The sequence below is a fragment of the Panthera onca genome, chromosome F1 (assembly GCF_046562875.1).
Source record: "Panthera onca isolate mPanOnc1 chromosome F1, mPanOnc1 haplotype 2, whole genome shotgun sequence".
Lineage (NCBI taxonomy): Eukaryota > Metazoa > Chordata > Mammalia > Carnivora > Felidae > Panthera > Panthera onca.
In genome coordinates, this window is record NC_138355.1 from 60,406,894 (window position 1) to 60,478,249 (window position 71,356).

The 71,356-nt window shown below is 46.4% G+C and overlaps 1 protein-coding gene and 1 non-coding gene across 3 annotated transcripts; both read left to right on the plus strand.

Annotated features, from left to right (window-relative positions):
- Positions 1–326: 326 nt before the first annotated feature.
- Positions 327–39,995, plus strand: MTARC1 (mitochondrial amidoxime reducing component 1). 2 transcript variants are annotated; one of them, XM_078441088.2, is made up of 7 exons: positions 327–911; positions 4,140–4,313; positions 9,829–9,991; positions 10,947–11,087; positions 15,350–15,411; positions 15,509–15,580; positions 38,613–39,995. In XM_078441088.2, exons 1-7 carry the CDS (start codon positions 625–627, stop codon positions 38,746–38,748), a joined length of 1,035 nt encoding a protein of 344 aa, XP_078297214.2. In that variant the 5' UTR covers positions 327–624; the 3' UTR covers positions 38,749–39,995. The 2 variants fall into 2 exon arrangements, with proteins under 2 accessions (XP_078297214.2, XP_060499203.3); XM_060643220.3 differs by lacking the exon at positions 38,613–39,995 and adding an exon at positions 21,982–30,549 and having other exon boundaries at positions 334–911.
- On the plus strand, positions 34,757–34,877 carry LOC132686988 (U6atac minor spliceosomal RNA). Its single transcript, XR_009613938.3, has one exon. It is a non-coding gene; the product is annotated as a U6atac minor spliceosomal RNA (small nuclear RNA).
- Positions 39,996–71,356: the final 31,361 nt, after the last annotated feature.

The window sequence follows — 71,356 nt, forward strand, 5'->3', positions numbered from 1 at the left end:
GTGCAACTCCGACCTGCGGCTCGGAGAGCCGGGGCGCACCGCCAGCTCCCCGCCAGCCCCTGTTCTCGGGCCCTGCGCGCCTGGTCGCATCCGGCCGCCCTCATTCCGGCTCCCGCAAGCTCCCTGGTCCTGCTTGGCAGGCAGGGAGGGTGGTGGAGGTCAGCGGATACTCCGTGCCAGCCCTCCATTATCCCCAAGACAGGGATCTCCCCGCTGCCTGCTTTCTAATTTAGAAATCACGCTTTGTCCTGCAAACTTGGTATCTGACCATTTTACGTTTAATAAAAACCCATAAATACGTAAATAAAGAAGTCACTTGTAGCGGTAGCGGTCCTGGGGGAAGGCGCACCGCCTTGCAGCCGCAGGCGGCGGAAGGCGGAGGAGGCGGTGGGGCGAGGACCTTGCAGCAGCGGGGCCACCCCCTCCCACCGCAGCGCCCCAGGGGCCACCCCTCGGTAGAAGGTCGTGCGATACTGCGAGCGGCCCGGAAGGGGTTCGGGAGCGGCCCTTCCTTTGGGCTCCGGGCCAAGGGCCGCACCAGGCGGCGACCGCTCTCTGGACCGGTGGCGGCTGGGCGTCCGCGGAGGGCCCGCCGGAGCTGTCGCCGCCCGCGCCCGCTCCGCCATGGGCGCCGCCGGCTCGTTGGCCCTGGGCCGCCTCGGCCTCCCCGCGTCGCGCCTCCCCGCGCAGCCCCGGCCCGGCTGGCTCGCGGTGACCGCGCTGGGACTGGCCGCCGTGGCGCTGGGGACCGTCGCCTGGCGCCGCGCGCGGTCCAGGCGGCGCCGGCGGCTGCAGCAGGTGGGCACGGTGGCGCAGCTCTGGATCTACCCGGTCAAGTCCTGCAAGGGGGTGGCGGTGAGCGCGGCGGAGTGCACGGCCCTGGGGCTGCGCTGCGGCCACCTGCGGGACAGGTAGGGCCGAGCCGGGCGGGGCTCCGCGGGGAGGGCTTCGGGCGGGGGCGGGGGCGGTCTGCAGAGTCCGCCAGCAGGTCCTTTCTTCCCTTTCAATGGGGCAAGGACAAAGAGAACGAGGGGCAACTACGTCCCAACAGCCGACCCCAGGGGCCCGAGACCCAGGGCCTAAGTGTCCCGACCCGCTTTCCCGAGACGGCTGCATTTCCACCCCCCACGGGCGCTTTCACGTCTGCGCTCCTGCCGAGCAGTGGTCGGGGCGCCCAGGTGTCTGTCGCGTGCCCGCCAACTTCTTCAACCCCATCTAGCAGAGGCGGCGAGCTTCCAGGGATTGGTCCCCGCCACATTAGTTTCATTCAACTGTCTCTGGAGAACTTGGGGGAAACTTGGGGCGGCGGAGCGCAGCCCTCAAAGGGCGCACCCAGGTGGAGCGCCCCTAAGGACGGCTGTTGAAGCTTAAGCTTCTTGCGGCCGGAGAAGTGCTATTGCCTCTGTTTCCCTAATGCACGCCGGCACTCTTTTTATGAACAAAGGAACTGGGGTTCCGCGCCACCCAGCGGGGGAGCCAGGACTCTTGTTTTGTTTAGCACGTGGGTGCTTTGTGAAGAGTCGTTTTATTAATGGCCTATCAGGGTAGTCACGATCTGCGTGCATTCCTGGGGTTCAGCGAAGGTTGCAACGGCCCGGAGTGAGCGGCTTTGTTCTCTTCCGGGTCTGGCGTCAGGCCAGCCCGGGGCCTCACTAAGGCTGCGCCTCAAGCTCTTTCCTTCCAGACGAGCCCCCAGCTCCTGCAAGTAACCCAGAACTGGGCAGGGGGGGACGGCCGTGGCCCGCCCCCGCCCCTCCCCCCGCCTTGCAGCAGAGAGGCGGAGGGCCATTCACGACATTTGTGAGTGGTGAGCTCTGCATCTTTGCTTCTGGAAGCAAGGCGAGAATCCTAGATATTTCATGGTTTGTACAGAGGTCACCAACTCCGAAAGACGGTCCGATGTATTGAATTTGTTTTGTAGGCCCCGGAGGCAAAGGGTATTGTACTGTACCGACTGAGAGTATTTACTGAGCTCATACGATAATAAATAATTACAAGAGCTGGCATTTGTGGCAGGCGCTATTTTTGTCATCATGCTACCAGCAAGCCTGAAGGAGAAGTGAGGGGCATAGCGGACTCCGTGTGACCAGTGCCAGGGAGCACAGAGAAGGAGCCCCAGAAACTCTCTGGGGTGGCCAGGAGGGTAAAGACCCCGGACTCGGGGGGAAGGTATGCTGGGGGAAAGGCTAGTGCCCTCTGAGGGAATGACCGAAAGGGACTGAAAACGGAGATACAAGTACACCAGCCTTCACTGCAGCATCACCCACAGTAGCCCAAGGGTGAAATCAACCCACATATCCATCAACAGATGACTGGATAAACAACATGTGGTATAGACGCACCCGGAATAGTGTTTAGCCACAAAAAGGAACGAAGTTCTGATCCACACTGCAGCATAGATCTTACAAGCATCATGTTAGGTGAAATAAGCCAGACACAAAAGGGCAAATATTATATGATTCTAATGATATGAAATATCTACAGTAGGCAAATTCATAGAGACAGGATGTGGATTGAAGTTTCCCAGGGGTCAGGGGAGAGGAGAGAGAAGGGGGAGTTATTGCTTAATGGGTTCAAAGTTTCTATTTGGGGTGACGACAAAGTTTTGGAAATAGATAGTGGTGATGGTTGCATAACATTGTGAAGGTACCCAGGGTCATAGAATTGTGCACCTAAGATAGTTAAGAACACATTTAAAAAAACAAATCTGTTTTCCGTTGATGGACACTTGGGTTGTTTCCTCCATCTTTCGGCGTTGTGAACATTGCTTCTGTGAACATCACGGTATGCGTATCTGCCCTGTTTTCAATCCTTTTGGATATACGGAGGAGCATGCTAGACATTTGATGTTGCACATATTTTACCACAATTAAAAACATTTAAAAAGCTGGCCTGCGTGAGGGCACAGGGGGTTGTGAATGGCTGGTGAGCAGCTGGTTATGAAGGGCCTTGCCTGCCTTGCTGAAGATTCAGGGTTTTATCCTGAAAGCAGGAACCATGGAGGGATTTTTCATGGAGGGGGGTGGGGTGGAATTTTCTAGATTTGTAGTTTAGAAAGATCAGACCGCCATCATCACCTGGAAGAATTATTACACGAAGAAGACTATTCATGTGCTGGGAGCGAGGATCTGGGGCAGGGCAGAGCTCTGACTGGGTCCAGGATGAGGGCCGATCGGCAGTTCAGGGAAGGGCTTCCATTAACCTTATTTTTCTCGTGTAGCTGAAACATCTCAACCATGATGACCCACTGGGGGTGGCGCACAGGAGCTTTAACGCCCTAACGTATTTGCCGTCTTTCAATCTTATGTCTGTGGATTCCAAGAGCACGAGCTCACTTCTATAACTGTAGTCACTCGACCCAGTGAGAAATGATCAAAAATGTCAATATATTCAGCTTCCTTGGCAGCTGAGAAATAACCCGTACGAATGGCTACCCCCCCACCGCCCCGCCCCCCCAGAGAGTTTCCTGTTGCTCTGATTTCTCCATGTATCTTTTTTTTCTTGGAAGTACCTCTAGGTCAGGAGTCTTGGGTTAGAAGAAATATCGTCCATGGTAACAATAGACCTTTGAGCAAATTGCAGCATCCACAGCCCTGAATATTGAAACATTAATGTTTTAAAAGGCGGGGGTGGATTTGGCAAGGTACATGTGGCACCGTATGCTTCTCTGCCGAAGTCCACGCTCTGAGAACAATAGAGCCACAATCTCGTTATTGTGCTTCCTTCCGTGTGCCCTTCAAGTCTTTCTGGGAAATCGTTTCCTGTCGTCTCTCGGGGCGCGTTTAACGAAAAGTGGTCAGACCTTCTCGCAGTTGAGATGAAAGTATGATAACGTCTTTGATTTCTGTGCCATCAAGGAGCTCTGCAGGTTCTGAAGAGATTATATACATTGGATGCTTGAGTGGTTACCAAACCCTTTGAAATAATGGGACAGACTCAGCCTTGCTGTGCTGTTGAGTTGATGTTTAGGACAGACAGACAGACACGCACGCACACACACACACACACACACACACAGAGTCACACACACCAGGCTTACGGGGAGGAAATGAAAGAGGACTGTGCATGACCAGAGCTCCCGCAGTGACTGGATGCCTTTCACAGTGGGCCACGCATCTCTTGGGTTTTCAACATGGCAGGTTTTGGCTTGTGGTCAACGAGAAGGGGAACATGGTCACTGCTCGGCAGGAACCCCGTCTGGTCCTGATTTCCCTGACTTGTGAGGGCGATGCCCTGACCCTCAGTGCAGCCTACACGAAGGACCTGCTGTTGCCCATCAAGACACCTGCCACAAATGCTGTGTACAAGTGCAGGTAAGGGAAAGGTATGTCGTACTCCTTGCGTGAGTATTTATTCACGCAGTTTTGAGGGAGCGTGAACTAGGAGGAGTCCTGAAAAAAAGACACTGGTGATAATTAACCATTGATTGAGAACATACTGTATGTAGGGCCAAGTCCTCAACATCATGATGATGTAAAACAAAGAGGAACAAGGAAGCAGCTTCAAAAAAAAAATAAAAGGAAGGAAGGAGGAAAGAAAGGAAGAAAGACAGAAAGAAAGAAAGAAAGAAAAAGAAAGAAAGAAGAGAGAAAGAAGGAAAGAAGGAAAAGGGGCAGCTGGGTAGCTCAGTCTGTTAAGCATCTGACTCTTGATTTTGGCTCAGGTTGTGATCTCACGGTTCTTGGGATCGAGCCCCACATCAGGCTCTGTGCTGCTTAGCACAGGGTGTGCTTGGGATTCTCTCTCTCTCTCTCTCTCTCTCTCTCTCTCCCTCTCTCTCTATTTCTCTCTCTCTCTGCCTCTCCCCTGCTTGTGTGTGCACATGCACTCTCTCCCACTCTCTCTCTCAAAACAAGTAAATAAACTTAAAAATAAAAGGAAGCAGCTTCAGAAATGTGTGTTAATGTGGGGCTGAGAGACAGAGAAGTCCTATGTAGAAGTCCTATGTAGAAAACCATGGGAAAAAAGCATATTCACATGTCAGCGAGAGAGAAATAAGGATAAAGGACAAAAATGGGGTGGGAGTGACAGTGGAAAATATCCAGGAAGAGGTGCGATTAGATCTACCATTACCATAGGACTTGCCCTATTTTGCCTGGAAAGACTGGGAACCTTCCACACCTAGGAAAGAAGTCGCAAATGTTTTTGTAAACTATGAAGTTGCAAATGTTTTGTGAACATTTGGTACTAATGAAAGGAAGTTCTAGACAGAAAAGACACCTACGTCCAGAAGAGTGATCTGAGCCACAGATGCCCAGGGGTCTGCATGTAGTGAGGGCACAGACTCAGCCAGGAGGTCACTCTGTACAGAGGCTCGTTCCCCAACATTAGAAGGACTGCCAAGAAGCGATTAGTGTAGGAAAACTAGCTTCACTTCTGAGAGCTCATGTCTAGAGTTGACTTTTTATCCCATTATGGGAAAATTAGAATTGGGTCTAATTCTACTCTTGTCACAGTTTCTGTATGTTGAATTAAAATGCATTGTGGGGCGCCTGGGTGGCTCAGTCGGTTAAGCGTCCAACCTCAGCTCAGGTCACGATCTCGCGGTCCGTGAGTTCGAGCCCCGCGTCGGGCTCTGGGCTGACGGCTCAGAGCCTGGAGCCTGCTTCTGATTCTGTGTCTCGCTCTCTCTCTGTCCCTCCCCTGTTCATGCTCTGTCTCTCTCTGTCTCAAAAATAAATAAACGTTAAAAAAAATTAAATTAAAATAAAATAAAATGCATTGTGAATGCATTTTGTTTTTATGTAGTCCAAGCCTATCATAGAAAGTAACATCACAGCAAAAAAATATAGATCCGAGTTAGCTGAAAAGTATCTGAAGACCCCAAGAAGTTTATAAGATGCAATACCAGTATAGTTTCGACACTGTCTTAGAGTTTGAGACCTGATATGTTCTTATTTTAATTTTGATGATTTTTTTATTATAAACATAATACATATTCATTGTTGAAAAATTGTAAAATGCTAAACTAAAAAAACAGGAGTCAACAAAAACCTGTGAGGTAACTATAAATAATATTCCGATGTTTTCTTTCTGTCTTTGTAGCTCATACTTGGAAAGAAACAATGTAAAAATAATATAAAAATATAAAAATACACGATTAATGTCATATTCTTAAGTTGATATGTTGAGTACCTTTTCATATTATTAAAAATCTTCAAAATAACAGTTTTCATGTTAGCATACTGTTTCATCCTGAGGGTGTCCTAATATGCATTTTAACATTTTAAAATGAGAGCAGACTCAGATGATATCAGAAATGAAAGAGGAGGCATTACAACTGATACCACAGAAATACGAAGGATCATAAGAGACTGCTATGAAGAAAGCTAACCTGAAATAACTGGACAAAACAAAACAATAAAACAAAACCAGAGTGATTACTACCATCTACTGAGCACATCTGAAACCTGAGAATTGCTTTGGGGGATTTTGTATAGATTATCCCTGACCCTCAGAAGAAGGTTGTGATTTTATCCCCATTTTACTATTTTTTTGTTTTTGTTTTTATTTTTATTATTTTTTAATTTAATTTTTTATTTTTTAAAATTTACATCCAAATGAGTTAGCATATCATGCAACAATGATTTCAGGAGTAGCTGCCTTAGTGCCCCTTCCCCACGTAGCCCATCTCCCTCCCACCACCCCTCCAGTAACCCTCTGTTTGTTCTCTATATTTGAGTCTCTCATGTTTTTCCCCCTCCCTGTTTTTATATTATTTTTGTTTCCCTTCCCTTATGTTCATCTGTTTTGTCTCTTAAAGTCCTCGTATGAGTGAAGTCAGATGATTTTTGTCTTTCTCTGACTAATTTCACTTAGCATAATTTCACCCTCCAGTTCCATCCACGTAGTTGCAAATGGCAAGATTTCATTCTTTTTGATTGCTGAGAAATACTCCATTGCATATATATACCACATCTCCTTTATCTATTCATCCGTCGATGGACATTTGGGTTCTTTCCATACTTTGGCTATTGTTGATAGTGCTGCTATAAACGTGGGGGTGCATGCGTCCCTTCAAAAGAGCACACCTGTATCCCTTGGATAAATGCCTAGTAGTGCAATTGCTGGGTCGTAGGGTAGTTCTGTTTTTAGGAACCTCCATATTTTTTGAGGAAACTCCGTACTGTTTTCCAGAGTGGCTGCACCAGCTTGCATTCCCATATCCCCATTTTATAGATGAAGAAACTAAGGCACAGAGTAAGAAATATCCTCCAAGGTCACTGGGCTAGTCATTTGTGGGAACAGGATTCACACCCAAGTAGGTCTACCTGACTCCTCTTTCTCAGACGTTGGGCATTTGCACAACACAACCGTGATTCATGCTGGTCACAGACCACCTCTCTCACGGTTGAACCTTGAACAATACAGGTTTGAACTCTGCACGTCCACTTACATGCAGATTGTTTTCAACACATAACAGTACAGCGTTATAAATGCATTTCCTCTTTAAGATTTTCTTAGTAACATTTTCTTTTCTCTAGTTTACTGTATTGAAGGAATATGGTATGGAATACATAGAGCACACAAAATATGTGTCCGTCAACTGTTTACGTTACTGTGGAACTTCTAGTCAACAGTTGGCTCTGCGTAGTTACATTTTGGAGGAGTCATCAGTTCTAGGTGGATTTTTGACTGCATGGGGGGTTGGCACCTCTAACCCCCATGTTGTTCAAGGGTCAACTGTATTTACGTAATGCTTTTCTTCCAATTGATTCAGCTTAAAAACAAACAAACGTTAAATGCATTTATTTAAAAAGGGAACCGTATAGGGATACCTAGACAACTTTCCAGGAGGAGGAGTTAACTGAAATAATAAATATGCTACAAATGGAATGTTACCTAACTCTAGCCAGAAATTATTGCCCGTAGAGGTTTCTGGACCTGAGGTCTGTTTTTCCTTTTTAGAAAGAGATTATCATCACGTGTTGCTGGACATTCGGGACTTCCTATCATGAAACTGAATAGAATTACTTTCTCTCTGTGCAGTTCACCATTCTTTCCTGTTGTACCCAAGTACTACCATTGTCTTGAATACCCACAGTAGCAATGGTCCTACACTTTAGAAACACTGGCCTATCCGAAGTGTTTCTTTCCTCTCTGCAGCTGTGAGATACGTATAACTCCCATACTGTCCTGCATGCTGTATATCAGGGAGAGCGGGGGAGACTTCAAATCCTATGCTTATTAGTAGCAATCAAATCAAATTAGATTATTATTTTATTTATTTATTTATTTATTTAAGTTAATTTATTTTTGAGAGACAGAGAGAGACAGAATGCAAGTAGGGGAGGGGCAGACAGAGAGGGAGACACAAAATCTGAAGTGGGCCCCAGGCTCTGAGCTGTCAGCATAGAGAGAGCCCGACTCGGGGCTCAAACCCACGAACTGTGAGATCACGACCTGAGCTAAAGTTGGACGCTTAGCCGACTGAGCCACCCAGGGGTCCCTATTATTGTTATTATTAAAAAAAATTTTTTTTTAATGTTTATTTATTTTTGAGAGACAGAGTGAGAGCAGGGGAGGGACAGAGAGAGAGGGAGACGTGGAATCCAAAGCAGGCTCCAGGCTCTGGGCTGTCAGCACAGAGTCCGACGTGGGCTCAAACCCACAAACTGTGAGATCACGACCTGAGCTGAAGTCGGACGCTCAACCGGCTGAGCCACCCAGGTGCCCCCTGTTATTTTATAATGGGACATGTTTTGATGCAAATTTTATCTTTTTAGTTTAATTAAATTAATTTAATTAATTAATTTGATTTTATTATTTTTAAGCTTATTTATTTTGAGAGAGACAGAGAGAGCCTGCCAGTAGGGACGGGGCAGAGACAGAGGGAGAGGGAGAATCCCAAGCAGGCTCCACGCTATCATCACAGAGCCCCACGCAGGGCCTGATCCCCTGAACTGTGAGATCATGACTCAAGCTGAAACCAAGATGCTTAACTGACTGAGTCACCCAAGGTGCTCCCAAATTAGATTATGAGTATTATCTATACTGTTTTAGATTTTATAGAACATTTTCACATACGTTGCTGAATCTAGTTGTATTATCATCATACTGGTAAAATATCGCCAGACCCTATTAATAAAGACTTCTGGCTGCTATCCGGCTGCATGGACCAGATTTTGCAGTAATTTTGAGTTTACTTGATACTGATGCATTTGTTTTCCTCTGGAGAACTCAGTATCTTTTCAAACATCCGATCTGATTTTCTTCTCCCGTGCATTCCTTCCAGATAGGGAGGCACAGGCATGTATCATTCTGTTGTAAACCTGGATAAAGCAAGGCTGGAAACTGTGACTTCATTTGTGTTTACACAGTGGTTCAGAGGCAGGACCAGGCTAAAATCATGTTTCCTGATAATTAAAGAATCATGGTGACATCACAGCTTTTCTTTCTTCTTCTCCTTCTTCTTCTCCTTCTCCTTCTCCTTCTCCTTCTCCTTCTCCTTCTCCTTCTCCTCCTCCTCCTCTTTCTTCTTCTTCTTCTTCTTCTTCTTCTTCTTCTTCTTCTTCTTCTTTCTTTTAAATTTTTAATTTGAGAGAGAGAGAGAGAGAGCATGAGTAGGTGAAGGGCAGAGGGAGAGAGAGAGAGACAAACAAAGAGAGAATCTTAAGCAGGCTGCATTCTCAGCATGGAGTCCGACATGGAACTTGATCCCACCACCTTAGCATCATGACCTGAGCTGAAATCAAGAGTCGGATGCTCAACTGACTGAGCCACCCAGCTGCCCCAAGACATCACAGCTTTTTGATATGTGTAGGACATGGTAGGGTGTCCCATGTTTTCAGAGCCATGACCAGGCTTTACTCCTGCCACTCCCTGCAGAGTGCACGGCCTGGAGATCGAGGGCAGGGACTGTGGGGAGGCTGCGGCCCAGTGGATTACTAGCTTCCTGAAGACACAGCCCTACCGCCTGGTGCACTATGAGCCTCACATGCGACCGAGAAGTTCTCACCAAATAATGGATGTGTTCCAGCCCACAGACCAGGTCAGAGGAGCATTCCTTGGCTTTGGCCTTCGGTGTGTCCTGTGGAAGGCAGGCTTTCTCAGGAGTGCACAGCAGTCACGTGCAGCCCATCAGGCAGGGCAGCATGTCGCTGAGCTCTGCTCTGTCATTTTGCCAGGCAGCTCCCAGGAAGCTTGGCCTGAACAGCAGCTGGGGATTCTAAGGAACAGGCAAAATTAAAGCCCTTCCTTTGGGAACTTCCTCTGTGTTTCTTGATTTGGGGGACTCTTGCATTTTCCTGATGGCCATCTACCTTCCTATTTATGTAAGCCTTCCAGTGCCAACAGGGTTTCAAAACTTTTCCACTCTATTCTGTAATTGTATGTGGAGCTCAACCTTTTTACGGTGTGATTGCAATGGTCAGATCATGCTTGGGCAAACGAGTGTGGGCATGGAGATCCACAGACTTAAAGTGACTAAGTTGGCCCTTATAGGAATGTAAGGATTCATGGTAAAAGGAGGGGTTGGTAGCACAATTCCTATGGCCATTAAAAAAAATTCCATATATAGTCAGTAAAAGTACTTGATGTTGATTTGCAGGAGGCATCAAAATAGGTATCCGTGGAATCAGGGAATATTTTTATCATCCATAATGAGGTCATGAAGCTCATCAGCACTGGAGAAGTTGAGGCTTAGAAAGGTGGAGTGACTTCCTCAAGGGGACTTGGCCAGTGGCAGCTTTAGGATCCCAAGGCCACGTTTTTTTTTCATTCCATCATGTAATTCCTATTATCTGCAAGGCTCTTTAAGATTTCTGAACCACTGTGACTTTTCTATATAAAGAACTAAAGAAATACTTAGAAATAGTGTGTGTGTGTGTGTGTGTGTGTGTGTGTGTGTGTGTGTTCCCCTGGGAACTGGGGAGGGGAGGGTTCCAGGAACTAACCACATATGACCTCTGTGTGCCACGTTCTAACCACTTCTGTTTCCTTCCCAGATTGCATACTCAGATGCCAGCCCCTTCTTGATTCTCTCTGAGGCATCTTTGGCAGATCTCAACTCCAGGCTGGAGAAGAAAGTTAAAGTGGCTAACTTCAGGCCCAATATCGTCATTTCAGGGTGTGGTGTCTATGCAGAGGTAACAAGTTGCTTTCCTTTGCCCTTTCCTTGGATTTAACTTTTTTTTTTTTTTTAAGGTATGAAATTCTTTGATGTTGCTTTAGATTATTCCAAAGGATTCATGCGTTATTGGTGGTATGCTGGGCCATTCAGTTTTTAGAGTTCTTGAGCACCTGATTAGTTCACACATCAGCACGGAGGACACAGATATAGATGAAGTGGAGGTGCTGGTGTACAGGGAGCAGTTCAGGGTCTGAGACTCCTCAGCATAATTCCCAGTGGGTGGATTGGTTTTTGAGCCAAATTTACGTAGCATAAAATACGTGATGTGTGTGGGCCATGGAACAAAGGCAGGGTATACTCATGTCTTGTTGAAGTTAGCTTTCCTGTTCAACTGATGGTCCCTGGGGAAAGATAGGCATTTACAGTATGGCTGCTGCAGCGTCGGGGGTGGGGTTCCCCAGCTGGATGGCCTATAAAATTCTTCCAGTGCCACCCTCAATCTGCCCTCAGATGCCTGCACTGTGGCTTAGCATGAAGGGCTTCCACGGCGTCACATGATTCTGGCAGCAGATTTACCTTTGTCATTGTCTTTGGATATTTCATTGGTTCTTTTCCTTGTTGACCATGAAGGCAGAGGTCGGTGGCCTAGAGGCTTGGTGAGTGGCAACCATCCAGATGTGGGTACTTGACAGAGGCACCAGCTCTCAGATGGGAGTTCCAGAGTTCTGGTGGTGGGTGTTTGTAGATGGAAAGTGGAGGTAAAGGGCAGGGGAAGAACTGAGTCCAAGTGACTGAGTCTTACTCCCTTATACTCAGGGAGATGGATTCTGCCTTTCCGTCTTACTGTGAGGACAGAGCTAGGTGTGCTGAAAGAAGCAATCTAGGAAACTGAAGCCCACACTCAAACCCGAGGCTCTGAGGTCCGCCTCCAGCTTCCTTGCTGGCCTCTGCATGGCTCTGTGTAGGCTTGTGTACCTGCCTGGAGAATGGAGTGATCCTTTCTGCCTAGGATTACCTTACGGGTTTGTCAAAGGGTCAGGTTGGCTAAGGTGACTCGTAAAAAGTATAAATGCAGTATCAGTCAGTGACGGGCAGTAAAAGTACCTCCAAATCCACTTCTGATGTTTTACGTCAAACGCTCTAGACATGCCAAGCTTTCCAAAGATGGCAGGTCAGCTTCTAGTATAAGGCGGGAAACGTGCGCTATCCCCGAGAGCCTGCCCTGGGCTGTCCCTCCACGTTCCACTGTGACAAGGGAGCTCATCTGTCCTTGCTCACATCCAGCACAGTTCAGCTGGACTCAGACAAGAGGGGAAAATCAGTGTTGGTTGCTTTTGATCGTCTCATTGATATTTGTCTTGTACCAGTGGAGGCCAGGAAAGCAGTTTCTCCTGAGGGTTTTCCTTCTCAGAAAAAGGAAAAGGGTGGTGGCTTCCACCTAATGCTCACACTGTGCTTTGCAGCCTGGGGAGGTGAAGGTCATTATTCCCTTTTTATAAGGAGGAAGGGAGAGGCCTGGGGAGGTGACCTGGCTCGCCTGAGGCTATCCCATGGCACAAAGTGGAGGAGCTGGGTCTTGAACCCAGACAGTACCATGTGCCAAAGGAACTCTGAACATTCTAAGGGGCATATGTGAGGTTGGGACACCTGGGTTTGAATCCACCTGCTTCAATAAGTGGCTGTTTGACCCTGGACAAGTCCTTGAACCCCTCAAGGCCTTTGCTTCTTGCAGTTGTAAAATGCAGATGATTTCAGCTCCCCTGATGGCAGCTGTAAGAATCAAGGTCTATACCAATCTGTGGAAAAGCTCTTAGAAAGTGTCATAGAGAGGTGGGGGATGGTCTCTTTCCTATAATCAGAGTGAAGGAGCCTGACTGAGGCATTCCCTCAACTGTGGCCAACTTTAAGCTTCCTTCCCCTTTGCGATCCTTGTGCCCTGGGTCATGTTGATGACGTTTCCTGCCCCAAAGTTCTGAGATGGTCAGATGTAGATAAAATGAGCGGAGACAGCTCTCTCAGAGTAGGACCTCAGATTTACATTTGTTTGAACTGAATCTTGTTTTAGAGGCCTTCATTTCTTTATAACTCTGAGTGTTTCCTAGCTGGGAACATTTCACATTTTAAATTGGATGTTAATACAACACTGTGGCTGAGCTCATTTTATAATAACATGTCACTCTTTTTTTTTTTTTTAAGTTTATTTATCTATTTTGAGAGAGACGGAGACAGCCGAGTGGGAGAGGGGCAGAGAGAGAGGAAGACAGAGAGTCCCAAGCAGGCTCCACGCTGTCAGGGTGGAGCTCCATGCAGGGCTCGAACTCACGAAACCATGAGATCATGACCTGAACTGAAACCAAGAGTTGGACACTTAACTGACTACAGTAGTATGTCACTCATTGCACGATGAGTTAGTCCCACTGGGTCCCCTGCACTGTGGAAAACAGGATTGAAGAAACATGGTTGTTTCTCCTAAGGCGATCAGATTGTGAACAGGCCAGCAAGACAGGCAACGAAGGTGGTGAATGCAGGGTGTTAGGTGACCACAAGGATGTTGTTAGCACCGACGGATTGGGAGATGACAGGGCCGCTAGGGGTTAGCTCAAGGCCGGAGTATCACAGGGCTCAGGGCTTGGACCCGCTTACATCTCTGGCTTCCCTTATTATGGAATTTTTTACCTTATTTATCTGTGACTCGATCCCCAACAGTTTCTAGTGCACATAAATTAATTAGTAATTAATTAATTTCCTAACAGAGCCCACATTTCTCTTCTCTTGGATCTTTTATGTTTTTTTATGACCATGGTGCCCCCTGGTGGACAAACACACACAGAACAGGCTGGGGCTTCTCTAACCCCAGGAGCCCAGCTTTTTTGGACCTACGGTTAAGAGACCCATTTTATGCTTAAAAGCTGCAATACCTCCCTCTCTCTCTCTGCCCCTCCCCCACTTGTGCGCTCTCTCTCTCTCTCTCTCTCTCTCTCTCTCAAAAATAAATAAGAACATTAAAAAACCAGCTGCAATACATATAGCATGAGTGATATACACTCCGAGAGTTAAATTTCTGAGTCTCCAGGTCTCTGTCTTGTGATCACACCTGACAGGGCAGGTTGGTTTTAGCTCATGAATTTTTGTCTTCAGCCCTGAGGCAGCTGGCACTTCTCTCCCAGGGTAAGAAGTTCAGGACTATGATTAGATGTTCTATGTCTCTTCAGTGTCTTCCTTCTAATTATTTCCCCAGCCTCCTCACCCTTCTTTTGTGCCTTCCAAAGTCTCTGTTCTGGAAGGTTCCATTCAAATCCTATCTTTTCCTTAAAACCTCCCCTGACCAGAGCAGCCTGAGGGCTTGTTCTTCTAAAACCTCCAGGTCAATTCTTGCCTGTGTAGTTAAACCCACGTACAGTGTGGGTTTCTCTCCAATTTTTGCTTTCTCTCGAATTTTCTGGAACCCTCAAAAATATATTGATCGTTAACTTTTCCTGTGTGTATGCCCTGTCTCCCCTGCTGGATTCGAAGGGGTGCTAGTCCATTGATTTTATTTGTCCTGAAAAGTAGGCACCAGTGACCCAGGCTGTGGGCAAATGCCTGAGAAGCTCCCTGCGGTGGAGCCCATAAGGGTGTGGGGAGTACTCTTGATTTGTTCGTATCTGCAAGGGGAGATACAAGGTGAACATATCAGTGTCCTAAGGATCTAGGTCCAGCAGAGGCATGCATAGTTTAGAGTGACCCCCTGTCCATGTCCTTTCTGTCACCCACACCCTCTGTCAATCCCAACCCCTCCATTCGCTCCTCCTTGAGTCCAATGGGATCAGTCAGGAAGGTGAGTTTCTTTTTTTTTTTTTTAAGTGTATTTATTTTTTAGAGAGAGCACAAGTGGCAGGGGGGCAGAGAGAGAAAGGGAGACACAGAATCTGATGCAGGCTCCAGGCTCTGTGCTGTCAGCACAGAGCCCGACGCGGGGCTTGAACTCATGAACCACGAGATCATGATCTGAGCTGCAGTTGGACGCTTAACCGGCTGAGTCACCCAGGCGCTCGGGAGATGAATTTCGATTGCAGTTTTATCAGTGAGAGCAGAGGGAGCATTTCACTGTAGGGGCATGAACTGTCATAGGCAGAGAGAGGACAGGAGGGTGTGTGGCTTCTCGGGGCTGGTGTAAAAGTCTCCCATCTACGGTATAAGTGGCTTCATTAGGTGTCAGCTCACGCGAAGTCCCTACACAGGTGTGTCACAGCTAAGGCTCGGAAGTGCCCTTATGAATTTTGTGCTTTGTCCCCGTAGGATTCTTGGGATGAGCTTCTTATTGGTGACGTCATACTGAAAAGAGTAACGGCTTGTTCCAGGTAAGGCACTTCCTTCCACCCCCGGAGTGGAGACGGTGGGAGGGCCGAGGTCAGCCTGCTTTGTCCCTTGTATGATGCTGTGTGTGTGTGTGTCCAGGTGCATTTTAACCACGGTGGACCCAGACACTGGCGTCATGAGCAGGAAGGAGCCGCTGGAGACCCTGAAGAGGTAGGAGCAGGCACCTCAACGTCTCTGGGAAGCAGAGAAAATAGCACGAACACACAGTCTTGAAGCCGAGGGGGGTCCTAGTGACTGGGTAACTGGGGAGATATTCCTGGGTGCCATGGTTCCCAGAATGTCTCCTTGCATAAATAACTATATTTCTCATTCAGAATTCATGATTCAAAGGAACCGATTTAAGAAATGCATTGTTTAGATATTTTGGCAAATTTGGAACTGAGTCTTTGATGATACCAAATGTTTATTAGGTGTGATAATGGCACTTGGATATAAGATAGATACATATATTTTGGAGAAGGGTGTTGAAGTAATTAGGGGAAATGACATGATGTCTGGGATGTGCTGTATATTACTACAGCACACACACACAAAAAAGGTCACATGGAAAATTGTGTCAAAACTTTGATAAATAGAATCTGGGTGATAATTATATGGGCATTGATGGCAGCATTTCTACTTTTTTTTTTTTTTAATGTGTATTTATTTTTGAGACACACACACACACACACACACACACACAGAGCGGGGGGAGGGGCAAAGAGAGGGGAACAGAAGATTTGAAGCAGGCTCTGGGCTGACAGCAGTGAGCATGATGTGGGGCTCGAACTCTCGAACCGTGAGATCATGACCAGAGCCAAAGTCAGACGCTCAACCAACTGAGCCACCCAGGTGCCCCATCAGCATTTCTACTTTTATGTTAACTTTAAAGTATTCATAATAAAATATTTTAAGTGAAAGATACAGTTACAGAGATAAGTTTAAATGGCATCGAAAGATAGTTAAAATAACACTGTTTTAAAAGCTGATAACAAAATAGCACATATATTTATTTTTTATTTGATTTTACTTTTTAAAATATATAAAAGCACATGAGTAAATAAAGGGCTGGAAGGTTTTGTTTTGTTTTTTGTTTCCTTTAGAGAGACAGAGAGTGAGTGGGGGAGAGGGGCAGAGGGAGAGAGAGAGAGAGAGAGAGAGAGAGAGAGAGAATTCCAAGCAGGCTCCATGCTTAACCTGGAGCCTGACATGGGGCTTAATCCCATGACCCTGGGATCGTGACCTGAGTTGACATTGAGAGTTGGACACTCAACCAAGCGAGCTACCCAGGCGCCCCCAGGACTAGAAATTTATAAACAAAAACATGAATGGAGGTGCTCTTGTGGTAATGGAATTATGAGAAAAAAATATTTTTATATGCAGTCTTTAAAATTCTTTTTAAATGTTTATTTATTTTTGAGGGAGAGGGACACAGAGTGTGAGTGGGGGAAGGGCAGAGAGAGAGGGAGACACAGAATCTGAAGCAGGCTCCAGGCTCTGAGCTGTCAGCACAGTGCCTGATGCGGGGCTTAAACTCACGAACCACGACATGACCTGAGCCGAAGTCGGACACTTTGGCTGAGCCACCCAGGCGCCCCGGGAGAGGTATTCTTGAAATGAATAGCAAATGGCTGCTTTTCACCTGGGTTCCCACCGCTGGGTGTAGAGTTGCAGGAACATTCCAAGAGAGGTACAGACAGCCCAAGGCAGCTCTCATCATTTTCAGGGGCACTGTGGATTCCTCAATGCTCAAAACAACATTAATTAACTTTCTCACTTTAACTTAATATTTATTACCTAATATTAAGAACTTAATATGATCGAGGCATCTGAGTGGCTCAGTTGGTTAAGTGTCCAGCTCTTGATTTTGGCTCAGGTAATGGTCTCAGGGTTCGTGAGATCGAGCCCCGTGGAGGGCTCTGGACCGTGAGCACGGAGTCTGCTTGGGATTCTCTCTCTCTGCCCCTCTCCCACTTGTGTGCTGTCTCTCTCTCTCTCAAAAATAAAATAAACTTTAAAGAAGAACGTAATATCATAGCATACTTGAGAGTTGTATATTTCACTGCATGTACATTTCCCCCCCACCCCAGAAAAAGTAACGAAAATTTTAACTCTAGGACATGATATGCCAGCTGAACTGTGTAGAGGTGAAGTCCACTGATGTCCGCGAATTATTTGCAAATGCAAAAATGTACATGTAATGAATTGAGGGATGGATAAAATGTGATGAAGGAAATACAGTAAAGTGTTACATGTAGTGTCCAGGTGATGAGTAAGTGGGTGTTTGCTATAAAATTCTTTTAACTTGTGTGCATGTTTGGGAGCTGTAATAATAAATACTATGTGTGTTGGAATATTAGTAAGGGGAGTGGGGTTTTGAGAAGCAGCAACGACAGACCAGCTATGCCTCCAAACGCACTCACTCATTCAGTGGCAGAACAAAGCAGAACTTGCTCTTCCTACTTCCTGTGGCCGTAAAGGAGCTGCAGGGAGAGGGGCAGGTGGCCCTGGAAAGAGCCCTGTCCCGGGAGCCGGGAACCCTGGCTCTGCGGCCAGCTGTCCCGAGCGTCGGCCGGTCCCCCTCTCGTGCAGGCCATGGGTGTTCTTCCCTCTGAAACAAGCCGGGTAGGACAGATCTGGATGCTTCTGTGTGCAGACCAGCTGAGCGATTGTAGGAATTGACCATCACCCTTTTTCTGTGCGTCCTGTTCTCTCTCTCCCCCATCACGTGACTTGGTGTCTGTCACCCCCTCCCTCTGGATTTAGAGAGTGTCTCTGTTGGTGGGAACAGCCTCCTGCATCGGGAATCTGTGTTTAGAGAAGGAGGATAATTGACCCCCACACGGAGTGAGGACAAGCAGGCGGGGGTCGCGGGAACCAGCACAGCTCTCCCAATGGTCTGCAGGCTTTCTGCAGCCCAGCACCCCCCAACCCCCCCATGGCTCCTAATCCCCCCGGAGAGGGAGCAGCCCACCTAGGTGTCTTCCCCTGTCTCTGACGGGGATTGGAGCTGCCATAGAGGTAGTAATTTATGCTCTCCCCAGGACAGGTGGCCATAAATCTGGAAGAGAGAGGCCCGGCCACGGGACATAAATCACGGGAAGCGAAGCAAAGCAAACAGTAGCCTCCAGAACACCTTCCCCGCTCTCGGGCAGGTCGCTCTGACGCCAGACTGCTTTGCGTTTTGCCGTGTCCTCAGGTGCCCCGGGGTGTGGTGCCTGCTGGTCCCCAGTCGGGAGACCTGTCTGCCAGCCTCACCCGCGGAGGCCTGGCGCCCGCTGGCAGAATGCAGGTGGCAGAGCAACGAGAGAAGAAATAGGTCAGGCGCTGCGGACCATCCGTGAGCCAAACCCAGGGGAGTCCTTGCCTGGGAAAAGTTCAGAGCGGGCGGCACAGAGGAGGAGGGGAGGTGGGAAAATATGGAGATGGAACTATTCTCTTCTTTAAAAAAAAAAAAAAGTTTTCTTTAAACATTTATTTATATTTTGAGAGAGAGAGAGAGAGAGAGAGCGTGCGCATGAGTGGGGGAGGGGCAGAGAGAGAGAGGGAGACACAGAATCCCCCAGGTGCCCCCCAGTGCTGTTTAATTCTTACCCTGGCCATTGAGGTAGTAGATTGTGAGGTCTCAGAAGTGGCCTGTGCCCCAAGGTGGGGACCCAGAGGTGACCAGAGACCATGCTTGTAGCCACGGTCTGGGCATTGACCAGTAAGTGAGCAGACCGGGCAGAGTGATAATGGGCAGCAGCCGGCACCGGTGCACGTACTTTACAGGTGGCAGCGTTTCCAGTCACGCTTACCCTTGCAGTTTGGAGACCTCTGTTGAAGTTAAACACAGGGGCTTGAACCTCCTGCTCGTTAGAGAAGTTGTAGGTTCCCTACTCATTAAAAAAGGAAAATGCATTAAGAAAGGAACCTTTAAATGCGTTTGTAATTTATTAATCCCCACCAAAAAGTACATATGCGGGGAAGAAAAATCGTAGGCGATCCCCACAAGATACAGCACTCTGTTTGCCGTCTGTTGAACAAAGCTCGGTGTGCACATGAATTTGCAGACCGCTTGCAGTACCCACTCATGTCCACAAGGGGTCGCCGATGAACTCGTTTATGGGGTCTTCCCGCGTCCCTGCGGGGAGGGGTGGGGGACCGTGTTAAAGGGACCGGAAGGTGGGACAAGAGTGGGGGAGGGTTGTAGGGGAGCCCTGGAGGGCTCGACCGCTGCCACAGCGCTTCCTGTTTCGATTCCCAGGCGCCGAAATGGACTGCCGCCTGCGAACCAGGTGACCAAACCTGCGCTTGTACAAACCAACCTTCTTGCCCCGTTTTGCGCTGAGGGGCCGGGCTGCAAGGGGCCCTGCATTCTCAGTTACCTGGTGGGGGGAGTGAGTGTACATGTGAGTGGTTGATGGGAGAAGGCAGGTGAAACCCATGAATGGCCAAACCTTTGTGTAGAAGACTTAATAGCAACCCACTCAGTTTTTCCAGGCCTGTGTCCACACTCGCAAGGAATATAGATGACCAAGGATCAGTCGCATCCTGGGTAGGAAGCCTAGTGACTGTGGGTGGAGGGGCCAGACCTCGGTTCTCAGGCGCCCTTGGCAGTGAGCCGGTCAGGCAAGGTGCCTGCAGCCTGGCGAGGGGCCTCTGGATTTGATCCTCTCCAGTGGCTCATCTGCCCCCTCTGATCCGATGAACGAAATTAGGACCAGGTTGCCACAAACGTTTTTTTTTTTCTTTTTAAAGCACTGTAGAATAAAATTAATGTTTTCTATCAAAATGTTTTGGAGCGCCTGGGTGGCTCAGTCGATTGTTGAGCATCCGACTCTCGATTTCGGCTCAGGTCATGATCCCGGGGTCATGGGATCGAGCCCCACATCGGGCTCTGCACTGAGTGGGGAGCCTGCTTGAGATTCTCTCCCTCTCCCTCTGCCCCTCTCCCCTGCTCCCGTCCTTCCTCCCTCTCTCCCACTCTCTAAAAAAATGTTTTAAATAAAAAGGTGATGTAAAATTGGAGTTAGCTTAAGTGCGAAACTGGAGGAAAACTTTCTCCCGGTTCAGGGGGGTAAGGGGAGAATCTCGCCATGTTATTCCCACACATCTGCCCCTGTGCCCTCCTGTGCTGCTCGTGTTTTCGGCCTGACGAAGATGTTCATACTGAGTCGACTAGAGGGTTTTGCTCACCAACACATTCATCCATTCAACAAATGATTGTGAGTCACTGGTGACCTGTGAGCAGTACAAGGGAGTTTGCCACAGTCCCTGCTCTCCGGGGACCCCCCCCCCCCACACCAATCTTGCAGACAGGTAGACGTGTGCCTTGACTCTAGGACAAGGCATGTGAATGTTCCAGGAGCTGGCAGGGAAAATCGAAGGTGGGAAAGATACTCCCGGCTGGGGGATCCTGGGCTTCCTTCTTAGGAGATGTGGCATTTGAGTTAGGCCTTGAGGAAAGGGTAGAATTATAACGCACGGGGAGGTGGACAAGGGGTGGTGTCCCATAGGAGTCTCTGAGCCAGTAAAATGCAAAGCAAGATAAAAAGACATGGAGAAAGGACACCTGAGTGGCTCAGTCAGTTAAGCCTCCGACTCTTGATTTCGGCTCAGGTCATGATCCCAGGGCCGTGGGATCATGCCCCGTCGCCCGAGTCAGGCTCTGTGCTGAGCATGGGCCCTGCTTAAGAGTCTCTCTCTCCCTCTGTCTCTCTGCCCCTCCCCCCCATTAAAAAAAAAGGACATTTAGTAATCCATTGGAGAGCTACACAGGTTCATGTAAAGGGCAGAGGGGTGACAGGCTTGGAGAAGCTGCTGGGGCCAGGTAGAGAGCCTTGCACGCCCCGCTGAAGAGTTGCAATGCTGTCTTTAGGCACCGGGGAGCCATTGACAGTTTCTGGGCCTGGGAACGACAAGACCAGAGCAAAAGGAAGGAAGTGGCATAGCTTCCTCCCAACCATGAATTGGAAGCCCCGGGGGGGGGGGGGGGTGGCGGTCGGAGAAGGAGGAAAAGAGATGGGTTGGGAAGTTGTCACATTGGTCCGAGCATGCGCATGCCGAGGGCAGGGGGGAGAAGCAGTGAGCCAAGGCAAGGCCGTGGCGCAGGAAGAAGCTCAGGACTTGGCAGCTAGGGACAAGCTGCGGAAAGTGAGGGGCAAGGTGGACTAGATGACCCCGGGGCTCCACGCCCAGGGGCTGGTAGGACGGGCGGTTCTAGTGACAGACGCAGGGGAGCCGGGAGGAGAGCCGCCTGGGGCAAAGGAAGCTGGTAAAGGGTGTCTGAACGTCCCGAGTGCCTCATCTCGTAAGGCCGGCAGAGGGAACATTCCATGGAGAAAAGAAGTGGGGGGCTGGGTGCCTTTCAGGGTTTGTGCTCCGGGTGGGCTGCTCCCCGCATGACCCCAGGAGGCGCCGTCCTGTCAGACCTCGATGGGGTTGGTGCTGTCCGGAGCCGGGCCCCCGGTGGCTGTGGGTTGGGGACGGGGCGGGGGGCGGGCATTGGCTTCAGCTGAGAAGAACCAAGAGGCCATTTGAGCTCTTGCTTCGTTCAGCCAAGACTCATCATGCTCTTTCTCCCATTGCAGTTATCGCCTGTGTGACCCTTCTGAGCAAAAGCTATACGGAAAATCGCCTCTCTTTGGGCAGTATTTTGTTCTGGAAAACCCAGGGACAGTCAGAGTGGGAGATCCTGTGCACCTGCTGGGTCAGTGACAGGAATCCTGTCCTGGAATATCAGATACCTTGAAAAAAGATATCGTCAGAGACGCCAACGCTGGGAAGCACGCCTGTGGAACCGATACCTCAGCAGCTTCTTTGGGTCTGTGACTTCCGGGTTTTTTTTTTGTTTTTTTTTTTTGCCTTTTAGACTTCTTTGTGCCTCAGTCCTTCCCAGGGTCCCAGTGCACAAGGCAAAGAAATAAGTCCTTGGGAGCTTAGTAGGACATCTGCAAGGCACTTAAATGACAAGGCAGAACACCGAAAATCCCTTGTTTAACTGTGATTGTGGAATCTGTTCCCCTTTTCCATTCACCTATCCAGAGGGCTAACCTCCATCGTCTCATTACCACTCCGGAGGAAAGAGAAGAGGAAGAGTGGGGAAGTGTGAAGAATGTTCTGGAAGAATGCAATGGAAATGACATAGCTCCCCAGATAAGGCTGGAGTGTCACATCCCTTTTCTCCTCAAGCCCTGGACTACGTTTTGAGGAGGCGTAAAGACCCCCATCTTCAGGAAACACTTAAGATGTCAACCTCTTATAGATCATCATGGAACTGGCACTTCTACTTCTCAGACAACGTCCACAGGATTGGATGGATCCTTCAATAGCACGCAGTGCCTCTGGGCTGTAGAACAGCAGAAATGTCATGGTGCAAAGTCAACCATTGAGAACAGCCATTGCTGGCAGACGCCCACAGGCAACACGTGGAAAGCAAGACAGACACAGACTTCCTTGTCTTGAGACAAATGTCAAGTACATCTCATTAGTGATCCAAACGTTTTTCCCAACATAGGAGAGTGGGCGGTAGCCCCAGAGAGGGGAAGACGACCGAGACACTGTTAAATGTTGCCCAGTGAAATAGTGGCGCCCCTCTTGGCGGATGAGCAAAAAGAAGCAGAAAGATGACGCCCCCTGGTGGTGGCGAATGATAGCTTAGCCCATGCTGTGGAAAAGATTGAAAAAAAAAATACCTGTGATTGGGTTTTAATTTTCTATCCCTGATTTTTTTTTTTAAGGAAGTGGGGACACCCTCCAGGTACTCTCTGCTTCTCAGCTGTAAGTATTTGATTTCCTAAAAGCTCTCAGGAGGGTGGCTCTGTTGTCACAAAGCCCCCTGGGATCCTTGCTGGTCTCATCAACTCATGGCTGGGCGCTCCTCCTCAAATTCTGGGTGAGAAAGTTCTGGAGTCCGTGGATGAGAAGAAGCGTGATTTTGTGATTTGAAATGGGCCGCTGAAAACCTTTCAAAGAAGAGGAAATCATGTCAGTTCATTAAAAACCGCTATCTAATCTTTCTACTTTCTAATGATTTAGCTCTAAGAGCTGAGGAACCATATCCTTCACTGCTGTTTTGTCCTTAGGAAGCTGACTAAATCATGAAAAAATGTTCCCAAACTGTAAATAAACGGAAGCTACTCTAACTCGTTTCAGGTCTTATGAACTTCTTGGCACAAAAGTCGGACTTTGAAGCCTGACTGATGTGAATGGGCGAAGCCGGTAATTGTGCCGCCCGACCAGAGCCGGGTCTCTTACAGATGGAGCTGCTCACACACAGCTTCCCCAGGCAAACACCCATCTCCGATGGGCTGTCAAGCAAACGTGCTTTTCACGAAAAGCTGTGCGTTCTCCACGTCGGTTTTATAAAAGAGGTTAGTAATCACTGGAATCTAGCCCAGCTCCGAGGTAACCTTGGAGGTCAACAGGTGCATCTATGTGTGTTTTCTGGTTGGTGATTCGCTCCAATTTGTTTTCTGCACCCTTGGCACGAAGCAGAGAGCGAAAACGATCGGTCAGGTCACCTGGCCCATCACCTTCCCCTAGTAAATCCACTTTGTGCTGAAACTACAGGTAGACTGAGGCAAAAATAAGAGTTCGGCAAGTAACGTTACGAATGGGACCTTGGGAACCCGTGGTGGAATGCAGCCGGGAGTTAAGAAACCATGTGAAGATTGACTCTGAGAACAGCCAATAGTTACGCACCAGTGACAAACTCAAGGTTGGTTCGGTAGCTGTTCCTAGGGATTTGTGATCGGTGGCAAGCTGAATGCCTTCGCCTGAATTTCTAGCCCTTTGTAAATAGTAACATCCACTTCCCCAGCGACCCATTCTGTGTCAAAGGCCACACTTCCTGCAGACCCTGTCGTTGTCTGTGGTGCAGAGCAGCCCTCGAATGGAGGGGACGTGCGGACACCGTCGTTTGTCGGGGGTCCCCTTCTGCCCCTCAGGGTGGGAGGAAGATTCCTGTCTGGAGAGAGAAGTTCCAATGACCCCTAGAATCTCAGAGGACCTGCCAAGCTTTGTGTCAGTGAGATTTAAGAGCCATTTACTTGTGTTGATTTTATATTTAATGAGTTGGTTCATGCCCAAGGCCGGGCTGATGCCTCGTTTGTGTTGGATACCGACCATTTGCACACAATTCCACTTGAAATATAGGATCAGGATGAGAGACCGTCACAGACCCTCAGGACGGTCTTACCGCCGTGGGCGATGGACATTCGAGGTCAGGCCAGAACGTCCACTCCTGCTGGGTGTTGTGTTTCATTCTAGGTGGCAATTTATGCTTTCATCGCAGCAGAGAATTAGCAGCCAAGAGCTGGAGATGCTGAGAAGGAGAGTTTGAGAGACGCCCTGGGCAGGCTGCTCAAAGGCTCACGTTCATGGTTGTTCCACAGAAAAAGTGGGAGCTGCACGCCCAGGAGACAGAAGCAGTGACGTGACAGCGGGCAGACAGAAATCAGGCTAGGCACGCTGGAAATCGGGCAGTTGTCCGGCACTGAGAGATCCCCTCCTCCTCTCTTTCTGCCCTTAGGGATGCAGGGGCAGGGTGAGGAGGTGCGCTCGGGGATCGCGGCCAGTTCGGTGAGACCGTGCGGAGGCCGGGCCAGCTTGTGACTTTGGGAAGCCGTCTGTGAGGCTGTGACCCACAGTAATGGCAGGCTGGAGCACCGGGCACGCGACCCCAGGACTCTGATAGGGTGACAAGTTGGAGCGGCCCATGACGGCGGAGAGTCCCTCAGATGTGCCCGAGAGGCTCTCACACCAGGCAGCGACTGTAGGTCTAGCCAGGGCGCTGGTGCCACCCCCGAACACGACGCTGCCCTAGGTCTTGTTGGTCCGTGAAACCCTGAAAGGTTGCCTGCAGGGACGCTCCTGAAAAGGCATTTCTTGGACCGGTGACTCTGGAAAGTCCCGCATACCTCCCTTCGGGCTTTCTTCACAGGCCCAGCAGCTCATGGGACGTGTGGGACCTAAAATGAAGGATTCTGCTCGACACTGCCCTCCCCTACACTCTATACCTGACCCCCTCTCAAGAAATCTGCTCTGACCGCTAGATCTCTAGAGGGAGCACCAGCCAGGGGCAAGGAATCATGATTAGCAGGAATGGTGCCCTCCTGAGAAGGCCCAGCCACATGGAGGAGGCCTCTCTTGGGATGTTTCCTCTTGTCTTTTCTCTCATCCCTCTGACTGGGGCTGAAGGGTGGGACTGAGGCTCAAAGGTGAAAGGAGGTGTGGAGAGAGCGTCTTAGACCAGCTTCGCTATTGTGGCGGACCTTGGGGAAGCCTTCCTTCCCTCTGGACTCATTTTCCAAACCTGCATTCATGGATGGATGGCGGGGATCAGGGTTGGCGGGGCAGACGCAGACTCTAGTCCTGGCCTTATGACACCACACAAGTGCTCCAGGATGCCCTCCGTACCAGGGAGGGGCACGATCTTTCCATCTGTTAGCTTTACCTTTCCCTCGCAACCTCTCAGCTAGAGCTGCCTCCTACTACTTTATTTGTATTATTATTATTTTTTAAATGTTTATTTATTTTTGACAGAGAGAGGGAGACAGGGCATGAGCGGGGGAGGGGCAGAGAGAGAGGGAGACCCAGAATCGGAAGCAGACTCCAGGCTCTGAGCTGTCGGCACAGAGCCCGACATGGGGCTCGAACTCACAGACCGTGAGATCCTGACCTGAGCCAAAGTCGGACGCTCAACTGACTGAGCCACCCAGGCGCCCGACCTCCTACTGCTTTAAGCAGAACTACCCCAGGGTCTTAGTGCTTCTGACCATACACATATACTCCCTTTATACCATGATCTTTAAAAAAAAGTTTTTTTAATGTTTATTGATTTTTGAGAGATAGAGAGACAGAGCATGCGTGACGGAGGGGCAGAGAGAAAGGGAGACACACCCTCTGAAGCAGGCCTCGGGCTCCGAGCTGCCAGCACAGAGGCCGATGTGGGGCTCGAACTCGCAGACCGTGAGATCATGACCTGAGCCGAAGTCAGACGCTTCACTGACTGAGCCACCCAGGTGCCCCCCTTTACACCGTGATCTTATATCAGTAAGAGCACCGTTTGGTTCTACCACTTTCTTAGAAATGGACAAGTGAGTTTTGATAGTGCCTGAATTTGCCCAGTTTCAAGCAAGGGGAAGAATCTGGTTGAAGGAGTCAACAAATGCTCTTGGAATTGGGATAATAGAAATGTGCCTGAGGTATCCCTTTGTCTGCTTTGACTGCAGCGTCTTCAGAGGAAGAGGCCCAGGCAACAGCTTTGGCCATGATCCTGGTCTCCCTCAAAACACAGCTGATAGGGGACTGGTGGGGCCATCTGGTCCCATCCTCTTGGGCCGAGCTCAGAAAGAGGAGTTGCCCTAATCACATTATTAGTCTTCCTGGACAGGCTGTAGTAACAAAAGGGGCTGAGAAGTGCCTTCTGATTTAACTTGTTCCAAGGCCAATTTTGATGGGTGGGTCAAGTTCAATCACGTTTGGATATTGACCAACCTAATCTATTCGCCCTTGGTGGTCGTCAGTCGGGCCCCCATACCTTCACAGGGCATTCTAGACTGCACTTCCTCCCACTTCCCTCATGAAGCCCACAGACCCTGATTCTTTCCCTTCCTTTCCTTCTCCGTACCTTCTACCAATCCCTGACCTGTATCTTCCGTAGTCCAGACTCCAGTATTGGCGGAGCTCAGTGGGACCTAAGTTAAGGCTAACTTCTAGCTCTGTCTTTGGGATTTGCTGGGAGTAAGGTAAAGAAAGTATTGTCATAATTATTTCTGATTAGTATTTTTACACCTAATAAAGTCTCAAAGGGATTGTGGTCTAGGGGAGGGGCACCTCCCAGATGACCTTGCCCAGCAATTAAATCGGCTTGTTAGTTGGAGGCCCAGGATGGCCGAGGACAGCTGGAGAACTCTTCTTTGCAAGCAGCTCTGGTTAACATCAACCGGGAAAGCTCTCTGTAAACACATGAATAATTGATCGTCCAGCGTTCACATAGCTACTGAGGATCTGAGCCTGTATGACTCATTTGCAAGCCATTCCTGTCGTCTGGATGCCATAACATTGGAGGAATGATGATCGTTTCTTGGAGATTCTTCTGTGGCCAGAGTTGCCAAGACCAAGGCTGTAATGGTTTGTTATGATGACCTTTGTTATTCCATTAGGCTCAATTGCTTTAAAAAATGATGTGTGCATACTTTAGGAACGTTTTTACCCTTTACGTTGACCTGACATCATAGTTTATATTACAAAATGTATTAATGACAGAGGAGTGTTTTCATGTCCCAAGGACAAATTTTAACAACCATAATCTGCCCTTAGTCACCATAAATATAAATGTATTGGTCAAACAGATCTCGTTAATGTGGCCAAGATAAATGCAAGTCTATATTTTAAGGCAGTTGAAGTTCTAGAGAATATTTGGAGCTTTTTGTGGGGCTAAGAGATCTTGTGTATGTGCTATCAAAAAGCTGAGAAAATTAACATGTTCCCCCCTCTGGTTTTCTCTTTGGACCGATATAACGTCTTGGGATGTCAAGTAAGATTGTTCACATAGTTTCTGGACTCCATTAATGCCTGATGGGGTGAAGCTTAGTTCTTAAAGCTGTATTCTTTTCATTGTGCTCACAGTGCTTTTGAAAAGAAACAACGTATTTCAAGGCTTTAAAAAAATTTTTTTTTCCTAAATGCTTATTTATTTTTGAGAGAGAGACAGAGTGTGAGCAGGGGAGGGGCAGAGGGAGAGGGAGACACAGAATCCGAAACAGGCTCCAGGCTCTGAGCTGTCAGCACAGAGCCCGACGTGGGGCTCGAACTTACAGACCGTGAGGATCATGACCTGAGCTGAAGCCAGACGCTTAACCGACTGAGCCACCCAGGTGCCCCTAAAGATTTCAAGTCTTAGTGATGTGTTGCTCAACGACATTTTCCTGTATTACACTGTGCCTTCAAGTTTTAATTATATTAGTGCCCCCTGCCCCACCATCTTGCTTCCTGTAGGAGGAGCCCCTTTTCAACAGATGTGAGGCTGACATTTTGCATCATTTTAGTTGACAACGTCTATACACTGGCAGACGACCTTCTGGCCGCGGGCTGTAGGACTGGTCGAACGCTTCGTCTTCCTCTCTGTGACGCCACACTCAGAAGTGTTGGCCTTTGCTGGCGGTGTCCACATTTTAAGCTTCTCAGGCAGAAAATAAATCCTTGTTTAGAATCCTTTTTAATCACGTTCTTATTTTGGACCATGAAAACGTGTTTAATACAGTAATGTCTCAAGTGCTGCTCTCTGAGAGAGCACACTGTTTACAGGGCTGAGTTCATCTCCCCTGGATATGGTAAACACGGAGCCACAATTGAATTCTGTGTGGATTATGGTCACCTGGCAATGACCGAGGAGTACTTCAGATAAAACCATTTCCCCTTCTTCCCTTAGAAGAATCTTCTCTTCTGAATCTGCTGTAGTCCTTGTTAGCACCACACAATGGGCTTTTGAATCACGATTTTGCCTGGTTAACCTCCCTGGGATTGGGGATTGAATTCTTTTCTTTCTTTCTTTCTTTCTTTCTTTCTTTCTTTTCTTTTGGTTTATTTTTATGTATTGTGAGAGAGAGATAGAAAACAGGGGAGGGGCAGAAACAGAGAGAGGGAGACAGAAACCCAAGCAGGTTCTGCATTGTCAGCACAGAGCCCAACTCGGGGTTCGAACTCACAAAAAACGTGAGGTCATGACGAGCCGAAGTCAAGAGTTGGATGCTTAACTGACTGAGCCACCCAGGCACCCCGTGGGACTGAATTATTTTCTCAATTTCGTGGTATGGAGATAGTTCCGTGATAACCTCCTGTGTGGCTTAAACCTTTGATTCATTTAGAAAGTGAGGCACGGATACCCATGTTCATGGCAACACTATTCACAATAGCCAACGGGTGGAAACCACCCAAGGGTCTGCCGATGGCCGAATGGGTAAATAAAATGTAGTGTATGTCCAGAGTGGAATGTTATGCAGCCTTAAAAAGGAAGGAAGTTCTGACAGGTGTCACAGCATGGACGAAGCTGGAAGACATTATGCTGAGTGAAATAAGTCACCAAGCCAGTCACCCAAGGGCCCAAACTGCACGATTCCGGTTGTAAGAGGTAGCTAGCGTCTCGGAAGCAGACAGTAGGACGGTGGCTTCCAGGAAGCAGGGGAGGGGGTGGGGGTGGAGACAGATTCAGTTTTGCAGGAGGAAAGAGTTCTGGGGATGGGAGTGGTGGTCGTTGTATAGTCGTGTGAACGGACTTCATACCACTGAACTGTATACCTCACAGTGGCTAAGAGAGTACATTTTAAGTTATGTGTATCTCGCCACAGTAAAAAAAAAAAAAAAAAAGAGTAATAGAAAAATTCGGGCTCATCAGAGAGTTGGAGCTGATTTAATCCAAACTGAAAGGCCTCTTTTCTGGAAACAGCCCAGCGCTAGCCACTGAGGACCCCCACCCTCATCCAGAACATCAGAACTCCCCTCGCTGAGACTAAGGAGAATAAGAAATTGACACATAATGGCTTTAACCTCAGTCTTGATGGAGGGTGACATAATTTAACTTTAGACTTTACTTTTTGGTCTTAATTTCTTTGGAGCTTAACTTGTAAGGGGATTTAATTTTGAGCTTCAGACTCTCTGGTAAATATATATATATATATATATATATATATATATATATATTTAAAGGTTTATTGATTTTTGAGAGAGAGAGAGGGAGCATGCATGCAAGTGAGTGGGGAGGGTCAGAGAGAGAGGGAGACACAGAATCCAAAACAGGCTCCAGGCTCTGAGCTGTCAGCACAGAGCCCGACACAGGGCTTGAACCCACAAGCTGTGAGATCATGACCTAAGCTTAAGTCGGACGCTTAATGGACTGAGCCACCCAGGCACCCCGTAATTTAATATTTTGAGAGAAGTTCAAATGCAGAACATCTTATTGTTGGCATTTTGTTTTTGGGGTGCCTTCATGATATCATTGGATTAAACTGTATCATTTCTAATAGGTTACGTTGGTTGAGGAGGCTGAAGATAAACTGAGATGGAAAATAGAAGAGAATCTATATTTTCTGTCTTGACTACAGAAAGGCCTTGAAGAACACAATGTCCTGTATTGACCCATCTCAGAATCTTATGGGGGCAAAAACCCACACTGCTTGCCCAGGAAGATCTATGATGGAGCTGTGGCTGGTGTTAGGGGTGCTGAAGGGTACTGTCCCACTTCTGGATGGCCAGAGGCATTGTGGGTAGACACGGTGGGTCCAAAGAACAAAAAATGGAAGAATTTCAGGGCAGAGGTGGCAACTTCCCTGTAATAAACTGCTTCAGTATTACAATCACACTTACCCTTAATGTACCCCAAGGAAGGGATGTGAATTAGTCTTGGCCTCTCTCTGCCTCCTCACATCCTCCTACTCAGGAGGGATCTGACTGGGGAACCTGGGAGCCGCAGTTGAGCTCTGCCCCCCGCCCCCCTTCCACCTTGCTTCTTGGGCTCTGCTCATCTTCAAGGTGCGGGGTCCCGGGCGTCTTTGGGCCAGGTGGTGAGCTTGGCAGAAAAGCCCTGCCCTTATTGGAAGAAACCCTGCAGCTTTGTCTGGTGCTGCCTGAGGCTGGATGGATGAATTCAACCCCGGGATCCAGTGGGAGAAACTCCATGCCTCTATAATTCTGAAGCACGTCCTTGCCAAGCAAACTTTTATCAGTAATAAAACAGACACTGTGATCTAAAACGAGAGGATTTTTAGAAATCTAACCCATGGCCACCTTCTCGTTATGCCTTCGCGTGTGTAGCATGTCATGAAGTCTGCAGAGCCCTGTCACCCGTGCACGCTGTTTGACCTTCTGACGATCCAGGAAGGTCGGATGGATGTGAAAGCTTTCCGTGAGCTCCTTCGGTATTGTAACCGCACTTTCCCTACCCACGTCAGTCGTGTCTGTGAGGTTTGAAGACGTTAAGGGACTAGCCTATGTTATAGGCGAGTACAATTAGATTACTAGAATTAGATTATTAGATTGATAGAAGTCGATGATTAGCTATGGTTACTCACGCCTTCTGGCTTCTGGAAGTGTGCTGCTAAAGAATCAGTTGGCAAGAATTATTTCAAAGAGTGGTAGTATCTTCAACTGGAAACTGGTTTAATCCTATAATCAATCTCGTTTTGAAGCATTTGCTTATGACTTAATGAAGGGACCTTTAAGATCAGTGTATGTAAGTCGTAGTTTGTCTGTGACTCACGTGGGAACCCTGGGTCAAGTGGATATTCCTGTATCTGACATGTAGGTGTCCTGATGTGGGTCTGCAGCGGGACTTACGAAGTCCCATTTTTATAAAAACCCAACTGTCCTCAACTCTTACCTGATTTTCTGTAGACCAAGTTCTTACAATCCTCACCCTACTTTAGTGCTGATGTTCTCCTTAATGGTGGCCAAAGAAACACTGGAGTAACAGATCCCAGCTTTCTTTGAAAAATGGAACTCACTAAATACGTATAGTGCAACATGGACGCACACAGTTTGGATGATGGGTTTATACTCATCCAAACACACAGAGGCGCCTCCAGCCCTCAGGGGGCCAGAGTCCCCCTTCTGGAGGCAGTGGAGGACCATCTGTGCCCTGACAGAGAGTAGAGCTCTGAAGCCACCAAACCTATGACCCAAGCCTCCGAGCAATTGAGTTCACTGCCATGTCATTAACTACTCCTGAATTAATTTGCCAGGAAGGGGCAATGCTTGGGGTTTAAGAGTTGTTTACAAGTTGGGCAACAAACGCCATGTGCCTGTGTGGGGCAGGGGGGAAGAAATGAGAAAGTATGCTTTGTAAGAATATTTGCTTCTTTTTTAAATCAATTAATGCCTTTCAATGAATCAACACATAAGAAGGAGGACCAAAATGCTAATAACATAAAGAGTAGGGGAGCCGGTGGTATGGGTTTAAAAAATGTTTAAAGACAAGGTAAGGATGGGGCGCCTGGGTGGCTCAATCGGTTAAGCGTCCGACTTCAGCTCAGGTCGTGATCTCACAGTTTGTGAGCCCGAGCCCTGTGTCGGGCTCTGTGTTGACAGCTCAGAGCCTGGAGCCTGCTTGGGGTTCTGTGTCTCCCTCTCTCTCTGCCCCTTCCCCCCTCAAAAAAAAAAAATAAACGTTAAAAAAAAAAAAGACAAGGTAAAGATTAGTAATGGATGGGTAATTGCTACATTCTCGAAGGGCGCAGGGAGACGCTGTGTGCCTACTGGTTTTTCTCTTTCTATCTCCCAGCCAAGCTTTGGAGGAAACCCTTTCCATGCGAACTGGAAAAGATGAATTTCAAGCTTCATTGAGAGCTCTAAAACCTTAAATCCTTCTTGAAAATAACCTGCCTCTCAGGAATTTTTGGTCCCCTCAAATTATAAAGCTTTTCCTTGGGCTGTGGAATGGCTGCATTATTAACTGTGATTACTTAAGTCTCTGAATAGAAGGATGTAATAAATCTGAAAGTATTTGTTCTGGTTTGTGACTAAGCAAAACTGTATAATATTAAATCAGATGTTGTTATAAACATATGAAATGGCACATTTTTTTCCAACTTGGGGCATTGTGGTACAAAGCTTCTGAGAACCTAAAAAAAAAAAAAAAAAGAAATGTTTTTACATTCTTGGGTACTGAGACTGGTTTCTGCTGGGTTTTCTTCTTTCTGAGCATGAATGCCAAATACGAGTCCTTCTGTTTAGATCTCTGTGTTTTCCCAGTGAGTTAGCGAGGTTGAGTCGAGGTGTTCTTCCTTCTTTGCAAGCTCTTCTCTGGGGTGGAACCGGTGACCCAGATCATGTGTGTATGATTGTGTGTGAGTCTGTTTGTGTGTCCATGTGTGCCTGTCGGGTGGAGAAATGAATGCAGCTGAGTACCCTGGAATGTTCTGGTTGGAAGGGCTCTTAGGCACGAGCTAGATCACCAGCCTCCTCATTACCCAGGACATGTTTTCAAACTTAGGTTCAAACGTGTGTGGGAGAGAAAGCCATACGAATCTGGGGGTGGGGAGGAATTTCGAAATCCAAGGCCAGGTTTCTAGGTTAGGCTCGGTGGCCTCTAGCTTTGTTAGGGAACAAAGCTACGCGTCTGACTTCGGCTCAGGTCATGATCTCACGGTCCGTGAGTTCGAGCCCCGCGTCGGGCTCCGTGCTGTCAGCACAGAGTCGTCTTCGGACCCTCTGTCTCCCTCTCTCTCTGCCCCTCCCCTGCTCGTGTTCTCTCTCTGTCTCTCTCCCTCTCTCTCAAAAATAAATAAACATTTAAAAAAGTTTTTCAGTTATTACAGTTTTTCTTGTGTTGGCACCTATGGGTAATTTTTCTATTATTTTTCACAATTAGGATAATACATTTACATTAAAAATAGAACTATAGCCTCAGAATACTTGTGTACTTAATAATCACCTTTTACAAAGATGATTTAGGATATTAATAGCGTTCTACAAATTGTTTAGAGCTGCACTGTCCAGACGGTAGCCATTAGGGGCTATTGACATGTGGCTGGTCCAAACTGAGATACGTTGTACATGTAACGTACATACAGGATTTCAAAGACTTCGTAAAAACGAAGGAGTATAAGGTAACTCAGCAATTGTTCTTAAAACGATTACATGTTGAAATGATAACAATTTGGATAAATTGGATTAAGTAAATTATTGGAATTCATTTCATCTGTTTCTTTTTTTCTTTTTTTAAATTTTAAAAAATGTATTTGTTTTATAAAATAAAATATTTTCTAATGTTTGTTTATTTTTGAGAGAGACCGAGTGCGAGTGGGGGAGGGGCAGAGAGAGAATCACAGAATCCGGAGCAGGCCTCAGGCTCCCAGCTGTCAGCACAGAGACCGATGTGGGTCTCGAGCTCACAAACCTCGGGATTGTGACCTGAGCCACAGTCGGATGTTTAACTGAATGAACCATCCAGATGCCCCTAATTTTTTTTTGATGTTTACTTATTTTTGAGAGAGAGAGAGAGAGAGAGACAGAGCATGAGCGGGAGAGGGGCAGAGAGAGAGATACACACACAGAATCCAAAGCAGGTTCTAGGCTCTGAGCTGTCAGCACAGAGCCTGATGCGGGGCTTGAACTCACAGACTGCGAGATCATGACCTGAGCCGAAGTCGGACGCCTTACCGACTGAGCCACCTCGGCGCCCCTCATCTGTTTCTTTTTAATGTGGCTACTAGAAAATCTATTTATTTACTTATTTATTTATCCTTAAGTAATCTCTACGCCCAACTTGGGGCGTGAACTTACAGCCCTGAGATCGAGAGTTGAATGCTCTACCGAGGGAGCCAGCCAAGCGCCCTGCTACTAGGAAATTTAAAATGACATATGTAGATGTTGCATGGAGGAGAGAAGGTCAGCATCCCCTTTGACAAGGATAGAAGAGGGGGCCTGTGCGGCACACACATAGTTACAACACACTGCCACCTACTTGATGGCATCTAAAGGTGGTTTTGAGAAAAGGAGAGTGACCCCTGAGTGGGTACCAGGTATCCTTTTGGGGTAACAAACATGTTCTGAATAAACAGTGGCGTTGGTTCCATAATAGCGTGAATGTCCTAAGTGTCACGAATGATACATTTTATGCTCGGTGTATTTCACCAACATAAAAAATCGCATATGTGTCTCCCGTTACACTTCTGTTTTCAACGTTTGTTTCAAGCGGAGAGGTGGGGGTGTGGCTTTGCTGAAAACAGCGTCTCTAGAAATAGAGAAAAAGGTGGAGAGAGGCAAGGACGGGCTGACGTCTGGTGGGAGAGGTTGGAACGCTCTTCTTCCGGGGCCCCCATCTCCTCATACTGGCTTCCTCTTATCTCACTCCATGTCCCTCCCCACTTGGCCTTCCGCCCGCTGCGTGGGGGCTTCTCCCTGAGATGACTCTTTCCCTAAAATTCCTCGCAGTTTATGTGGCGTTAAGGAGTTAGGGATCTTGATGGTTGGAAATAGAAGACAGCACCCAGCTCGGGCTCAGCCCCCGCCTCCCAGATATTGCTGATGAAGAGAAAAAATAAAATCTTTTCTGTGCACCTCTGGGATCCAGCTTCTTCAGAGGGAATCCCATGAGGTGAACTGACGTGTGGTGTTGGAAGCCGGGACAGCGGTTGAGGGGGGTGGGGGCTCGGGGTCGGGAGGAGGTGGGTGGTGGTGAGGTTGGGGCCTAATAAAGGGCTGTGGGACATACTCTGTTATGGGTCTGGTCGCCGATGATCTCAGTGTCTCCATCTTGTGAAACTCTGTGGGGCTTGGGGCTGGGGTACTTTTCCGAACGCCCCGAATGCACATCCATAAAAGGTTAAAAAGCCAACAACACATCACCCTGTGAGGTGCACGCTCTTTTGAGTGGAAAGCTGACAGCTCTGGAGAGGGTGAATGCACGTTTCGTGAGCATGGCCGCCAGGGACCTGGCTTGACAAGGGCCGTCGGCAGAGGCCCAGACGAGGGGGCCTTTGGAGGTCCTTCCCCGGTCTAGAGACCTGTGAGTGACCTCAGAAAATTCACCTTGGTACTTTATCTCCTGTCTCTCCATCTGGGGGCATCCACGCCCTCAGAGACCAGGGCGGAGGGGTGTCAAGGGTGAGGTGTCGCTGACCAAGAGGCGGGCTGAGCTGTTGGTGTAGGTGAGACCGCTGAGGACGGTCGCGTTCGGAGGGACAGCCCCGGGGTGAGCGGGGCCCTGGCTGCGGTTATCACCCACGGAAATCCTGTGTGGTGGTACATCCCACCCTCAGCCAAGTCTGGAGAAGAGATGCTGGGGAGCAGGGGGGCCGGGAGTTCTAATGGGGGAGCTCGTTAGCCAGATAGCGGCTGGGGAGAGGCACCGGGGACGTGGGTTGGAGGAGAATAAGCGGAAGCGGGGAAGGAAAAATAAATAAATGAGATAAGCAGCTTCATCTGCTTTCTCCCTTATTACTCTTTTAGTCTGTGCTGGGGACTGCAGTTCCCCCCCCCCTTCTTGCTGCCCCCCCCCCCCATCTCCTTTCCTGGAGAAAACAGCCTGGAGACTGATTTTGCAAACCAGGCCCGGCTCCTCCCTCCTTGCCCTGCACCCACCCCGCCGCAGTGAACTTTCGGGGTGGACGGGCTTCCCAGAGCCACCCCCCTCCCCGGGGCAGGGGCTTCACAAACTCGGACCCCGGCCCTCCACCTCTGAAGTGCAAAGAACACAAGGCCATACGCGCAGGGGGACCCCCTCCCCACTCTCCCCTGCACCAGGGACACCAAATGCTGGGGTCACCACGAGGTAGCCAGGTCAAGAGAGCTTAGTAACAAGGTCGTCGGCCTGTGGGGAGGTTTCCCTTGCGTTGGAGCACAGCCGGGGGTGGTCAGACTGGCCCCCTGCTGAAGCGCTCACGTCCAGGGGTCCACCTGCCTGCTGGAACAGAAGGCTCCAGGTCCCAACATCATCATCGTCCGCTTTCCTTGGAAGAAACTCTGGCCTTCATGTGACAGGCAAGAGGGAACGGGCAAGTGGCCGGGAGAGCAGCCCGACCACACTCCAGCTCTGGTTCCACTGAATGTGTGACCAGGGCTTTGCCGACCTCTGTGCAGACATCCATAGTAGAGGCATGATGTTGAGGGGAGGAACAGAGAGAGAAGGAGACGCGGAAGCTGAAGCAGGCTCCAGGCTCCGAGCTGTCAGCACAGAGCCTGACGTAGGGCTCGAACTCGTGGACCGTGAGATCACGACCCGAGCTAAAGTCGACGCTTGACCAACTGAGCCACCCAGGCGCCCCGAGACTCACTTCTTCTACAGCAACTGATGCCTTTAGAAGTTTTTCTATGTTGCTTATTTGGACCCAAGCCAATGGACTCCCCCCTCTTCTATACCTGCCTCCTCAAGCACATGCCTCGGTTTGGAGATGAGATGTGCCAGGGAACATTTGAGAGGGGAAGGGAGGCCAGGGGCAGCCATTTTGAACACCCGTTTACTGCTTCGCTGCCCTCTGAGTGTTGTCCATAAGATTGTGAGGTCTTAAGAGGTAAGGATGAGATCTTGAAGCCATTCACTAGATACTTATGGAGAACCTACTATGGGTGAGGCACCATTAGTCATGAGCAAGACAGACACAGGCATTGCAGTCATTAATGGAGCTGGTGGTGCAGTAAGGGAGCCTGGCATTAACCAACGAATGACACAGGTAATTAATTGCAAGTGTGATGAGTGCTCTGAAGGGGGAAATGCAGGGTGCCAAGGGGGTGTTTTAGTTGAGTCCTGAAGAATAATGGCCTCAGCCCAGGGAAGGGTGTGGCGGAGGTTAGGGTCAGACGTCGGGAAAAGCATTCCCAGCAAACAGTCCATATGTCCATATTCCTCCATGAGAAGGGCGTAACGCCATAGTCTGCCTCTCCCCATCCGACCCCCAGCCTCTCATCTCGACACCTCTGGAAGTCTGCGAATGTAGTTTCTTGACTGGACACAGAGAGGCTGTGCTTAATTATGAAACCATCCCAATTTGTCCACTTTCCTATTATCCACGTAAAACTTGCCTGTTCCATGGGGCACCTGGGTGGCTCGGTCGGTTGAGCGTCTGATTTTGGCTCAGGTCATGATCTCACGGTCCGTGAGTTCGAGCCCCGCATCAGGCTCTGGGCTGACAGCTCGGAGCCTGGAGCCTGCTTCGGATTCTGTGTCTCCCTCTCTCTCTGCCCCTCTCCTGCTTGTGTATGCTCTCTCTCTCTCTCTCTCAAAAGTAAGTAATAAACATTAAAAAAAAAAACCCACTAAACTTGCCTGTTCCTTTTTGCTGTCCCCTCTCAACCCCTTACATAAGTGACCAAAAGAGAAACCCGAAGAAAACACACACTCCCGGAGTTTATTATAGTTATTATGACCCAGACAGACTTGAAGACTAGAATTTAATGGAGTTTTTTCTCACATTCCCTGGGGATTTGAAGGGCTTCCCCTGCCCCCCTCCCTTCCCCCCTCCCCCCGCCACTGGCCATTGAAGTGGACGATAAAAACACATTCCTTTCTTAAAAGAAAAGAAAAGCCCTTCTGAATTCAGAGTTGGTTATCCTAAAAGCAGAGCATTTGTTCCATATTCTCGTCTCTGTGAACCTATCTCTTCCCTCTCCTCCCCTTTTGATGTATTTCTCTGGTGGGGTAATAAGCAAAAGAGAGAAGTTGGGTTTTAGTCTCGGCTCTTAACCTTGCCGTGTGACCCTGGCTAACCCACTTTTCCTGTCTCAGCCTCAGTTTCTTCAAAGGCAAACGTGAGGACGGATCACAGGCCTCCGGTTTCTTTGGAGCGCTAACACTCCTCGTCTCTCCTGGGAGAACCTCAACAGAGAAGCAATTCAACCAGCAGCTCCCAGCCCCATCCTGAGAAGTCAGCATCGGCTGAAAATCTCCTTTCTCAGGAGGGAAACTGGAGGCGAGGCCTTCCTTGTCCTCAAAGGTCACTTAGGCGGAGCCAATGTAAGTGTTAGCAAAGGGTGAGCTGCCCTCTCTCCAGCTTGCCTTGTCCCCACATGCACCTGTCTGCACTTCTACGGGCCTTTGGGACTCCAGAAATCTTTCCTTAGTTCCCCCAGCTATACCTACTGTTCCCCACATGCATTTCCACCGTTGTGACCGTCCAGACCAAGACGGAAACACCTCCAGGATCCTCGTCGGTGACACAAATGACAGAAGACGTCTGGGTGAGGCGCACGAGTCCACCGGGTATGACAGGTAGGGACACAATCACCTCTGGGCCTGCGCTCCATTGAAAGGGATCTAAGTTCCACGTAGCTCGGACCAGGTGGCATCATTCTGGAATAAGCACGCGCTGTTTGCCAGAGAGTCCGCTGGTCTTTCAAGAGAATCGATATGTATATCTTTTTTAATTTTATTTTTTATTTTTTAAAATTCACATCCAAATTCGTTAGCATATCGTGCAACAATGATTTCAGGAGTAGATTCCTTAATGCCTCTTATCCATTTAGCCCCTCCCCCCCCCCCACAACCCCTCCCGCAGCCCTCAGTTGGTTCTCCATATTTATGAGTAAGAGAATGGATATTTTTAAGTCAAATGTGGCTCCGTTTCTAAAAATCATGACGTGGGCCAAAGACAAAAGTCCATGGATCAGATTTAACCTGTGGCTGCTGGTTTTGCTACCTGTGTGTGTAGACACAGCATTCGGTCCTTTACACATTCTACCTGGTGTTTGCAAAACCTGTAATGCTTCTCCGCGCACTCATTCGTTTAATAAGTAGTTGCCACCGACCGTGAGCTGGTCCTGTGGAGGACGCCGGGGAGAGTAGGTGACTAAAATGCAACTCACTGGAAGTTTGGGACAGCGGTGCGAGCTGGAGCTGGGCCCGAGCTGGCCCGCCGATTATTGCCTATCATTCAGGGCTGTGAGCACGGGAGGGTCTTCTTGTGTTCTACTCCGTCTCTCTCAGCCACCGCTTTAGAAACACTTCGGTCCTGGGGCGCCCGGGAGGCTCAGTCGGTTAAGCGTCTGACTTCGACTCCGGTCACGATCTCGCGGTCTGTGGGTTCGAGCCCCGCACGGGCTCTGCGCTCTCATTGCAGAGCCCTACTTCAGATCTTCCGTCTTCCTCTCTCTCTCTGCCCCTCCCTCGCTCTCTCGCTCTCTCAAAAAATAAATAAATAAACGTTAAAAAAAAAAAAAGAAGAAAGAAACATTTGGGTCCAAAAACAAACAAACAAACAAACAAACCAAATGCAAGGACGGCCTAGGTGGATCAGTCGGTTAAGAGTCTGAGTCTTGATTTCAGCTCAGGTCAGGATCTCACGGTTTGCGAGTTCCAGCCCCACGTCAGGCTCTGAGCGGGCAGTGCCGAACCTGCTTGGGATTCTCTCTCCCTCTCACTCTGCCTCTCCTTTCCCTCCCCCCCCCCCCCACTGCTCTCAAAATAAATATAAATACACTGTAAAACCAAACCAAAACAAATTAACAACAACAACAAAAAGGCAAATGTGAATTGTCTCGAATTAGGCTACTTTATTTCTACCTTTTACCCATCACCCCCATTGCCTTCCCCCAAATGTGAAGAAGCAAAACCATGGAAACAAATAAGAAAAAAAATTTTATCTCTGAAAACCAAGGTCAGCCATTCATTCAGGATGAGAAACCTAATTCCATTTAACAGGTGAGAGCCTTATTTCTTATTTTTAAAAAGGTGTTTTATTTATTTATTTTGAGAGAGAGAGAGAGAGAGAGAGAGGGAGAGAGAGAGAGGGAATCCCAAGCAGGCTTTCTGCTCTCAGCGCAGAGCCTGATGCAGGGCTCAATCTCACCAACTGTGAGCTCATGGCCTGAGCCAAGATCAAGAGTCTGGATGCTCAACCAACCAAGCCACCCAGGCACCCCGAACAGATGGGAGCTTTAAAAGGTAGATTTTAGGGGCACCTGGATGGCTCAGTTGGTGAAGCATCCAACTTTGGCACAGGTCAGGATCTCGTGATTCGTGGGTTAGAGCCCCACGTAGGGCTCTGTGCGAAGGGTGCTTTGGATCCCCTTTCCTCCTGTCTTTCTGCCCCTCCCTCACTCACACGCTCTTTCTCCCTCAAAAATAAATCAACATTTAAAATAAAATAAAGGGCAGATTTTAACAATCATTATTGGTAGAAAAACCATCGGTGAGGAGTCGGGTCACCCGGCTTCCAGTCCACCTCTGCCACTGTGAGATCTTAAGCTAATGACTGACTCCATCGAGGCCTCAGTCTCCCCCCACCCCTGTAAAATGAGTTCTTTCTGACTTTCACCATCTGAGTGAGTCCTGGCAACCTGGTGGAAGGAAAACCTAAAGAAGGTATGTGGCCAAACCTATACCTGCCTCCTTCTGCAAGAGTGGCCAGAGCTCTGCTCTGCACAGAACAGAATGAGGGAAGTGCAGTGGAAATCTCATGCCCTCCCCTCTTCCTCAAGAACGGAGAGACTGATTAAGGCATATTGAAGTGCAACATAAAACGCAGACCGGGGGCGCCTGGGTGACTCAGTTGGCTGAGCATCTGATTCTTGATTGCGGCTCAGGTCACGGTCCCAGGGTCAAGCCCTGAGTCGGGCTCTGAGCTGAGCGTGGAGCCTGCTTAGGATTCTCTCTCTTCCTCTGTCCCTCTCCCCCACTCTCTTTAAAATAAAATTAAAAAAAAAAATAAAAGAACAAACAGACCACACCAGAGTCCAGATGAAGCTCTTAATAGCACTTTGATACTTGGTATATTTGTTTTTTTAAAAAAAATTTTATGTTTATTTATTTTGACGGACAGGAAGGGAGAGACAAAGTGCAAGCAGGAGAGGGGCAGAGAGAGAAGGAGACACAGAATCCAAAGCAGGCTCCGGGCTCTGAGCTGTCAGCACAGAGCACGATGTGGGTCTCGAACTCACAAACTGTGAGATCGTGACCTGAGCTGAAGTCAGACGCTTGACTGAGCCACCCAGGCGCCCCTTGGCATATTTATTTGGATTTTATTAGTTTTTGTCAGGCTGAAGCTCTGCACCTCTCCATTCATCCAGGAGCATTCTCTAACTGGGGCTTTGGGGATATCCATCAAGAAAAAGAGAGCAGGGGAGCAACGGGAAGTTTGGATGAAGAACTGGGAAACGCTTCCTTGGGGGAAGGGGAAATCTGGTGCCATCAATAATGCCGAGTCTATAAAATCATTTTCCTCTGGGGTTAAGAGCTTGCTGCATGTACTATATTTATCAGTCAGTGAATCTCATTAACTGCCTTGTTGAGAATTTCCACTTCCTATAGCTGACTATGTTTGGCCCATGACCTGTCATATTTCTCCTACGGCTACTATGTTGAATTGCAACTATGAGAACTCATTTACCAAAAACAAAGCACAAATCCCCAACCAAACAAAATGTGGTAAATAACAAGTTTCTTAAACATCTGAAAAGGGTTAAGTGTTAAGAAAGTTGCTAATGAGGCTTTCACACCTTTTAAAGAAATCTCTCACCATCAGGGGTTTTCTAAAGTAGTGGAAATTAAACACATTGAGAGCTTCCGGCTCCACGAAAGATGGTCACCTAGCACAGGGTGCTGGCTTCCTCCCAGAGCCCAGTCTTGGAGAAGTGAGAGGGAGTTGATGGGTCCTGGAGCTTAAGAGAAGAGTCTAGGGATCATGGTGAGGGTGGGATACAGGAATGCAGAGTGGAAGGGGGCAAGGACAGGACGTGGCGATTACCTCTAGGCGTCAACTTGACTGGGCCATGGGGTGCCCAGACATTTGGTCAAATGCTGTTCTGTGTCTGGATGAGACTAATATCTGAATCTGTAGATGACTAGGGAAGATTACCCTCCCCATTGAGGATGAATCAAAGACTTGAATGAAACAAAAAAGTCTGAGTTAGAGGACATCCCTTCTGCCTTACTGCTGAGTGGGGACATCAGTGTTTTCTCGCCTTCAGACTTGAACTGAAATGTAGTTCTTCTCAGGTCTTGAGCCTGCCCACTTTTGGACTGAAGCTTACACCATTGGCTCTCCTGATTCTTAGGCCTTCAGACTTGGGCTAGATCAACACATTGGCTCTCCTGGATCCCTATCTTGTTGGCTGTAGGTCCTGGGACTTATTAAGCTCCATAATTGCAGGAGCCAATTCCTTATAATCTATCTATTGATCGATTGATCACCTATCCATTCTGTTTCTCTGGAGAACCCTGACTAAGGCACAATAGTTGTGCCAGGAAAGTACTTTCCAGTTGGATTTTTTTCTCTCCTTCATATTAACTTAGATGAATCACGTCCACCACACGGACCTTACAGAACAACAAAAAAATTGTGTATCTCAAAGGCAGCAGAATATGATCCTAGCTTTTGCTTAGAAATGTTAGTGGAGGCTAGCTAGCCCCCTCTGAGTACTCCCTCACTAAAACATCCCTGCTGATGGTTTTGGGTTTGGTGATGACCACAGAGAAAGATCGTCTCTGAAAAAGAGCAGGTCCAGGGTAGAGGTTCTAGGCATTTCCTGAAGGGGTAGTTACATAGGTAATGATTATAGTGAAATTGTGGCATGGAGAGACTCTCCATCTCCCAACTCACTTGGATGTCATGAAGTCTAGGGCTTTTGGGGTGTCCAGTGGATTTAAATTCAGAAGAAAAAAAAAAAGAGATCTCCAAGGAATACAAACATCATGAAAAAAAGGCCAAAAACTGAACAACATATACTAGAGGAAGCAGAACTAATGAAAAGGGAAGAATGGGAATGTAAAATAAACTTAATAAATATCTTCAAAGCCTTAATGAAGAATATTAAAAACATGAAGCAGGAATAATAACTTATGAATATGAGCCATATTTCCATTTGGCAATCCTGAATATGAAAATAATAATAGTTGAAATAAAGAACTCAGTGGTTGAAAGTACTCCTTTTTTCTCCTTAATTTCTTGAAAATGTATGACTGTTTAAAGCAAAAATAATAGTACTCTATTTGGGGATTTATAATGTACAAGATGCAATATATATATAACAATAGCACAAAGGCTGGAGGTGGGTAAAAGGAACTATACTGTTGTGCTATCTTTATACTTCATGTTATATTTTATATTAACTTATATTTTCATATTAACTCTAATATGAAGGAACAGACAGATAAAAAAAAATGGGAGAAACAAAAAACAAAGAGCAAATGGTAGACCTGCATCCAACACATCAGTAATTAAATCAAATGTAAATGGATCAATTTCATAAGGAGAATTTGTGGGAATGGATTAAAAAAGCAAGACCAAACTACTTGCTGTCTATAAGAGAAGTACCTTAAATATAAGAACACAGATAGTTTGAAAGTAAAGAGCAGATGGTGATATACAATACAAACAATACACATAAGAAAGTTTGAAGGACTGGGGCACCTGCATGGCTCAGTCGGTTGAGCTTCTGACTTCAGTTCAGGTCATGATCTCTCAGCTGGTGAGTTCGAGCCCTGCGTCAGGCTTGCTGCTGTCAGTGCTGAGTTTGCTTTGTATCCTCTGTCTCCCTTTCTCTGTCCCTCCCTCACTTGCTCTCTCTCAAAAAGAAATAAACATTTAAAAAATAAAAATAAAAATAAAAAAGAGGAAGTTTGAGTGACCATATTAATATCAGGCACAATAGACTTCAAAGCAAGGCATAGTGTCAGAGATAAGAGAGGCATTTCATAATCACAAATGGCGAATTCATCAGGAAAACCTAACATTACCCAAAAGATGTGTGTGTGTGTGTGTGTGTGTGTGTGTGTGTGTGTGATAACAGACCTACAAAATACATTGAGCAAAAATCAATTGAACTAAAGGGAGAAATAAACAATCCCACAATCATAGTTAAAGATACTTTTACGTCTCAGAAGTTGAGAGAACAACTATACAAAAAAATAATTAGGGATATGGAAGATCTGAATAATATTATCAACATATCTTGATCTAAATGACATTTATAGAACATTATAACTAACACCTGCAGATTTGGCATTCTTGTCACGGCACATGGAACATTTACTAAGATAGACTCCATGCTGGGCTGTATAATTAGTCTGACTACATTTCAAAAGATCGAAATCTCACAGAGTATGTTTTCTATAATTAGATTACAAATCATTATATAATGTATGTTACATATATACACATATATATAATTATATATATACACACATATATAATTACATGTATATATACACGCACTCACATATAATTACAGATAGATAGATAGATAGATCCTCAAAGGAAAGGCTGATTCCAGGGCTAGGGGAGGAAATTTCTTTTTCTTTTTTAAATCTTTTTAATGTTTATTCATTTTTGAGAGACAGAATGTGAGTGGGGGAGGGGCAGAGAGAGAGGGAGACACAGAATCCGAAGCAGGCTCCAGGCTCTGAGCTGTCAGCACAGAGCCTGATGCGGGCTTGAACCCATGAACTTCGAGATCATGACCTGAGCCAAAGTCAGGGCTACCCAGAGCCCTGAGGGCAGGAATTTCTAAGGTGAGTCCAGAGCATCTTGTTGTGCCAGAAAGTCAGGAAGTATTCAACCAATAATTGGGATATGTCAAAATGATATTGAAGCTAGTTTGAAGTGGCTATCACTAACGACATCTGTGACAATTTTATAATCAAAATAAGGAAAAACAGTAAAGGATTGAGCTCATTAAATACAATGAGAATCTACCAATCCATAGTGATACGAATAAACAAATGAATAATAAATAAATGTGGGTAAAGAGCAAGCTCTTTCTTATGATGGAAGGCACAGTGGAATTAGAAAATAATGGGGGCGCCTGTGTGGCTCAGTTGGTTCAGCGTCTGACTCTTGGCTTTGGCTCAGGTCATGATCTCACGCTTTGTGGGATCGAGCCCTGCATAAGGTTCTGCACCGACAGTGTGGAGCCTGCTTGGGATTCTCTCTCCCTACCTCTCTTTCTCTGCTCCCCCCTTCTCTTTCTCTCTCTCTCTCTCTCAAAATAAATAAATACACTTTAAAAAAATCTTAAAAAAAAGAAAATACTCAATGAACGCTGAAACTAATGACTGAAAGTTTGGAGAGGAACAGAATATTTACATGGTGTCAAAGGATCTTCAAATATATTACTTATTATTCAGGAAGGAAAAATGTGCTCCTGTTACAGTGGCACCACCTTATATCAAGAAACCTTAGACAAGCCCAGATTGAAGAACATTCTACAAAAGAACTGTTCTGCACTTTTCAAAATGTGAAGCTTGAGAAAAGGGCTGAAGAAATATTCCAAATAAAAGGAGATTAAAGAGGGGGTGCCTGGCTGGCTCAGTCAGTGGAGCATGGGACTTTTGATCTCGGGGTTGTGAGGCCGAGTCCCATATTGGGTGTAGAGATTACGTTAAAAAAGAGAGATTAAAGAGACACAAAATGCATGACCCTGGGACTGGGAAAGCATAATAACTTTATACCATTAGTGGGACAGCTGATGAAATTTGAATATGCACCCTGAATTATGCACTCAGTAACTAATATCCTGATTTTGATAATAAAACTGTGATACCTATGAGCAAGTTCTTGCTCTTAAGGAAAAAGGCACTAAAAATATTTAGGGAAGGGGCGCCTGGGTGGCTCAGTCGGTTAAGCTTCTGACTTCAGCTCAGGTCATGATCTCACGGTTCATGGGTTCGAGTCCCGCGTCGGGCTCTGTGCTGACCGCTCGGAGCCTGCAGCCTGCTTTGGATTCTGTCTCCCTCTGTCTCTGCTTTCCCCTGCGTGTGCTCTGTCTCTCTCTCCCTCTGCCTCAAAAATAAATCAAGATTTGAAAAAATAGTTTTTAAAATATTTAGGGATAAAGAGGTCTGATGATATCTCCAAACTTACTTTTAATTAATTAATTAATTAATTAAAGTTTATTTCTTTATTTTGAGGAAGAGAGAGAGTGAGCAAGCGAGAGAGAGAGAGAGAGAGGGAGAGAGAGAGAGAGAGAGAGAGAGAGAGAGAGAATCCCATGACCCAAACTAAAATCAAGAATTGGTTGCTTAACCGATTGAGCCACCTAGGCGCCCCTCCAAACTTACTCTTAAATGCTTAAGAAAGCACACATATAGAGATGATAGATAAGGCAAATGGTGCAAAATGTAAATAATTGGTGAATATGGATAGACTAGATGGGAGTTCCTTGTGCTATTCTTTCAATTTTTCTGTGAGTTTGAAATTATATCAAAATTAGAAATTCTTAACAAAATCTACTGAGAAAGAGTTGATTGTTTAGTAGGAGTAATGGAAATAGTGGAGAGCTCAAGGCAATCTCTGTCCATTCTTTTTTTTTTTTTTTAAACATTTATTTATTTTTGAGAGAGAGAGAGAGAGAGAGGGAGACAGAGCTGTCAGCACAGAGCCCCGACATGGGGGTCGAACTCAGGTGAGGCGAGATCACCAGCCGAAGTCAGACACTTGACCAGCTGAGCCACCCGGGCGCCCCTCATCTGTCCCTTCTTAAGGGAACAGATAAGTCTAAGATGCTATGTATACACAAACGGTGGAAGAGAATGTGGTTGTCAGAATTAAAAATAGGTATACACGGGATGCGTGGGTGGCTCAGTTGGTTGAGCATCCAACTCTCTATCTCGCCTGGGGTCATGGTCTTAGGGGGGTGGGATCGCGTCCCGAGTCCGGCTCTGCACTGAGTGTGGAGCCTGCTTAGGATTCTCTCTCGCTGCCCCTCCTCCGCTCTCTCTCTTTCAAATTAAAAAAAAACCCAACATGTGTAGATGTACAACAACATGACTAGATTTTTATCATATACCGTCTCCTGATGAGAAACAGACTGAGGTCCGCAGTGAATGTGAGAAGCAAACACACATGCACAGGGATAATACCGCGGTATTTACAAGTGCGCCCGGAATTAAGAACATAAATTGGATACCTTGGGGCCGGTGAGGAGAGGGAGATGGGAGTCGGGCTGGAGGAGTAGGGGGAGGAGGTCACACAGTAAAAGGTAACTAAGGGAGGGGACTTGCAAGCACTGATGATGACGGTGTGACACGGCCGAGAAAGAGGTTTAGTTTCAATACCTGCCACTCGGGTCCAACCAACTATCACGACAACAGCAGAACAAAGCAGAGGGTTGATGGAAGAAAGGAGAGGAAGTGCTGAGATGCCTCTTAGACTCAGTTTTTTTTTTTTTTTTTAAGTTTTTATTTATTTTGAGAGAGAAAGAGAGTGTGTGAGCATGCAGGGGAGAGGCAGAGAGAGCGAGAGAGACGGAGAGAGAGAACCCCAAGCAGGCTCCGTGCTGTTACGGCAGAGCCCAACAAGCCCTAGACTCAGGTTTTTATTCGTTATTTCATTCATACAACACATACTTACTGAGCACCAAGCACCCTGCCAGACGCTGGGTGAATGGTCTGGGTAAAGTAGGAACATTCTGGGCCCTCGCTTTCCCGTCCAGGACACTAAGCCAGAGGAGTGAGCATTCATCACGCGCCGCCGGGGAAGGCCCAGGGTGGCACTGGAGAGGAAGGGGTCGGGAATAACCGCTTTTGGCTGAGTCTACACTACTCCTTCTGCTTCTGGGACTGCATCACAGGAACCAACTTTCTCGTTCCCTCTCAGTTTATGCTTCCTTACCCTCTGCGGTATTTCCTCTTAGTTCCTGGTGTCTATAATGAAGCATCAGTTTTGTTTTGATAAATTTGATCTGTGAAACGAGCCCCACGTCTGTTAAGAGTGATCTATAGAATCGCGAGGCCCGAGTTGGGTCTAAAATCCCCTTGAGGGGTGCCTGGGGAGCTCCGTCGGTTAAGCGTCCGACTTTGGCTCAGGTCATGATCATGCAGTTTGTGGGTTCGAGCCCCGCGTGGGGCTCTGTGCTGACAGCTGGGAGCCTGGCACCTGCTTCAGATGCTGTGTCTCCCTCTCTCTCTGCCCCTCCCCCACTCCCACCCTGTCTCTCTTTCTCTCTCAAAAATAAATAAACGTTAAAAGAATTTAAAATCCGTTGAGCCTCACGCTCTTTGTACGTACCATTCGTCTGCCCCCGTTACTGTCCTTTAGGGCCTGGGGGACCCATCAGGCCCTTTCTGTGAGAATCTAGGCTCTTTTCATTCTCCTCACCCCTAACACTCCGTTACAATGAGTTAATACTTAAACAAAGATGTTCTAACATGAAGTCTGGAATGATTTATGTGCGACCTCCGATCCTTGGTTTCTCCCGATGCCCGCAGTGACGTCTAATCGGCACCGTTGTCCGTTTCAGTAGAAGAGAAAAGAACTGAAGCCTGTTTACAAATCTTAGCATGAATTACTATAGCGTTTTGTCACTCATAGTGGCTCAGGATGCAACGAATGAGAATTACATTTTCCCACAGACGGTCTAGGATGCAAAACACATTGTTCATACTTTTGAAAAAAAAAATGAAGGAATAATAAAAATAAGATATTGTGAGAGCTTTGAAGTGCTTCGGGGCACAATGGCAGGTTCCTTTGTTGAACAGCGGATTTTCCTAATGCCACTCAGCTAGATTCTTATCAAACACTTCTGAGCAGGAGACAATGAAAATGAGCCCGCGTGAATAAAAGAGCAGATGAGGAATGTGCTGTGATAAAGTCTGAAAGGAGGCGGGCCAGTGCCTGGGTCCTCATTGAAAACAAAGACCTGGAGGTGGGGAGAGACGCAGACTTTATCTTCAACGTTCTTTTTATAGCTCCGATGCAGAGCTGTTTTCCCTCGAAAATGAATGGAGTGCTGGGGAAAGCCGCGCGGCCTTGTTCCTTGGCCTTTTCCTCGTACCACACAGCCATCTGAATGAGTTATTTCTGAGTCACCCCACCGGGCAGGTCGTCATCAATATGCCCGCTTTAGAAGCAGAGCTTAAGCGATGCAGGGGTTGAGGAGTGACCCGGTAATGGGCCTTAAATATGTGCGGGTCATGTGGCTGAGGATGGGGAACAGCTGTCCTGGGTTCAGGGGAGAGGATGTGAGCAGAGCCTCAACAGGGAGGGAGGGATATGGAGGGAAAAGAGTTCTGGGTCTAGGGGGGTCACGTTCCCTGTGAAATCGAGAAGCTCGGGGCGACTGGGTGGCTCAGTCAGTGGATTAAGCATCTGGGTCTGGCCCAGGTCACGATCTCACGGTTGGTGTGTGGGTTTAAGCCCCACGTTGGGTTCCACACTGAAAGGGTGGAGACTGCTTGGGATTCTCTCTCTTTTGCTCTCCCTCTGCCCTCCCCCCCCCCCCACCATTCCCTCTCTCTCTCTTTTTATTTCAAAATAAATAAAGTTAAAAAAGAAAAAGAAGTCTTTTGGGGGCAGAGATCTGTCTCCCATCTCTTGGTTTGTACCGCCACAGCGTCTACTAGATATCTATTCTCAGAAACAGATGCCCGATTGGTTGATTAATGAATGGTATGGACAACTACTTATGTAGGGATCTTTCAACCAAGACTAGAGATGCATTGTTCTTGGCCGACTTGATCTACTGAGATGAAGGACCAAATGATCTTACAAAGTCACTACTGTTTCTTGGGTTCCATAGTTAGCTCCTATCTCATCCTGGCCTCTTTACTTCAACTGAAAATTTGATCAAGTCAATACTTCTTGGTCTTGGGCTATGTGGAAGGCAATGGGCAAAGCTTTGCGTGCACTGCGGAAATGAATTAGTCATGACTCGCGCCCTCAAAAAAGGAAAAGGTGGAATGGGAGAGAAAGAGATGTACATAACTTACTATATTACACCTGTTTCAGAATATGAGAAGTGGTATCTTAGCAACCAATCAAGGTTCATGAGATCATGGGATAGGAAATGATGCACTCAAGTCTGGGAACTGGGAAAGGAGTGACAACAATAACAGACTAACGTGACTATGTGCTGGGCAAGTGCTAATTGTCCTCTTTTCTTTTCTATATTTTGTTCACATATTTGTTTGTGTGTTTATTTATTTAGACAGGGCATGCGTGCACACGTGGAGAGGGGCCCAGCAGGGAGCCCGACGTGGGGCTTGATCCCACAACCCTAGGATCACAACCTGAGGCAAAATCAGGAGTCGGATGCTCTACAGACTGATCCCCCTAGGCGCCCCAGGATGATTTTCTTGAATGCTTACAATAACCAAATATAGTAAGTACTAATGCTATTTTCATTTCATTCATGATGATACAGAAGCAGAAAGTGAAGTGACTTACCAGCAAGCAGCAGAGGCAGAATCAAAGCTGGTGGTCCCACAGAGCTCAAGCGACGTCTTGGAGAAAATGAACGTATGTAGCACGTGTGGTAGTCCAGTCTCCGGGCCAGGCGTTCATACGGATAATTCGCGTACTTCTTGTGATAACCCTGGAAATTATATTGTTGTCTCCATTTACAAGGCTGAGACTCAGTGAGATTAAATGAACTGACCAAGTTACCTGGCTAACAAATATCATTAAAAAAAATCTTTTTTGGGGTGCGTCGGTGGCTCAGTCGATTGGGCGTCCAACTTTGGCTCAGGTCATGATCTCGCAGTTCTTGGGTTCGAGCGCTGCCTCGGGCTCTGGGCTGACAGCTGAAAGCCTGGAACCTACTTTGGATTCTCCCTCTCTCTCTGCCCCTCCCCCACTCATCTGGACCTCAGCCTCCCCTTCCAAGTTCATTCAGACTGTTGGCAGAATTCAGCTCCTGGCAGTTGTAGGACTCCTTGACTCCTAGATGTTGCCCCTCTCCACGGGCAGTTGACGGCATAGCTTTCTGCTTCTTCAAGGCCAGGAGGAGAATATCTCTCTTCTGAGGAAGGACTGAGGCTTCCTTTGAAAAGGCTGTTCACTTGATAAGTCAGATCCACTTACGACAATCTCCCTTTTACTTGAGACTGACTGATTTGAGATCTCAATTGCATTTGCAAAATCTCTCCGTCTTTACCTTAGAATTGCCTTAATCACAAGAGTGATACTCCACCCTGCTTACAGGGCCTGTCCACACTCAAGGGGAGGGGATTACATTGGACATGTACACCCGGGAGTGGTATTTGGGGGCCATCTTAGGAGTCCGCCTGCCATGTGGAACTCGTTCCTGGTGCCTGTGGAGGTGTTGGCCTCCTTCAGGTGAAAACAGGACCCCATCCCATTATGCAGGCAGGGCCAGCGCAGATTCTGTTCGTGAGCTACGCGCACTTGGAATTCTGTGTGTCCATTTCCTCTCGTGCAGGGCTCACTTACCACCCATCAGTCAGTTTTGGTCACGGGTCAGCATTTCCAGTGCAAGATTTCATGGGAAAACGGCGACATTTATGTCTAAAGTTGATTTGGTGATTAGATTTGGCGATTATCTTTTAATTATCTCTGCTTCCCCTCTCCCCTATTGTTGTCGACAGTCAAGACTTAGTTGTACATATTATTTATTGAAAGAGCTAAAAAGGAAAAGGCCAAGGCTAACGCCAAATAATTGAAAGGAAGCAGCATGTCTGAGGACATCTAATCGTCAATTGATGGAATCAGCTTCTAGACTTGAAGATTTTATCTTTAAACAGTCTTGGGAAACTGCTATTCAACCAAGGAACTCTTATAAATGGAATTTGATTGCCTTTTCAAGGGTTGTCTATTGAGACCCTATCTTAAGCTTTTTTGGTTTTATTTTGCTTTGTTCTGTTTGCCATTTTCACATACATACACTTAGCCTAAGAAGGGGTGGGCAATAAAAAAGGCCAGGACTGTGACACTAACCAAATATGTACGAAAGCGATTTGGGGATTTCAATATCATTTAAAAACGCCCAAGGTTTCAATATCCTTAGACAGTTCATGCAATAGGGCTGCCAAAATAGAGACAACTTTTGCTCCAAAGTCAACTCTGATGGTGAGCCGGCTTTTACAGAACAAAACCAAAACCCAAAACCCCACCATTCTGCTCAAAATCTGACCTTTACACTTGTTCCTCAAGGGTGAAGAGGGGTTAATGCCTACCATCTCCCCTGGCTTCAGAGCTAGCTCACAAAGGCTCAGTTCCTATAGCTGGGTGAGGAAGGTCTTGGCGAGACAGCAGGGCAGAGGGATTTTTGTGGACTTGACTTCTGGGCCCAGACTGGGACCAGGGTAAGCCTGGAATAGCTTTCGGTGCCCATCTCCTCCACATCACCCACCCGTTCCGAAGTCAGCCTTGAAGGCCTTGGTGACTTTAAATATCTTTCTGAGTCTGTAATGAAGCTGCTTATAAATATTGCAAGAGATTTATCACCTCAGTGTGAAATTCTCTGATACCAGCAGGGAGTTTTTAAACACAACTGGCAACAAGAAGCATATGGTCAAAGATTCAAGTTACAGCTTTTTTTTTTTTTTATTGTTGTCTGCCAAGGACAATATATTTTTTTTCCTTCTTCAAAATAAACATTGTGCAGGAATGTGCCTCAGCAAATGGCTGGGGTTCTATTATATTTCATGCAGCTTTCTAAACAATTTCCAACCCTGGGCTGGCCTAGTGTCAAACAGAAGGCGACCAACAATAGCAAAATCCCATTAAAGCCGAGAAGGTTCCTTCCTGAGGTGAGCCTGGCCAGAAATAGTCATCTTGGCTCATTCTCCACTTTGGCACCGGGGACTAATAATGCACGGTCTCCTAATGGAAATTATCTAATTTCATCCAAAAGTTCCTCCAGAGAGAGCGGGGCTGACGCACTAACAGTCAATATAACAACATTCTTCTTGAAGCGCTGAACAATGGGCCTTTGGAGAGACTGTGATAAACCACGTCAGACTCCGGACAAACATGAGTGTAAAAATAGGCATCAGAGGCATTGACCCAGCCACCTAATTTCTCAGGAGGGAGGCCCACAGAGGATGGTTTGTTCAGAGTGCTTGCGGGGAATACATCAGACCTGGTAGGAGAAGGATAGTGGAGAACGAAAGGAGGAGTGAGAGAGAGAGAGAAAGAAAAGATAGAACAAGATTAAGAATGGGGAGAAAATTAAGAAAGTGGCAAATGAATGGGAGAAGAGTTAATTTTCCATCGGTGGCCCAAAGTATCAGCAACTATATATAGCCGGTTAATATAAATCATGCTTTGGGTATGATTCCCATAAATATCAGAGGGCTGTGTTTCAAATACTATGTGCAAGGAACAGCCAGCAGGAAACAATGCTCCATTTAAAGATATATACTGGAGTTCTGTGAAATACACACACACACACACACACACACACACACGAGTTCTATAACACTATATAATATATATTATATATCAAATGTACCATAACCATGTGTAACTAACTCTATTATCTATCTATCTATCTATCTATCTATCTATCTATCATCTATCTATCATCTGCCTATCAGTTATGTAAACTATCCCAATAGCACTTTTCTCACACCAACAGGATCATCCTGAAGCATAGAGCTGATTTTATGTTTTTCATGTTATTACTTGTTTCATGAATATTTTTAGCTGCATGTCAATTTTAAGCTTTCCAATGATAGGAACTAGCTTGTGTCTGTGATGGTTATCTACATGAAGACAATGAGCATCGGTTGAAATTGCTGGTTGATTGATCAGTTAATTATTGAGTACCAAAGTTTTGAAATGCTAGAAAATCTCTCATGTGTGGACATTTCAAGAAATAAAAATTGGAAAATTTCTTCAAGATGAGTTAAGTCAGGGCTCAAACCTATGTCAACATTTCCACACCCACTACCCTTTCCTCTCTCTCCTCCCACCAACAAACTAAAAAATAGTCTGGGTACTGGAATACAGTAGGGCTTTCCTAGGCCACAAAGCCCTGAGATGGAACGATCACAAGAAATTCTTTTAGGGTCTGATGTGAGAATTTACAACTCTAGACTAATGCAAGATTATATATACTCTGGCTGCATTCACAACACTGGAAAATAATAGTCAGAGACTGAATCAAGACGGCAGCTTGAGCTTGTGAGCTGGCCTTCCCTACTCCTTCCCAAATCCAGATATATATTAAATACACTGATAACACTTGTGTCCGGGGAGGGAAATTCTACGGCTGGGGAAAGCTGGAGTGAAAAGTCAACTTCTCTGGATATGTCTTTATTTCTTTTCAAGTTTGGAATATGTGACTATAACACTACCAAAAAATTTTAATTAAATTTAAATTAGAGTATGTATATAAGATAAAATGGAATTTAGAACCAAAGGTTAAAAGGAAAGGGAAATGGATTTATATTGATTAAAAGTATAGTCCACTGAGAAGCTGTTAACCTCAGCATCTGACAGCAACTTTAAAAAAAACCAAAATAAAACCAATAGAAATGCAAGGAGAAACTGATGAAGATACACAAAAATCAGATAAAGTCTACAAAAATAAGTAACGATATAATAATAGCATTTGAATAACCTGTATATACCTAATAGATAGATATATGTAAAACTTGGCCCTCACCAGTGACAACACAGATTATTTTTTAAAACATTACAAAAATTAGAACATATGTTGAGCCACAGAGAAAATTTCAACATATCCCAAAATAAATGGAATCATACAGGTTGCATTTGTTGAGTGCAATGCAATAAAAATAAAAATTGCCAAAAGTGACTGTCACACACATATATTAACCTTTCCACTTGGAAAATTTTAAATGTCTTTCTAGGTTCTTGGGGTTAAAAGTAAATCAAGCCTATTTAGAAATAAATGATAAGAAGTGAAGTTATCAGAACAAATGATATGGCCAAAGCAATACTTAGAGGAAATTTTGGAGTTTTAAAATGTATATCATTTAGGAGATATAAAGTTTAAAAATAAAGCATCCTGGGGCACCTGGGTGGCTCAGTTGGTCAAGCGATTGACTCTTGATTTTGACTCAGGACATGATTTCACAGTTCGTGGGATTGAGCCCTGCCTCGCTCTCTGCACTGACAGTGCAGAGCCTGCTTGGCTTTCTCTCTCTCTGCCCCTCCCCTGCTCTTGCTTTCTCTCCCTCCCCGCCTTAAATTAAGTAAATAAATATTTAAAAAATAAATAAAGCATTCAATTCAGAAATAATAACAATCACAAAGTTAAACATAAAAGAAGAAAATAATAAGATGGAAAAGTACTAATGTGCACACATATGGAAGCATTTTATTTAAAAACATTTTTTTAATGTTTGTTTTTGAGACAGAGAGAGACAGAGCATGAGTGGGGGAAGGGCAGAGAAAGAGGGAGACACAGAATCCGAAACAGGCTCCAGGCTCTGAGCTGTCAGCTCAGAACTCGATGCGGGGCTTGAACCCACGAACTGCGAGATCATGACCTGAGTCGAAGTTGGATGCTCAACCAACTGAGCCACCCAGGTGCCCCCCATCTTGAACCATTTTAAAAGGAAACTTGTGTTTTGGAGGGATTTCTTCTGCTGAATATATTAAAATGGACACTGTCAAGTATCTCTGTAAAGAAAGTCTCCACGATTTCTACTGAGAAAGCAGTTAGTTACCTTGAGAATTCCTCATACGTGGTGAGTACGTCTCTCTTGCTGCTTTCCAGATATTTTGTTTGTCTTTCAACAGTCTTATTATGATTTGTCTGGGTGTAGATCTCTTTGTATTTATCCTACGTGGAAGTGGTGGAACTTTTTGGATGTGTAGATGAATGTGTTTGCTTTTTTTAAAAAAAGCAAATTTGGGACTTTTTTTTAAAGCTGTATTTCTTCAAATATCCTTTCTGCTGTTCCCCCCGTCTCCTTCTCAGACTCTCACTTATGTGTATGTTAGTGCACTTGGTGAATTTCTGTACATTTTTCTTCATTAATTTTTGTTTCTGTTCCTCACACAGGGCACCTCAATTGACCTATTGTCAAGTTCACTATTTCATTATTTTGCAACTCAAAGCTGCTGTCAAACCTCTAGCGTATTTAAAAAGCAATGTCATTTATGTGATTTTTCAACTTCGGAGTTTCCATTCAACTTTTTAAAATAACTGTTTTTATTGACGTTCCTTCTTAGGTGACATCCCATTCTCGTATTTTCCTTCCACCCTGTAAACATGGTTTCCTTTAGTTCTTTGAACACATCCATAGGAGCCAATTGTAAGTCTTTGTTTAGTAAGTCCAAAGTATCAAGTGTCTTTGGGACAGTTTTTTTTTTTTTTTAATTTTATTTATTTTTGAGAGACAGAGAGAGAGAGAGGGATCAGGGGACGGGCAGAGAGAGAGAGAGAGAGAGAGAGAGGATCCCATACAGGTTCTGCACTGTCAGTGCAGATCATCACTAAGAGTCACTGAAGGATTCGCTCAGTTAGCTTAGTGGTCAACTAGTGATTGGGAAGACATTTCTTTTTTTTATTTTATTTTATTTAAAAATTTTTTTTAATGTTTATTTATTTTTGAGACAGAGAGAGACAGAGCATGAACAGGGGAGGGTCAGAGAGAGGGAGACACAGAATCTGAAACAGGCTCCAGGCTCTGAGCTGTCAGCACAGAGCCTGACGCGGGGCTCAAACTCACGGAGTGCGAGATCATGACCCGAGCCGAAGTCGGCCGCTTAACCGACTGAGCCACCCAGGTGCCCTTAGGGAAGAGATTTCTTTATATACCTTGTACTGGTATGTCTTCCTGCCTCTGCCAAGAGGCTCTGTGGATGTGTCGAGGGTGCATGTTTAATGCTGTGGCCGGCAGTTTACGATAAAATTTTAGCCTTTATTTCCTGCTTTTGCACATCCTCAGGGTCAGCCAGAGATGGGAGATTAGGGCTCCTCAGATTTTCCTGAGCACATGCCAACCTTTGCTTGTGTGCATGACCTTACAGATTCTCAGGAATATGCCAGAGATTTATAAAGCCGCCTGGAGACCTCTCGTTCCCCGACTTAAAATTTTTTTTTTTAATTTATTTTAGAGAGGGAGAGAAGGAGAGCACATAAGCTGGGGAGAGGGGTGGAGGGAGAGAGAGAGAATCCCAAGCAGGCTGTACGCTCAGCATAGAGCCCAATGTGGGGCTCAGTCCCATGACCCTAGGATCATGACCTGAGCCAAAATCGAGAGTTGGCCACTCAACGACTGAGCCACCCAGGAGCCCCTCATTCCCGACGTTTTAAAAACATACTTTGATCAGGTTCTTGTTTGCCCCAACTGTTATTGCAGATTCAGGTAGATGTGAGGTTAAACGATTGTTGTTGATTGTTTTGATAAATGACCCCAGGAAAAGGCCATTCACACCAAGTAAACTCTGAATCAGGTGAGATAAAAGCTAGCCCTGTAAGTGGAAGTTTCTAGTGAACTGCCAGAGAGATCAAATAGTGACAATTGTCTGCGGATGGGACTTTTGGGGAACTCCAAAATTATTCAGCTCTAATGATTGCTGGGCTGCTAGTTTTCATGGTACTATAATTGCAAAGCTGTTGGTTTTCATGGCTACTCCATAACTGAAGAGAGGGGGTCAGAATGGGGTAAGCTGAAGTGTCATAAAGCTTGCTGTTATTAGCAAGATCCAGCCATTGTATTTTATTTTATTTTATTTTATTTTATTTTATTTTATTTTATTTTATTTTATTTCCTCTATTCTATTCTACTCTATTCTTTCCAGTATAGTTAGCATATAGTGTTATATTCGTTTTAGATGTACAACATACTGATTCAACAATTCCATACGTCACCCAGTGCTCATCACGACTTAAGCCCCATCACCTCTTTCACCCATCCCCCCATCCACCTCGCCTCTGGTAATCAATCATCAGTTTGTTGTCTAAGAGTCTGTTTCTTGGTTTGACTCTCTCTCTTTTTTCTTTCATTTGCTCCTTTGTTTTACTTCTTTTTTTTTTTTAAGTTTTTGTTTATTTATTTTGAGAGAGAGAGAGAAAGGGTGAGTGGGGAAGGGGCAGAGAGAGAGGGAGAGAGAGAATCCCAAGCAGGCTCTGCATTGACCGCAGTGAGCCCGATGTGGGGCTCAAACTCACGAACCATGAGACCATGACCCAAGCCGAACTTGGACACTTAACGGACTGAGCCACCCAGGTGCTCCTATTTTGTTTCTTAAATTCCACATATGAGTGAATTTATATAGCATTTGTCTTACTCTGATTGATTTCACTTAACATTATACCCTCAAGCTCCAACCAAGACTCAGCCAGTTTTCTCAAATAAATACTTCTCAAATTGTTGTAAGGTTTTGGCTAATTTCTAGAGTTCTGAAAAAAATTGACTTTGACTATTTTTCCCAATGTTCTGATTGTTCTTATAAAGGGGCGGATTTTCAGAGGCCCTCAGACCATCATTTTGCCTTCTTTTGATTTTCTCTCGGTTTTGTCTGATTGTTCTTTATAGGTTTTTTGCACCGCATATTTGGTAATGTGCCTTCTAAACGTCTCTGTCAACATCATGGATACTGGTGTGGATCAGGACTCAGCCAGAAACAGTTTGAGGCATGTTCCTCAACCAACCTGTGGCTGCATCCACTACTGGATGTCAGGCTCGGAGAAGTCAATCAACTAGTATCACATCAGTAATTCATATTTCACTGTCTTGTCCTAAAGTATGTTATGCAGCTACTGCTGAATGTTTTACTTATATCAAAATATAGTTTCCCAGTGTTATTCCTCTTATTTTTGAATCCTTTTCTCCTGCCTTATCTTTCTGCACAACATTTATCACCATTAACACACGATAGATCTATTCACTTTTTGCCAGCTTCCTCTCTACAACGTATGCTTCTAGAAAGCAAGGACTTGTCTGTTCTGTTCTGCTAGGTTGCCTGCTAAAATTCTCTAGTTATCTAGGAGAGTTCCGGGCACGTGGTGCCTGACTCAATAAATACTTGTGAATGAACTGAATTAATTGTTTATCAACTTTGGAAGAATAAATGTCATTAGTTTGACATGACTTGTTCTTTAAAAAAAAATCCATTTGTTTCAAAGGAATTCTATCTGCTTTTCAACAAAGCAAATTATGTGCTTAATATTCTAGTCCAGGATTTCTAGAGAATAATATCATACTTAATAGTCTGAAGTTGAAAAATACTTTACAGTTTGGCCTAATTTTTGCCTCTGGGCTTGGCACCTCTCCATTCCTAACAGATTCCCCAAAATAATAATTAATCTAAGATTATACCTGAATGCTTTTTAACACTTTGGGACATAGGGAATATGAGCTCAAAGACTGAATTTATTTCAAGTAACTGTTTTTTATTTTAGCACCTTCCATACTAAAGTGGATATAAAGGAGTGTATTGGAGTGAACTTCAAACCTACATTAGCTTTTTAAAAATTATTTGCAATTTCAAAACCATTCTTTCTTAGAAGACTTGAATAAAAAGTTGATTAACTCTGACTTCTCTGTTGTCTACTGATATCACACATTTTTCACTGAAGCCTGGTGCTTTTCCAGCCTTCTTTGAAGACACAGATTTAAAAGTCCTCTTTGTTGGGGCGCCTGGGTGGCTCAGTCGGTTAAGTGTCTGACTTCGGCTCAGGTCATGATCTCGCTGTCTGTGAGTTTTAGCCCTGCGTCGGGCTCTGTGCTGATAGCTCAGAGCCTGGAACCTCCTTCAGATTCTGTGTCTCCCCTCTCTCTGCCCCTCCCATGCTCATGCTCTCTCTCTGTCTCTCAATAATAAATAAATAAATGTTAAAAAAAATTTAAAAGTCTTATTTGTTACCAATCACGCATTTTAGAAAGTTTCCCTGGGCTCTATCCTGCAGCCATACTCAGAGGCTCCTGCCAGTCTTTTGGATTTGATCTTGGTAACTGGATGTGATTTAAAAAAGAAAAACAACTGAAGGCTATTGAAGAGCCCCCACCTCCCTATACAACCATGTTGGCTTCTCTGGTATCTTCCTTTCTTCCACTGGGGTTACCCACAGTTGTCAAGTCTGGCGTTTGCTTCGAGAATCTTCTAACTTCTCTGAGACATATTCCTTCTTACAGTCTCTGTCCATACGATTGAAGTTACATTGTTCACCTAGGAGTTCTAGAAATACTTACGTTTTTTTCCTTGTTATTAGGCAACGTCCAAGTGAACAAAGCACTGAGGTATCTCTGCTTCAGAGAAACAAACAGTCCTCATTCTGGAGCTTATATTGAGAGTATTAAGAAGAGGAATTTCTTGAAAATAATTCAATAAGCAAATTAAAAATAACATTACAACCCAATTCACTACACAGTTATATTAAACATATATTTCAAGGCAAACTGTAATGAGTTGTGACCACTGATCCCGGCTCATCATCGGACTGGCTGCAGATTTTTGCCTGGGTGTATCTTAAGTATCACTGCCCCCTCTCTCTCTTTTTTACATTGTGGTATGTTTAGCCTTGAGAGGGTGAACTGAGGACAGGTGAAACAGAAAATAAGCAGTCCCCGCTGCCAGGAAAGCTAGCCGGGCAAGTAGATTGAGTCGACTGTTCTGCACACAGAAGCTGTCAGCTCCGACTACGACTGCGACTCCGACTCCGGAGAGGTCTAACAAGGAGGGAGGGGGTTGTCCCCCAGGTGTAGGGACTACAGCAACGGCTGTAAGGCGGCCGTGGTACTTGGATATCCGGGCCTGGATAGCAAGGCCCCAAGTTCTCCTGAAAGTTTAGGGACAAAGCCAAAGGGGGGAAAAAAAAAAAAGTCAAGGCAAGCCACAAGCTGGGAAAAAGGAAATAAGACCAAAAGTCATAATACATCTTCCATATATAAAAGTTCACAGCTACTAATAAGGAAAATATTAAGATCTCGTCAGGAAGAAATGAGGGAGGGCCAAGAAAAGGCAATTTTGATAAAGGAAATTGAAAACAAGCAAACCCTGTGAAAATGTCAATTGTACCCAAGGCCGCATACAGAATTGAATAGTGGCCTTGAGAAACATCTTTACCCTGATAAGACATGTTTTGTGTCAAGCCACTGAATTTGTGGTGATTCGTTCCTCGGCACCGAAAACTAATACACCCTAGATTTGTGGCCAATCTCAAGTAGGTTCTGGGCAAATATAGGGAGAAAACCAGATCTGAGGAAACCAGGTCTGACTTCATCAGTTAATATTTATGATCTAATAAGTAATTGCACGAAGTTGAGAAGTACACTGATAAGTCCTGTAAACCGGCCCTCCTGTTGACACTGAACCTGTGCTAAGCTCAGTATAAGCATCTACCCACTTGCCCCTCAATCTCAGCTCTATCCTTGCAAATTTTTCCGAGGCAATACTGAGGATTCACTTAACTATTGAATATTTATTGGTAAAATAACAAAGCAGCTTAGGGGAGCAGACCTATCTCCCCAGTGTTTTGCTAACTCAATGCGATCCCTTCGATCCTGCTATTGATACTGGTTACAACGCAGGACCAATGACACCAAGGCCTTTTGCGTGTCCTGAACGGCCTCTACCAAAGACTGAGAATCACAGACTTAACAGAAACTAGGTGCATGATAGGGCTGTCAGGATCAACTAACACCACGTCAGGTTCATTTTTCAAATAAAAGGTTGAGGCTGACAGTATTTGTTGGAATTTGGATTCAAAGCTGTGGACAAACTACTTTGAGGACTACATCTATATTTTTCTTTCTTTCTTTAAAGGTTTATTTATTTATTTATTTACTTAGAGAATGCAAGTGGAAGAGGGGCAGAGAGAGGGAGAGAGAGCCTCAAGCAGCCTCCGTACTCTCAGTACAGAGTCTTATGCGGGGCTTGAACTCACAAACTGCGAGACCGTGACTTGAGCCAAAGTCGGACGCTTCACTGACTGAGCCACCCAAGCACCCCTATATGTATATATTTTTAATGTTTATTTTTTTTTGACAGAGAGAGAGAGAGAGAGAGAGAGAGAGAGAGCATGAGCGGGGGAGGGGCAGAGAGAGAGGGAGACACAGAATCCGAAGCAGGGTCCAGGCTCTGAGCTGTCAGCACAGAGCCCGACGCGGGGCTCGAACTCACAGACCGCGAGATCATGACCCGAGCCAAAGTCGGGCGCTCAACCGACTGAGCCACCCAAGCGCCCCTATATTTTTCTTTTAAACTGTCTGGTATGTCTCATCTTCTGGGAATATTGGAGAAAGAGCACCCACAAAAATAGAATGCCTGAGACATTCCACATGGAATGGCATCGGAAAAGTGGGGAGACGTGAGGACTGTAGTGAGTGAGAAATGAGCTTCTGTAGATTTCTGGAAAAGGGACACTGAACACATATCATGAGGAGGAACTAATCGAGGTGACCCTCACAGCATAAGTGAGCTCAGTTTGAACTGTGAAAGAAACGGTAGGTGTAGATTTGTCCGGATAGACCTGTGGCAGCAGGGATGGGAACATGAACAGTTCCCGAGATGCATTCTGATTAGCAGTCAACCAACAAACAGTTATTGAACATTTACTATGTGCCTCGTGCTGTTTATGGGAGAAACAGCAGTGAGTCTGCAGATAAAGACTTGACCTCAGAGAGTTTACAGTCTGGTGCGGATAGACAGACAATAAACACGTCTGAAAAAATAAATGCCAGAGTTCTTGGTACCTAGAAATGCACTGAAGAAAGTAAAATAGGGTGGTGTCATGGGGAGTAATGAGTAGGTTTCAAGGATGGTCTCTTTTGTAAGATAGCATTTGAGTTGAACTCTGACCGACCCAAAGTAGATAGCCATACAAAACACAGGGAAGGGTATTCTAAGTAGAAGGAACAGCAGGTGCAAAGTCACAGAGCTTCGTATGTTGCAGGGACAGAAAGGCCAGTGAGCTGAAATGCAATGAATGGGAGAGAATGAAGGGCAATGAACTCAGAGAGCCCGGTGTGTGCACCACTCGGGCAGGAGAGAGTGGAGCAGAGAGCGGATGTGATTAGGTGGGGGGGAATCAGGCTGAGTCAATGATGATGGAAGATTTCAGATACAAAAGGCTGGGAAAGACTCTTGATCAGGATACTGCTGTGCAAGAGGCTATGGTGACTGGGAGAGAAGATTCTGGCTCTTTACCTCAAGAAAGAACAAGAGCAAGGAATGGCTGGGAGAAGGATGAACAAGGGTCCTTCGTGACCAAAAAAGCGGTTTCAAATCCAAGGTGCACCAATTACTAACTGTGACGTTAGGCAGGTTACTTAACTGTTTAAAACTCCATTTTCCCCAGTAAATGGAAATCCTATGGAAAGCTCCTTTCTAGTTTTTTTTTTTTTTTTAAATGTTTATTTATTTTTGAGACAGAGAGAGACAGAGCCTGAACGGGGGAGGAGCAGAGAGAGAGAGGGAGACACAGAATTCGAAGCAGGCTCCAGGCTCTGAGCTGTCAGCACAGAGCCCAACGCGGGGCTCGAACTCACGGACCGTGAGATCATGACCTGAGCCGAAGTCGGACGTTTAACCGACTGAGCCACCCAGGCGCCCTCTAGGTTTGTTTTTGAAATCAACTGAGATCATATCTGTAAGAGCTTAGCAGAGTGTCAGGCCCTCGTACTCACTGTTTTTATCTATCTAGGCATAAAGCAAGGAGTCTCTGAACCCAGAGGTGGCAATAGGTTTGCAAACCTAAGGAAAGTTTCAGAAGAGTCTCCATGACTTTAATGACTCAGTTGTATGTGTTACAGGGGAGGGGAAAGAAGGGCAAAGGAAAAACAAGGGTCGAGGGTCGCTGATACCCTTTTACCTCCCAGCAGATCGGGATAACAGGCCAGGCCTGTCTGTGTGGAGGCTTCCTGCTGTCCCGGATGCCTGCTTCTGGGTGCCTGCAGAGAAGCCACTTAAAATCCACTCAGCCTTCTGGGGCTCCTGCCTCAGGGGCTCCTCAGATGCCCCCTTTCCCGTGGAATTCTCCATCGTGCGTGGCTGCTGTGGAAAGATGGGGGTGGGAGCCGGCGGTGGGGGTGGGGGGTTGGGCACTAGAGAGAGGAGGCCACATATAAGGCTGAGAGGCATTTTTAGGTCCCGAGGGTCATGGCTCTCAAGTTGGGCGCTTTGCCGGCAATCAAAATAGACCCCGCTCCCAAGCTGCAAAGGAAAAAGGTGACCTGAATGTTATGATTGAGGGCAAGACCGGAGAGTGAGCCGGTTTAGATAAATGCCTTCCTTGGACTGTTTTCCAAACCATACTTCATTGGTTGAAGATTTTAAATATTCAGGGTGATGCGCTTTGAGTAGTGCACAGGCACTGAATATAAACAGAGGGATGTCTTTTCGTTTGCACATGTGGATTGGGCAGAGTCTTGTGTCCCTCGCTGGGCTCTGATCACAGATGGCCTCATAGAAGGTGGGAGGCAAGGAAGTGTGTGCACCCAACGCTGGAGAGAGAGGTTTGGGCTGGTGAGGAGGGTTCACGGAGCTGGGATTCTTCCCGACAAGGGTGTGTTGAAAACAGGGGCCACTTGGAGAGTTACTGTGTGTTTATCATGTAGAGAGGCAAACAAAGATGGCGAGCATCCACCGTGCAGAGGGTGGGACAACTGTGCACTCTGGCCAGAAGTCCGGGAAATGCAAGTTGAAATGATAATGAGATACCAATTGATGCCTATCAGGTAGGCAGGAGCTAAAAGGACCAATACGATCTACGGGTGGCAGGGATGTGGGGAATAAAGTTCATGTCATGACTGGCAGCAGGAAGGTGATTTGTTACAGCCTCTTTAGAAAACAATCTGAAAACATCTACTTGAATGTATATGTATGTATATACGTATATTGAAATATACACACACCCAGCTTCTCTCTATTTATATATTTATAGAGGGAGAGGGAGAGGGAGAGGGAGAGAGAAACCAGTATATAAGGACCAACACACAAGGGTGCTTATTGCAAAAAAATATCACTGATCATGGGGGGAAAACCCTAAAACTCCGATAAGTGTCCATCAATATAAGAATGATATGCTACCATACATTCACATTGTGGGATACTATGCAAAGAAAGGCAATGAGCAATGAGGGAGAAACTAAGTTAGAGCCCATAATTTTCAACAGGGAGGAACAAAGCCCTGGAAAGAAATGGCACAATAGTGAAATTTGCCAGGGGCGGCCAGGAGCCTCAGCAGCACACCGAATACCAGATGTTTATATCCAGACTGTCTCTCTCTCTCTCTCTCTCTCAGTTCTTCTTGGCTCCTCTCTTCGACAGGTTCCGTGTTCTTGATGGGCATCCAGGCATATGTTTTCCTTCGAACCAGTAATCCCAGGGAGAGGGAGAGATCCTCTCTCTCTTACCTTCTCCACCAACCTTGGAAAATGAGTCTGATTGGTTTCACTGCGGTCTCATGCATCTGGTTGCATGTGTGCCTGTGGCGTACTCGTCCTGTGCAGGGTCCCGTGATCCACCACCCGCAGCTCTTGGAGGCAGTTCCCAAAAGGAAAAGGTGCCAGGCAGATCAAAAGATAACAAGGAATGTGTAAAACACATTCCTATACTATTTATACAACTTCCCATAACCCTCAATTTTTCATGATACTGGCTGCATAGAGAAAAGGGGACCTTATCTAGTGCCTTCTATTTGTCTGCTTTCTGTAGATACTACTATATAAAGCCAGACATCTCGAATAAGGGGAAGACCCGTGTGTGAGAAAGCAGGCTCTCCCAGTAAACAAACAGCCCCCTTCAGCAGTTGGAACTAAGGAAATTGCCAAATTACAAATAAAAGGAGTGGAGGGAGCATTGCTCCCCATTTCTCTGTCCATTGATTTAGTTCTTCACGTGGCCAGTGGAAGACAGGCAAGAGAATATGCGACATCAGTGGATGGGAGATCCTAAAACGAATCAACCTAGATGTGAAAGCAGTGAGCCAATCCATTATGTCAACCCTTAACTAGTCCACAAGTGTTTCCTGAGCCCCTAATATATATCTGGCACTTCACTAGCTTCCCAAACACAGGCCCTGTCCTCATAAAGTTTAGAGCTGGTTGTGGATAGGCGGAGGACAGGTAGTGGACAAAAGACTGCAGACGTGATGGGGACCAATTCAAAGAGATGCTTGGAGCTCCGGGAGGGAGCAAGGAAGGGGCAGCCGTTGCTTAGCTGGCATCAAGAGGGGCTTCTTTAGAAAGTGTCCTGTAAACTGACAGCCGGAAGTGAGAGGTGGCCAGACAGAAGGGGCCTGGGACCGATGGCTGCTCCAGCGTCAGGAGACGGGGCCGGCACGGGCCCCACAGCAGAGAGGGCACGGTGCACTCACAGAATCTAGAGAGGGCTGGCTCAGCTCCCACGCAGAGAGTGAAGCCCGCGGAGTTGGATGGGGTTGGGCAAGTGGACGGGGCCCTAGCCCCGCAGAACGCTGTAGGTGATGCGTAGGGTTAGGGACTGTGTGCTGAGGGAGGTGGAAAACCACTGCAGGATTTCCGACGGAGGAGTGGTATGCTTGGAAGTGAGTTGTTAGTAGAACACTGCGTTTGCAGACTATGGACCGGACTGAAGGGAGGCAAGAGGGGCTGTAGGGAGGTGGGTCAGGACGCTGCCATGATAGTTCGAAGGAGGGACGATGGTGGCCTGGACTGAGGAGGTGACCAGGGGAGGGAGAAAAATGGAAGGGTTTTAATGTTCTCGGGACTTGGAAGACTGGTTGGATGTACGGAATGAGAGAAAGAGTCCAGGATGATGATCAGGTTTTGAAACAAACTAACCAACTAACTAAACCAAAAAAAAAAAAAAAAAAAAAAAAAGTGAGGCACCTGGGTGGCTCAGTCCGTTACGCGGCCGACTTCCGCTCAGGTCATGATCTCAGGGTCTGTGAGTTCGAGCCCCGCGTCGGGCTCTGTGCTGACAGCTCAGAGCCTGGAGCCTGCTTCCGATTCTGTGTCTCCCTCTCTCTCTGACCCTCCCCCGTTCATGCTCTGTCTCTCTCTGTCTCAAAAATAAATAAACATTATATGGGGCGCCTGGGTGGCTCAGTCGGTTGAGCATCCGACTTCAGCTCAGGTCACGATCTCGCAGTCTGTGAGTTCGAGCCCCGCATCAGGCTCTGGGCTGATGGCTCAGAGCCTGGAGCCTGCTTCCGATTCTGTGTCTCCCTCTCTCTCTGCCCCTCCCCCGTTCATGCTCTGTCTCTGTCTCAGAAATAAATAAATGTTAAAAAAAAATTTTTTTTAAAAAAGAGAAAAAAAATAAACATTATAAAAAAAAAAGAAAAAGTGGGGGGTGGCAAGGGTGACTTTACCAAGAACCCTGGAGGAGAAGCGGCTTGGAGAGGTAAATGATGAGCTAATTCTGGGACAGCAAGTGTGAGGTACAGATGAGACCAACAGCAGAGGTTTTGAGTAGGTAGCTAGATATACATGGAGAAGTCAGGGAATCAGTCACAGAAGCTCGTCACAGCAAACCAACTTTTTCTGAGAGTTTGGGCTGGAATTCCATGGGTAATCGTCAACCATTCACCTACTCCGAGTGTAAAGGAAGAGTCACCTGCGTGTGACAGGTTCATTTCTGTGTTTGCTGCCTGCTTCCATGATTTCTCAGCCAAGATTAAGCCTTCATTTAATAGTATAAGTCCTCATCTGAAATGTTGGTATTCTTGGAGTAAAACTCCTTTCTTTTGGGGATTTTGAAAACCACAACGAGCAAACAATCCAGTGAGGTCCACTAAGGGGATTGCAGGGAAGGAACCAGAACTCATAATGTCCTAAAATGGCAGTTGGTTCCGTGATGGTGTTCTTCTCCATCACCTAGAGTTCTCACATTCAAAGTGAGGTGCTTTCTCATTTTACTGGCAAAGTGCTGTTAAATCTCACCACGAAAGGAAAAGCAAGATTAAACATACCCTCCTGGGCTTTTATTTTCTAAAAAGGGAGGGTACTGTAATACTATTAGGCTCTAAACTCTGCCTTCCTTAACAGGCCAGTGGCCTTCCCAACTCACCAAACTGCGCTTTTGTAAATATTTCTGTTTTGTAAACACGTGCCGTGTTTTGTAAATGCTTCCGAACCTAACGGCTTATTTACATGTCTTAATTACAAATAAACACAACAATGAGCCCTGGGCTCAAAAGTACAAACTCAAACACAACTGTTCACTTTGAAGACTCATGCATGTGGTGGTGGCATCTCCCAATACAGGAAGCATCTGGGCAAGAGAAAAACCGTAAAGCTGGGTGTTAAATTAGCGACGGGTTCTTCATCCACACATTTATGATTGAACACGGTGATATTTGTGTTGGGATACAATATGTTCTTTAACAGGAACGGTTTAAAGCTGGTCTTTTCTGCCTGTCCATTCTACCTCCCGAGCATCTTTAAATTCTTCCCCTAATCTCCATCTACCCCCATCACCTGTGCTTTAGTTTGGGCCATCCCTGTGTGTCCTGGGACCAAAGTTTCTGAGGCCAGGCTGAGCTAGGTGAATGCTGGTTAGCAGGAGAATCCCGGTCCCGCTGAAGTCTTCTGTAAATCCAGGCTCGCCTTTCTGCTTCTTTACGACTCTGATTCTCTTTCAAGACCCATAAAGACGAGTACCATAAGCATTTGCCATACCTATGACTCAGATAAAAGAGCTTCCAGCCATGAAATACCTGTATCTAAAAGAAATAATCATATAATGCTTATACTCTTATATAACTATGAGCTTCAGGAGTGAAAGATTATTCTTACTGTATAGTTCAACAAGGCACTGAAATCCTACAAAACTTGCAGCCACTCTGGAAAGCAGTGTGGAGGTTCCTCAGAAAATTAAAAATAGACCTACCCTATGACCCAGCAATAGCACTGCTAGGAGTTTACCCAAGGGATACAGGAGTGCTGATGCATAGGGGCACCTGTACCCCAATGTTTATAGCAGCACTCTCAACAATAGCCAAATTATGGAAAGAGCCTAAATGTCCATCAACTGATGAATGGATAAAGAAATTGTGGTTTATATACACAATGGAATACTACATGGCAATGAGAAAGAACGAAATATGGCCCTTTGTAGCAACGTGGATGGAACTGGAGAGTGTGATGCTAAGTGAAATAAGCCATACAGAGAAAGACAGATACCATATGGTTTCACTCTTATGTGGATCCTGAGAAACTTAACAGAAACCCATGGAGGAGGGGAAGGAAGAAAAAAAAAAAGAGGTTAGAGTGGGAGAGAGACAAAGCATAAGAGACTCTTGAAAACTGAGAACAAACTGAGGGTTGATGGGGGGTGGGAGGGAGGGGAGGGTGGGTGATGGGTATTGAGGAGGGCATCTTTTGGGATGAGCACTGGGTGTTGTATGGAAACCAATTTGACAATAAATTTCATATATTGGAAAAAAAAAAAAAAGAAATCCTACAAAACTATTTGGTGCTGGTGGGAGAAAATGAGTAGCAGAGCTCCAGCGTGGGGAGTGCCCATTTAGAGCACTTGTAGACAGAGGACAGACTCTAGAAAAATGGACACAGCATCTTCCAATCCCCTCTTTAGGGCCCTGCAAGGGGCCGTGTCCAATGCTCTTTATAATATGGTGCCCTGGGTGCCCCACTAAGGCCTGTGTCCTTGTTTGTATCATAAGCTCAGAACCTCCTCCTGGCTTCTCCTTGTCAAAACAGCTCCTTACCCTCAGGTATTTGCACAATGAGAAGGGTCAGAGACACGAATTCATAGTATGATGCCTCTTCTCCAAAGAAGGAATCCTTCAGGATTTGGATTTCAGCTACTTGGAGAGGAAGGGGAGAAACATATGGTGAGCCCAGGGGCTGCCTGATACATCTGGTCACACATTCATAACGCAGTCGCCAATCTGCCCTTGCTTGACAGTGTTCTTGGGACAGCCTCGGTTCCTGGGTTAGACACAGTTCTACCCTCCGGCCTCTGCCTGAAGCCAGTGCACATTCTGATTGTGGGCAAGAGTTTTTCCTCTGAATGAACGGTTTCCCCTCAAGAAACTGGCCGAGCGGTATGGCTCTGGCTGATGAGTCAGAACATGTAGCCTCTACTCCCGGCAACAAACACCATTTCCTAACTATGCAACCTCGGGCAAGCCACTTAACCTCTCTGAGGAGCAACATCCTAAACCCAAACAGGGATAATCATACCTCCTCTGCATCCTTACAATTGGTTATTTTAAAGAACAGGTGAGATGATTTATGTGAACTGGGCTCGAGATCTGTAAAATGTAAGGTATTAGTCCGAAAGGGTGACCGCTTTCTCGCCCTCTCTGGTCACTTTAAAGACGTAATACAAGATCTTTCCATATTGCTGGCAATATCGAGGGCAACAGCTGCTGGTGCTCGCGGATTTTAGAAACCTGTGTTTTCGCAAAAGGAAGCGTCAGCTTGCATCACAATAACGTTGCTGGCACAGGACGGGCACAGCCAGGCAACGATGTAGAGATGGCCCAGCAGGTGTCAGCAGAGAACCGAGTTTTGGTACTCCGCCGGCTCACCAAGGGGTGTAGGGGATGCTGGGGCCTGGTGGGGCCAGACAGGGCCGGCAGGAGTCTGCCACCAAATGCAAAGCTGTCTCAATCCTGGTGGGGTGCAGGTGGGCAGATTGGGGCAGAGATGGAGACAACCCTCTGGCTCTGCCTACAGAGCTCTCATTGGCTCCAGGACCCTCTCCCTTCCAAGGGCCCCTTCCATTCCTGCCTTTTAGTCCCTCTCCGTCTTTGGAACCTACGCTATACGTTGGAAAACTTATCTCAAAGGAAAGAAAGGTTTTGTTTGTTTGTTTGACTGTTTGGTTAGGGAAATATAACTTTGGGAGTGATTTGCTTTTTCCCCTCTCAACACCGAAGTTGTTTTGAATGTATGATTTTCACCTACACCTCCTTCTC

Excerpts from the sequence above, each read along its gene's own strand:
- MTARC1 (XM_078441088.2), top strand. The coding sequence starts at position 625 with ATGGGCGCCGCCGGCTCGTTGGCCCTGGGCCGCCTCGGCCTCCCCGCG. Across the intron at positions 9,992-10,946 it reads TGTTCCAGCCCACAGACCAG|ATTGCATACTCAGATGCCAG; the intron begins GTCAGAGGAGCA and ends TTTCCTTCCCAG. Across the intron at positions 15,581-38,612 it reads CCGCTGGAGACCCTGAAGAG|CCTCAGTTTCTTCAAAGGCA; the intron begins GTAGGAGCAGGC and ends TTCCTGTCTCAG.